Below are 68188 nucleotides of genomic sequence, written 5' to 3'. Positions count from 1 at the left end.
CATTGAACTAGATTTCCATTGCCTAACCCATCAACGCTCAAATTATGTTTTTTTTTTTTTTTTTTTTTTTTTTTTTTTTTCTTTCTTTCTTTTTTTAGTCCAAAGGGATTTGAATCCCGAAGGACTATTAGTTTCGTTTTGGCATTTTGCGTCGGACGGATAAATGTCGGTTCACTTTTCAAACTGTTGCCATAAAATGTTAGAGTCCTGCAATATATTTGAAGAAATTAAATAATGAAAATCTGCGTAAATGTATGTATATTTCTCACATTGTCATAAAATAACGGTACATAGACTCATCGAATTTTGAATAACGTAATCCTCCAACGAATATGAGCATGTGGAAGACCAAATTTGAAATTTGAAATTTGTTTTATGATCGATTTCCTATTTTTTAAAACTTTGACGAATTTTTGATTAACAAACTCAAGGATTTCAAAGCGAGCAATGGCAACGTTGTGCAGAAAAAACATTTTTATCTCCAGCGCGTGAGTCTCTGTACCGGAAATTCTAAAGATATGCTCATTTTAAAACTATTTTGCGATATTGTTTTTGCACTGGATCTTATGGTTTAAGTGCGAGGAACATGATATTTAATAAAGAAAGGTAACACACAAAATGTTAAAAAACGCCCCTTTGGACGTAATTTAATCAAACTGTTGCCACCAAATGTTGTTAGGATGAGTCTTGCATTATGTTTGAAGAAATTAAATAATGAAAAATCTGCGCCCCTTTGGACGTAATTTAAAATCTGAAATCTTTCAGTTTTTTTTTTTGGGGGGGGGGGGCTTTTTTTAAAAAAAGTTGAAAATCATGAATTTAATTTATTTTATCATCAGCAATGCATTCAGAATTTGAGTTACAGGAAACTTGATTCCAAAATTGTAGTTACTAGCATTTTGTAAAATATCTGGAATACCGGTAAAAATTATTAGTAATTTTTAAGAAAAGGATGTCTTACACAAAGTTCAGTGATTTATGCGAGACAAATTATTTATTTTCTTCAATGTTGATTCTAAATGTATACTTCCGATTATAAAAGTTTTTAAAAATAAGATGCAAAGTCCTATGAAAAAAGTGTCGCTATTGTTGGCAAAGAAATTTTCAAGCTTTAATACCTAAAATATGCATTGTACTTTGTTAAAAGCGTAATCTTACGTATATTTATGTCAGCATTTAAAAAAATTATCAATTGCATTAAAGTAGTTATATTAAAAATTAAAATAATATATTGTGGGTAACTGGCGCGACAGGTAGCGCTTCTGAGTCCACATAATGATTAGTACCTTTGTGAGGTTGCGTAAAACTTACTACATTCTTTGAACTCAAAACATATGTATTGCAATTATGAGAAGCTATTTACACACACACACACATATATATACATTTATAATTAATGGCTAGTATAAAATAATTATTGTAGTCCTCGTGACTTGAGAAACCTGCTAACGGGGGACTAGCGTCTACATCCCAAAACGGCAGCCTGTGAGAGAAGCGATTCTATTATTTTCATCGGGGAGTAGGGAAGTTAGAATAGTTTTCTGACGAACGCAACGGCAGTGGACGATGTTTGTTTACATTTGGAAGTTCAGAAAATTGCAAAGGTGGATTGCCTTTTAGTTTCTACGGTTACTTACAAGGAAATATTAGACAGTTTTTTTCGAATTGCTGGTGTAGGGCAAATAGACAGTTTACCTTTATAAATCCGCGTTTATCTATTTAAACTTCAGAAGATTTAAAATGAAGTGAATATATTTAACACAACAGAACGCAATCTTAAGACTTGTAAATCTTTTAAAAAACAATACATCGATAATTAAAACTATTACTTATAGTTCATTATTAAAAACTTTTTTATGAATGAGTTGAATGCACTGGTTATACTAAGAACATCTAGTGAATTTCAGTTTCAGAAAGCAGCGCCTCCTTTTACTCTGTCTCACGTAAAGAACATCAGTAGAAAGACACATCAGTAGAAAACATTAGTAGAAAGACGAAAGTAAAAGTCAGGTGGCCTCCATCAGTCGACGAAAAAGGTGAGTATCTAGTTGAAGGTCCAAATCAGTGAACTGAAGAATCTAGTATAAGTAAAAAATGTTAAGGATGGAGAATGTCAGATGGATATTTGTGCTTTTCTCTGGGAAATGGAGAACATTTAAGAGAGCTGATGCAGTTGTTAGGATGAGTGAGAACTGAATAGAAGAAATTTCTGGCAAGGTTTTGAATATAATCTTAAATTGTATCTACTTTGAGATCACGGTGGATATACGAATTTGGAATGAAACATGGCGCGTTGATAATCTAAGTGCCTTGTTTTGAAGAACTTGGATGTGTTGAAGGTGAGTTTTGGCAGCGTGGTCGCGAACAAGACTAGCAGAGAGTAATGCTAGTCGAGATATAGATTTTGGCTTTGATATGTTATCACCGCATTATTCACTTCTTTTTCGTGCATTAATAATTAGATGTTTACGTTTATTAGAAGGGAATTGTCTCATTTTTCACAGAAAACAAATCATGCAAACTTTCATTTTACAAACATTCTAGACAACCGATTTTGTAAAACTAAAGCAAGTTATTCAATTTTTGTCGCTCTGTTTTATTAACAAATGCATATGAAAGTTTTTATGTTAATTAATCTATTACTTTATCATTTTATCTGTATTGTCACTTCTTTTGTAGGTTCGCTTCAGATATGCAAATTACATTACAAGTCATTAAAATTCCTCCACCAGGAATGAAAGCAAATGGAATAATTTTATTTATTGTACATACTGGGACTTTAAAAAGTACTGGGGATAAGAAATTTTCAAACATTTAGTGATAAAAATTCAGGTATTATTCCAAAACTAAATCTATTTCATTGCTTTCTATGTCTAAATACGATGCTAAAACTATTACGAATAATATTGAATAAAACTAATGAATAAATGAGATATTTTAAATATCTTGCTTTTATATACGAAATTAAAGTAAAAGAAGGTATTGAGTATTGCGGTACAAATGTTATGAAGAACCAATTTTAGCTTGCTTATCTTGCAAAACACACGGAAGAAGGATTTTTAAACCTGGAAAAGATACCGTTTAAGATTTAAGAGCTATTTTGTGAGTTAACTTGGGTCGAAGAAATTGAGACTTCTTCTGATGCGAACAAATTTACAATTTTTTATTGGAATTGTGAAAAGTCTGAGAAGAAATTAGCTGAACTATTGAATTTAAAATAATATATAATGTTGAATTTAATTTTGAAATGTTCTAAAACAAATTTGTTTGAAAACAAACCGCGAACTAAGTATTCAAGGAGATTCACTGTACGCGAAGAGAAGTGGATCTTTGCAAAAGTTACTCATAATCTTAAAACTAGTGAAGTCAGATTAACCTTTAAAGCTCAGCGAGTATTTAGAAAATCTAGTAATGCAGAAACTGTTAAAAATGTTTTAAGAAAATATAATTTTTATACCGAATAGCTGGAAGAAAACTATTTCTCGTTAATGCGAATCGAAGAGCATGATTACATTTCACTAAGAACTGTATTAAAAAGCAGCAAAATATTTGTAATTCGGCTATATTTGTAGATTAAAGTAAATTTAATATGTTGGCAGTGATTAAAAACTAATAGTGAAAACCGAATACTGAACTTAAAGTGAAGAATGTTACTCTATCGGTAAAATATGGTGGAGGTAGCCTGGTGGTCTTAGGCTATATGAATGCATTTAAATTCTATATTTTATTGACTGTAAAGGAGCGTAAAGGGAAATTATAAAATTCTAGACAAATCAGTAAAATCCATTAACAAAACTTTTGCTCTTAAAACAAGTGTAAAGTTAAGGCAGGATTCTTGTGCACTTTCGCCAGTTACCACATCTTTTACATAAGTGAGAGAAATTTCTTAAACTGAATATTGATGAGCGTTGGAACTTCATACGAAAAGCAAAACTTTGTTTTAACTGTCTGAGACCAAATTATGGTGTATCCTCATGCCGATTCACTACATCTTGCAGGGCATGTAAACAGAAACATCACACATAAAAAACATTCTGATGAATGTCAAATACAATCTACCGCAAAAAGTCTATCTCAAAATCAGTCTTTATATCAATCTTCGGCTAGTACCTCAGAAGAGCAGCAGTTTTGCTTCACAAGGAATGTAAAAAATTCTAATTTAATATTACTCGCCACAGCTGTAATAAGAGTAAAAAATAATCAAGGATAGTTTCTCGAATGTCGTGCTCTAATTGATAATGGTTTTCAAACATCTTTAATCACTGAATCGTGTTGTAATCGACTAAAACTTTCACTTCAAAAGTCTGAACACACTATCCTAGGACTTGATGATACAGTTGCCGCACGTGTTACGAAAGTAGCTAATTTAAATTTTACTCCTCATTTTAATAACGAGAACTTTTCTGCTAAGGCTTTAGTAGACAAAAAGATGACGTCAAATTTACTAAACTTTGATCTGTTAGAATTCAGTTGGCCTCATTTGAAAGGATTACAATTAGCAGACCCTTCTTTTCACATAAGCAGACGAGTTGATATTATTTTGGGTGCGGATATATTCTTAGATTTAATTGAAACCGGAAAGATAGTGGGAAATCAAAACCAACCATCCGCTCTAAATTCAAAATTGGGTTGGCTCATTTCAGGAAGGGTATCCGTTTCAAGTATAATTCAGAATTCTTTAATCAATTGTCATGCTTTAGTAGACATTGAAAATTTAATGAAAAAATTCTGGGAAGTCGAATCGGTTCCAGAAGTGAATACACTGAATGATGAAGAGCAAGATGTCGATGCATTTTATTTAAATCACACTAGTCGAAATTCTGATGGTAGATTTGTTGTCAGTCACCCATTTAAGAATAAAGTTCCATTGAGTGATTCAAGAAATCAAGCCAAGAAGCGGTTCTTTTCCTTGGAAAGAAAAATTTAACAGAATCCAGAGCTTAAAACTCAATATATACATTTCGTACGGGAATATCAAACGATGAATCATAAGCAGATTGTTCCAAGTGTCGATTTTTCAAAATCATTGTCAGAGGTTTTCTATTTACCTCATTTTGGAGTTACTAGAGATCAAACTGAAACTACCAAATTACGGGTTGTATTCAACGGTTCTGCAAAGTCTGATTCAGGAGTTTGTTTAAATGATGTTCTCCATACGGGTCCAAAACTTCAAAATGAATTGCTTGACATCCTATTGAAATTTAGAACTCATTGTATTGCACTCACTGGAGATATTGAGAAAATGTTCCGATAAATTTTTGTCAATAAAAATGACGTTGATTTCCAGAGAATCTTTTGGAAAGAAAATCCTGAATTGTATTGAAGAACTGCTTAAAGAATTCCAAATTCTGACAGTTACGTATGGCACTTCTTGTGTTCCATATTTGGCTATGCGGACATTAAAACAACTTGCCATAAAAGAACAAACGAGTTTTCGAGAAGCTTCGAGAGTCATACTGGAAGATACCTATGTAGATGATGAGAATAGGAGTGAAGAATAATGAGGAAGCAAAACAGTTATTCTCACAAATTATCGAATTAATGAAGAAAGGCGGTTTTCCAATAAGAAAATGGGTATCTAGTGAAGCGTCAGTCATTGAATTTTTACCCCAAGAACTAAGAAGCCGGACGGACCTTTGGCAGAGTGAAGAAAGTCAAATCCATACAATTCTAGGAATCATTTGGGATGCTAAAGAAGATGTATTCAAAATTAGAATAAACCCACCTATGGATGGGGTTTTAACAAAACGTCAACTTCTGTTCCCTATCGCGAAAATTTATGATCCTCTTGGGATTTTATCATCTACAACGATTCAATTAAAAATCTTAATGCAGCATTTATGGAAGAAAAGTATTGAATGGGATGATTTATTATCTAATGATATTTTCCAAGCATGGAATCTTTTTAAATCTGAAATACAACATTTAGCTGAAATCAAGATTTCACGATTCATGATGAAAAACAATTATATAATAAAATTCATGATGAAAAACAATTATATAATAAAATAAAATAATCAATTAATTGGCTTTTGCCATGCGTCTGAACATGCCTATGCTGCAGTGTTTTATCTAAGAACAATATTCGAAAATGGAACATTCCACGTTTCATTCCCACGTTCTTCAAAAACAAAAGTTGCTCCTGTAAAGACAATAACATTGCAAAGACTCGAACTATGTGCAGCGCTTCTTCTTTCTAGATTGTATAAAGTTGTTTGAAAATCCTTAAGGAAGAATATTTGCATTGATCAGACCATTTTATATTCAGACTCAAAAATAGTTTTAGATTGGCTTAGTTCATCTCCTCAAAGGTGGGAAAGTTTTGTTGCTAGTAGAATATCAAAAATTCAAGACTCAACTTCAGAAGCTTCATAGAATTAAGTGAAAAGTCAAGAAAATCCATCATATTGTGCCTCCAGAGGTATTTCTGCATTAAAACTGAAAAGTCACTCTTTGTTGTGGCATGGTCTTCTATGGTTGTATCAGCATAATATGCTCCCTCTGCCTAGAGATCCACAGGAAGCATGTGTAGATGATATCAGATACGAAGAAAAGAAATCGTTTCTGTCAGTCAATATTACCATTTCAGATACACCTGAAGTTACTGCTATATTAGAAAATATTTCAAAATATTCATCGTTTTAAAAATGCATTAGAATAATTTCGTGGTGTTTATTGCAAAATACAAGCTCAGAGTCAAAAAATCAAAGGTGTATTATCACCTGGAGAGCTTGAAGAAGCAACTAAACCTATAATTAAGCTCATTCAAAAATCAGAATTGAAGCTTGAGTACAACTACTTACAAAAGAAACTTTTTTTCCCTCAAAACAGTAAACTGATTCCAATGAATTTTTTCCTTGATGGAGAGGGAATTATTAGAGTGGGAGGACGGTTAACAAACTCGAACTTAGATCACAATCAAAAACATTAGATTCTTACGCCAAAGAATCATAATTTCACTACTCTATTGATACAATATTATCACAAAATGCATTTACATAGTAATCCTCTTCTTACTTTGCGTTGTATCCGTCAAAAGTATTGAAGAGATGCAGTCCGACGAATTCTATCTAAATGTTTGACTTGCTTAAACCTGAAGTTGCAACCATGCCATACCATCATGGGAGACTTGCCTTCTAGTAGATTTGGTGTTGGAAGAGCATTTCTTAACGTTGGACTTGATTTTAGTGGACCATTCATTACAAAACCTAACCTGACACGCAGGCGAGTAAGAATTAAATCATACATTGCTCTTTTTATTTACTTTGCCATTAAAGCAATTCATCTCGAGGTTGTTTCAGACTTATCAACAGATGCCTTTCTAGCGGCTTTAAGACGGTTTATCTGTAGACGTGGAAGGCCGGTAAATCTGTATTCTGATAAAGCACGAATTTTTGAGGAGCAGCAACCTACATAAAAGACCAATCAGCGCTTCTCAATTCTGCTAAAATTCAAAGCTTTGAAGCTCAAGAATCTATTGTATGGAATTTTATCTTACCCTCTGCTTCACATTTTGGAGGACTGTAGGAGGCTGGAATCAAATCTGCGAAGCAACATTTATTGAAAGTTTGCAAGTCAGCTATCTTAACTTTTGAGGAACTTACCACTCTAGTAATACAGATTGAAGCATGTCTAAATTCAAAGCCACTGACTCCTCTTTCTTCAGATCCTCGGGATTTAGAACCGCTTACTCCAGGAAACTTCTTAAGAGGTGCTCCTGTAACTTCCTTTCCTGAGAAAGCTCCAACAAAGTCTCTTTGCTTAAAGTCACGATGGCATCTGATTCATCAGCTTCGTAATCACTTTTCGTCAAGATGGCAGAAGGAATATCTGAATCAACTACAACTACGAGAAAAGTGGACTTTAAGTGCAAACAATATTCAACTTGGTTTATCTCAAAGAGCATTCTGTTCCTCCTTTCAAGTGGAATCTTGGAAGAATCACAGAAGTTTTTCCTGGAAAAAACGGAGTCGTTCGAGTTGAAGCAAAAACGTCAACTGGACTTTATCCACATACAATTTCCAAATGCTATCCTAAGTAGTCATTTCTGAACTTTGAGTGTTCAGCCGGGGGGGGGGAGAAATGTTTATGCTTTACTTTATTTTTTTCTATAGATGGCGCTCCCCTCGCGCCTTATGTTTAATTCGTAATGTATTTTTTAATTTTGCGGTGTGTTTGTGGCAACAGATTAAATAAAACAAAACGACTAGTATTCGATGCTAAGAAAGAATGAACTCCTGTAAACAATTCTAACAGCTGATAAAGTCAAAAATCTTATTCATTTCTTTGAGTTTTTTTACTGTGCCAAATTCAAGTATTTCCAATTAAATATAAGTCGATGAAAATTCAAGGTAAGCTATTTAATAATTATTAATTATTGAACTTACGAACAAACACCTGCTTCTAAAAAATCCTAATGTCTCTACAGTGGCGCCCGAACTAAAAGGTGGTGAATGATGATTCTTCACCACTATGATTTGGCGATTGGGTCCCCTAATCCCCAGTCGCCTTTTAAAAAGGGGAGTACATAAGTTATTTCTCCCGCCTTCTTAGCATACTTTCGTGGTGTAGTGGTCAGCACGCTTGACGCGTATTCGAGAGGTCCATGGTTCGAGTCCCGGCGAGGGCATGGCTCATTTCTCATCTTTGCTGCTTTCCAAAAATACTTAATGTAACCTATACAAACCTGGACATTTTTCGTGGTTTTCGCATATGTAACGAGACCATGAACAAAATTTTATGTGGCACAAGTTCCAAAAACGTTATATTTAAAAGAGAAACGTTTATTATAAACAGAGAAAACGTTGATAATAAAAAGGCAAAAAAGTTTTGTAAGGCCATCTTGCTAAGAAAACTGATCATTGATATATATGATAAACTGAGAAAAGATTGAAAAAAGGTTAAAAAATGTCTTTCAACACATTGTATTGGTAATTCTAAACGTATGTTTCTGTGCTGCTTTTAAAATGTTTGTGATTATGCTGTTGAATTTTACCTAGTGTAAGCGGAAAGAAAATGATGATTAATAAAGCTAAAAAGGAAAAAAAAAAAAAAGTGTTTAGCAGGAGCAAGTGCAATAGCAGACTGACTTCAGTTCAGACTAGCTCAGCGCAAGCGTACAAAAACCTTAACAACCCTCCTGGGCAACCGTTAAAATCTGAAAGTTTCCTTAAAAAAAAAAAAAAATCTTTGTTGTTGTTTGACGCACACATAATTGCATTTCTACAATTTAAAACTAAGTTTTCCAATTTTTTTTCTTTCCCACAATAGTTGCAACCTGTGACTAAAATTCAGCTTAAAAAGAATATGTATTTTACCTTTTTTTTATTTTTATTTTTATTTTTATTTATTTATTTATTTATTTATTTATTTTATTTTATTTTATTTTTTTTTTTTTTTTTTTTTTTGCATCCCGAACTGCAAGATTTGTTTAGAAATACCCATCCATAAAAAAAGGTTGAATTACATAAAAGTGAGAATAAACTCCCCTTTTCTTCTCCGAAATAAAATAATCGAGCTAGTCTAAAATAAGATTGCATGAGTTGAGTACAAGAGTCACTGCGCTTTTTAAACTACGAGCAAGAATTTGGTAATAATTTGACCAGCTGTGAATCTAGGAATGCATGAAAACACACTTTTCTCTCCTTTCAATCTTCCGAATCGGCACTTTTCAACTGCTGAACGATGCATTTGATGACGTACTTCCGGCGCTGCTTATCATTGGTTGTCTAGTTGATAAAAACGATTATGCCGTGAAGTTATTGTTATTCTACCTTGGGCATTAAATGTGTAAAGATGGCAATGAATGGCGGATTCCTTTTTGCATGCTTCGTTCTTCTTGTGGTTTCGGCGAATGCTACGTTTGGTGGCTACAGAGGCGAACCCAAAGAAGCAAAATGCGTGATATCTAATGGAAATATTGAAGGCATCATTAATTTCTCACAAATGGTAGGTAAATTACTCTTGATTCTCAGCAGATTTAATTCAGGCTTATTAAACTGTATAAATAAACGGGAATTTTAAATATATTATGATATTCTGTATTTTTTTAGCACAAATGGACTTTAGTAAAGAAGAATCTTTAAACGGTATTTTGCGTCGAATCAGTTTAAATGTCCGAATCACGTTTCAAACTGTTGCCACCAAATATTATCACCCCATATTATATTTAAAGAACTAAATAATAAAGAATCTACATGGATTCATGTATGTTTCTCGCATTGTGAAAAAACAACGGTACCTATAGAGCCATCAAATTTTGAATAACATAGTCTTTCACCCGAATATGGCATCTGGAAGCCCGAATTTGGATTTTGGAATTTGCTTTATTGCCTATTTCATATTTTGTAGAACTTTATAACGAATTTTTGATTAAAAAACTCAATAATTTCAAAGCGAGCAATGGCACTGTAAGGAATAAAACATTTTTATCGCCAGCGCGCGATACTATCAGAAATTCTAAAGATAGTTTTAAATATATTTAGCCTTAATGTGGCTGTTTTTAAATATTTTTAGCCCTAGTGTGGCGCTAGCCTAAATCCTTTTGAAACATAAACGTGTCTGTAAATAAAAGGAAAAAACGAAATAAATATGCTGAAGTAACCATTAAACAACTTACTTGGGCGAAATATACGAAAAAGTACCAAGAGAGACAAAAACTTGAGAATAAATAATAACAACTTATTCGCTTTCTTTTATGTATTACATTTTTTTATTATGCATACAAAAAATTGCTTATTTGCAAATAAAATTGTAAACTTCGTATATTTGCACGTAAATAATTATGAAATTCTTTATTTCTTACTACACGTTTCAACTACTGTACCTCATGGCGTTTCGATTTTCATAAAGTTTTTAACTTGAAGGAAAATTACTAGATAATATCTTCATCATGAATTGTGGACACTCATTCGGCAGTCTGATTCTTTCCCCTATACATACTACCCACCCCTTTACCCGGCTTAAAAGTTCCGTACCCGAATATTGTTTTCGTAGTCGTCCTAGTCACTCTGCCAATTGCAGAAGTGTTTTGAATGACGAAAATATTCATGTTTTGGCAATATCAGATTGAAAAAAGAATTAAGTTTTGACAAATAGCGATATCTAACTTTTGTAGACTTCCGATTCTTATGCTTATATTTGGGAAAGTTTTATACTTTTTTGAAAAAATAAAGATGTTTGACTCCCGTTCGACAAAAATTGACTAAAGTATTTAATTTCAAAATTTGCAGTTTTTGATGTTATTATCAAGTTGCCTTGAAGGACAGATTAATTTAGAATGATTGGATGAAATAAGTTTAAATGAAGTGCAGCAAAAAAATGTGTATAATTGAATAGGCAAGGAAGTTTTAAAGGAACATCACTTTTTTTAAAAAGAAAAAGCAAACAAAGCATTTTATTAATTTAAAAATGAATTATATCAATATTTATAATAATACATGAATAAATAAATAAATTTAATGAAAAATAATAAAAAATATTAGAAAAATAATGAAATAAATATAATAGTGAAAAAGTATTTATTTTTATCTCGCTGTAAATAAATAAATAGAAAAAAATATATTAAAGTGAATTTATGGTAAATAAAAACGTAATAACGTAAAACGCTATTTTCTCAAACCTTTTAATTTTAAAGTGTCAGCAATTTTGAAAAGCGGCAACACTGTCTCCATCAAAATTGGGACAGAGCTGAGGTAATTTAACTCTTATCCTATATGGTGTTCAAGGTCAGAGTTAGACTCAGTCTTTCACTCCTTACCATGGTAAAATTCATAGATTTGTTCTGATTTGATCAAACAAGTGAGATAAATCATAACTATAATTTATATATTAATGTAAAATCAGATTTTTAAGGATTTATCACTTGAAAAAAATGAATTAAAAATATCCAAAATATTAAATGCTTTAGACTTAATATGGTTTATCAGTAGAGAATCGTATTTCGAGAATAATTGCCATTTTGGCTAAAATGTAATGAAGAATACTAATGAAGGAGTATTTCCTAACAACGCGGTAATAGATATTATGTAATAAAATGTATAAAGTTTAATATTGCTGAGATATTTGTATAAGGCTTAACAATTTTTTGACATATATAAATGATCTTTTATCCCATCAGTTTGATTGTAAAGTGAATGAAGTCTACAAACGCCGCGAGCAGGGCCTTTCCTAGGGGAGAGCAAGATGGTACACAGCACGTGGGCAGCGAAATGATTATTAATTTAAAGTTTTAAATCATAAGGTCACGTAGGCGGCTGACGGTCTGTTATCGGCACTGGCCGCGAGTCTACAAATGAATGCCATGAAATCTTCATCGGTTTATCGTCATTTATGAGATGAAGTTAGAATTCATTATTAAGTGACGAGAATATCTCTATGTGATCATACATATTTTATGTATAGGAAACGGCGAAAACGTCGTTCTTCAAAATACGAAATGTCGCAGCGATTAAACTGCTCCAGCTAACTGGCATAAGTCTTCTGAAGTCAATTTTCGCTTAAAAAGTGGTACGTTTTCTTTTAAAATTTTGATTAAGCACTTAACGCTGATTTATTTCGAGACAAAGAGACCTAAAGCTAATTTATTTCGAGACAAAGAGCGCATAATAACATATTTTTTTTAATTGGCAATGATTAAAATTTTTGTATTTTATGATTTGAAAACGAAAGTTTGAATATTTTATGTCGCTTAAAGCAGTCTTGATTTGTTTATGGAATATATTATTAGTAGTATTATTAGTAGGTTGTTTGAACATTACATTTTTGTGTATACTATTATATAGTATAAATTTTAGTCACCCGAGCAGCTCTTGTGCATGAGCATAAAGGAGTTAATAGCCAGATGCGATTTCAAACGAATCTAAACATTCTGCTGGATATTTTGCAACTAACGTTAGTCCTCAGAGACTGTTGAAAATTATTTTTAAATCAGTGAACAAGATTAATATATTCACGGTATAAAAACAGCAATAACAAAAATATGGGGAAGAAAATACAGTAAGATTGTTCTTTTTACCGCAGAATACATCTCTATTACAGAAGACGCAAACTAAAAGAAATTAATGGATTTCTAAATGCTAATTAGGTTTCTTCCATTGCACGCTATTTAGTAGCTGGATTATGTGCAGAAATTATGTACACGCAAGTTTAATTTTATCTGTCTTAAGTTTAAGCGATCCGAATATTTGGAAACAGGCTACTGTTTGAGTTTTACTGCAAATTTATGCTTATGCTAAAAGAATATAGAGATAAATATCTTTATATTTATATATATAAAAACTATGCTTTATTTATTTATTTTTTGTTTGAGAAATAATTCAGATGTTTCGGTTGTAAAACAATCTTGATTCCAATCGCGACAAAATATGTCATCAGGCTGAATAAATGTTTGCCTTGATTCATGTTGTCGTGTCCGGTCATTTTCCTTATTTGGCCTTCACGCCTGTGTCGTTGCTTCCGCAACCTTTAGTATGTCTTTTAAAGACTTCCCTCGCGCTATTCAATTGTTTACGGAGCCCTTGACAAAACATTCTTATTCGATTTTCGAGTCAAATATATCCTTAAATGAGAGTTTGAGTATCTTTTAGTAATTTGACTTTTTGGATTTGCTCTGTTCTATCAAATACCTCTTTTTGACAAATATCTCTCCGTTTCTAAGCAGTTCTTGTTTGAAATGCAAAATTTGTTGCAACTTAATGCATTTATCGAGAATGGCCAATACACGTAAGATATTTAGTGTTCTCACTAAAGTTTAGTTGAGTGCTTGTATAGTCACCCGTGTTATATGCGCATATATACTGTAATAACAGATGCTCACTCATTCTGCTGATTTCGGTAGTTTTTGTACAAAATCGGGTCGGAAAGAAATGAAAATGTCTTTGCACAGCATTTCATGACGGGACGCATCAATTGAAAGCGTAATTAAAAACAACAAACAATTTTATAACACTAAATTAGGCTTGCGCGCCGGTTTCTTCCTGCTCCTGATTTAGCAGTTTTACAGCAGTTTCCAGCGGAGATGTTTGAAAGATACTGTTACAAAACGCCCAGCCGCGATAGGATAGCTTCCCCGCAAAGCGAATTAGGGTTGTCATAAAATAGAAAAGAGAGGCAGGGTTGCCAGATTCGGCGCGAAATCGCCAATTTAGAGAACGCGTGTTTGCCGTTGTTTATCGTGACGATGTAACGCCGTCTTTGCAACTGTCTTGTGAAATACTGACGAATGTGTTTTGATTCTTCGTCAAGTGTTGCCTTCAGTCACTCCACAATTCACGAATCCGTAGAACGCAACAATGCACATCTGTTTCCAAATGCGTAAGAAGCTGATAGTCCGCCCCCAATAAAGCAAATATGATTTTGTACATTACAAAGTTATTTCTCGACGTAGTGTTTTTTTTTTTTTTTTTTTTTAACTGAAACTTATTCTTACTGTAAAAATCCAAATCGCTTATCGTGCCTTATAAAAAAAATCTCTGATAAAACGCTTATTGTATTGAATAAATACGTATTGTCAACAAACGAAAGTTTCATTTTCTTTGATAAGCTTATGATTTTGTAACAACTGTCTCCAGAGTCAACAGCGTGTAAATAGGACAGCTTGACAGGGAAGAGGCGAAATGTAAAGACCTATGTAGCAGCAAAATTTTCTTGTCATATAAAGCTGCATTATTGCAAACTATTGTATAACACTAAATTTTTGTTTTCATGTAAATAAATGCTTTAATTAAGTAACTGAATGAAATATGTTAGCTTGTTCGAGAATTTTGATCTTGGAATTAAACACGGTTTTCAGAACTACGTCAGTTGCCAAATAAATATATATATATATATTGCTTCCAGAATTAAAAAAAAAGGAATTGGTAAAATAGTAAATTTGTAAAAAAACTGTAAAATTTTTGAAAAAAGAGTAAGTCAGCAATAATTGTTATGTTATTGCAGAGATTTATTCTTTTCATTGAATGGGAAGGGGAAGGGGATGAATGGGAGGTCTAAGTCATAACGAATACTCTCATTTAGAGCAAAGTAATAATCTTAATAGTGTGTTCTCGCGTGCATAAGCAGCATCCTTAATTTTTAAACTCTAACTGAAAAGAAATAAAGCTCTCGAGGATAAACCGTGAATAGCTTGTCTACCATCTATAACATTCTGTCTACCACTTGTTACATGTTTTTCGTTTTGCAGGTGTGGAAGTATGCAGCTGAAATCAAAATAAGTACTTACACAACATTGAGACGAAATTTTTATTATCGGTCGAAAGGATGTTTCTGCTTCTCTTATTCACTGTCACTGTTGGTACTCCTGAAGTATTACTGTATACCACTACCAGTATCACTATCACTAATTCATATATCCGATAGCATGGGGGTCACTACGACATACCAACACAACTGAACTTATTCAATTCAGTGTAACATTCACCCAGTAATAATGGATTTTACACTCAGTCGTTAAGTATGCGCTGCTGTGTCGCCACATGTTTGTATGTACACTGTGAAAAAAAGGGGGGGACAGTTCTGTATCTCCCGTTCTACTGGGCCGATTGACGAAATTCAAATTGCGCTTTTCATGTCTCGAAAGAGCGACTTAGGATATCTATTAGATTTATGTATATCATTGTTCTAATATATGTATTTTTACACAAAATCAGACTTTTTTTTTAAACTACATGCCAATTTTCTTTTTGCATGTTTCGATTCTACGACTCAAATTATGCCAAAATGTTTTGTAAAAATTGCATGTGTAGTTGTTAAAACATTAGCTCTCAAAATTTTAGCTCCTCGATGTTAATTCAGTTTAGTAGGTATTTATTATTCTCTCTTTTTTTTATTAAACTTATTTGATTCTTCCTTTCACATTTCGAAATTTAGGTTCATTCCAAATAAAATTCGCCCATTTTTTATGATTTATTTTTTAAATTTGTATTTTTAAATAATTTTTACACATTTTTCAAAACAAAAAATTTGAATGATAAGCTATAAAAGTTTTCTCATCATCTTAAAGTAGACGTATTTCTAAGCATACCTGCAAAAAATTAGAGTCTTTTATTCAAAATTTCCTAAGATATACGTGCATTTACATTTTGGCGCATTTTGAAATTTGGCCTACTTATTATAAGCGATAATAATGGAAACGTGGTTTGCGCACTTTGCTAAAATTATTTGAAAGTATGAACTATGACTTTTTTCCCGCTCGTGGACAATGAAGAAAAATTAAAGGAAAATAGGTTACTATAAATTAAGAAATTCACCAAGTGAATTACTTTTGGCGGAAACTGAGGAAATATTCGCCAAGATAAATTTTAAAATGTCTCCATAAATTTCTCACCCTAAGTTACAAAATTTAATATATAAGCATAATTTGAATAGTAGAATCGAAAAAAAAAAAAAAAAAAAAAAAAAAAAAAAAAAAAACTGTGTTATTTCAGAAAAAGTCCGAATTTGTGTCAAAATACCTATGTTAGAGAAAAGCTATATATAAAGCTAATATACATGCAAAGTCGCGCTTTCGAGACATGGAAAACGCAATTTGAATTTCGTCAATCCGCCCAGTAGAACGAGAGGTACAGAACTGTCCCCCACCCTTTTTTTTCGCAGTGTACCTATTTCTAATCATTCCACGTGTATAGCTACATCCCTGATTTTCATCTACTTTTTATGAGCTTTTATTATTATTTTGTTCCTTCGTGGTGTTTTACTGCAGTTGGAATTTTGTCATCGTTTTTTAACCTACTTCCTGATAAGCTACCGAGTTCAGATTTCGTACATACACCGTTGGTTGATGAGAATGCAATATGGTGAAGAGAATTTTTTAATAATTCGATTTAAGTTTTTTTTTAATTTTATGTTTAAATATTTTTCTCATTTCAACATTTGAAAATGTATCGGATTTAAAGTTCTAAAATTTACACAGATTATGAAACAAGCTTTCCACTCTGTTTGAAAACAAGAATTGTATCAAAAATATCAATTAGGCGATTTTCTACATTAAAAACAAACGCATTTCTGTCGAAAAAGTAGCTTTTGAGTTTGCCATCTTGACGTACTTAATAAAAAGTTTGCCTTCTTGGCTTATTCATTGGAGAAATTGGCTATCTTGGGGGCGATAAATGATGAATTGGCGATATTCGATTTTTTAAATTTTTTTATTTAAGGTTCAAGTAAAATAAATGCTCGATGTGACATTTTTATTACATCCAATTTCCGGAACTAAGTATTTAGTGCGAATTCTTCATTTTCTAGCTTTCTTCATCCTCTGTCAAGAACTATAAAATCGTAATGCGCCAATGGCAGGTATAAAAATATAACGTCCTATTTATTTGACAATGTAATTAAATTGATAGCAAAGTAAAAATGATAATGGCTTATATATTTAACAATATAATTCAATTAATAGATTTCGTTATTTAGGCGTTTTACGCTTTTTTTATTCGTGATATAAAATTGTAGATGAATTCTGTGAATAAAATTATTAAATCTAGTATTCCTATTAAACTATGTTTTAAATTATTTTTCTTCTTTTAGTACATTAATTATCATATCCATTTTAAATAAAAACTTACTGTATGAAGACATTTTAAAAAAAATTACATTCTATTTGTGAAAATAATGCGGCTTATAGAGGACAGAATACGGTATAAATGATTTCTATCACTTATGGACCAAACAACAGATCAATATATCTCTACTGCGAAAATTGTTTTCAGGTGATCCCGACTCAAATAGTTCTTAATGTATACTGTTCTAATTATCAAATCTCCACATAGACGCACTGATGAATAACTTTCGGAAATTGTGTATGAATTTACTGTCTGCGTTGAGGATCATCACTATCATGTGCTACAGTTTCTTCAATTCTGTACTTCATTTCCATAAAGCTGATTGGTTTCATATTTTCATGTAATAGTTCCTTAGTACGAAGTATTCCAGCCAGCTGGTAAGTGATACTTGGTTGCATGAATTCTAATTGACGGAAACTACAATTCTAACATATCATTATAACTTTCTAATCGAATTCTTTGTCGTTGAAGAAAAATAGCCCAGTCATATGGTCATGTATGAGAGTCCTAGGTTTACATGCCATTTTAGATGAGGCCACTTACAATATCTTCGCAGCGTTTTGCTCATTGAAGAGGTTTATTAATCAGAAGAACAATGTTATTGGTGCTTATCTCACTTATTTGACAGTGAGATAGCCCATAAAGCATCACGTCCACGAATTTGGTTGTGGCCAAGAATCCAAGTGTTGCGCCTGACATTGGGTTAGGTGTTAGTCGTCTTACAGATCACAGTGGGAATTTACCCAGTTACACGCCGAAGGAGAATCTCAAGAAAGATGGATCCGAAGATCTCTCACGTCTCTTCCTCTTCCACCAAATTCTCGAGAGAACTTCCGGCTGGATAGTATTTCAAATGTTTCTTTGCTGCAAAGACACTATGGAGTTTGAAACATCCGTGCATTCTTCTGGATTCGAACACAGTTATGGCAGGTTATGGCAGTTATGGCCCAGTTATGGCTATGGTTTCAAGGTTATGGCAGCCGACCTCCCATGCCAACAGGATGGTGGAACACAGGTGAGAGCATGGCCGGACACCCGGACGGCTTTCAAAGACTAATCGGGTATAGTCCGGGACCCGCTCCATCTAGAGCATAGCATGTTTACAATATAAAATACCTAGCGTTGCATTACCTACACGACAGGTGGACATTGCATGGCGACATAACATAGCTCAGCATAGACATGACATGGCATCATTTCGACGTGACATAGTATAGAATATAGTCATTGCACAGCGACATAACATATTTACAACATTAAGTACGCAACGTAATGTGACTTACACGACAGGTGGACATAGTATAGCAACATAACATAGTTAAGCATAGAGAAGACATAGCGACATAACATAATGAGGTTACACATTTAGAAATACAATTCGCACGCATGACCTATGCGACAGGTGGACATCGCATGGTGACATATCATAGCGTAGCGTAGACATAACATGACACAGCATTGCAACATGATATGACATAGCATAAGGATTACATATTTACAGCATTAAATACACAACGTAACTTAACTACATGATGGTGGAACACAATGTGAATTAAACATTGTCTGATTCAATGACTACAGAGGCAGAACGTTTTTTAAATTTATTTTTATACTAGAGATATTGTAATGGGCTTTCCCGTAAATAATTTATGGACATAGTGTATGATATAGTGTATGAATAATTTTTATGGATATAGCGTATGTGGTGTAAAATGGAGTCTTCTTTCCCTTTTACTTCTCTTCCTAACCTATTTGAACCCGCGCGTGTAGGGTGTGAAGCTGTGGTGAATGGGAAATGACTTTCAAAAGGATATCTAAAGGACGTTAAGGTTTATGAACTGAAGAATACGAGGAAAATGAATACTGCAATTAGGAGAGTGTTTCATTCAAGAGTTAAAGTTAACCGTTTATTCATTAAAGGCGTATCTCAGATATTTTGAATAGATCCGCTTCACCGCCCAGTGTGTCTTCCAAGGTTAGTATAACAAGACGGTGAAGCTTCTTTTGAAAGGCATATAACTCTGTGGGCAGGAAAAATCACGTTTATCCAATTTCTTTGTAGGAATAGAGAATATCTCTTTCGACATTTACATTGTTGCATTTTAGATTTAAGCATGTCGCGAGTGATTTAAGTATCTCGCGAGTCTCAACAATTAAAAGAAACTTCATTTAATTGAGCTTATTCTCCTTTCCCAAAGTGCCATGTATTTCAGAGCCACTTGCAGTTAGTTCTGAGTAGCTTGATTAACTTAAAAATTTTAAAACGTAATATTCGAAATAAATACTATATCCTTTAGTCAAATTATCGTAAAGTTGGGTACAAAAATGTAAATTGAAATATGCGCGAGATTTTCTGTAATGTACCGCTGTTAAGCTTCAGCAGATAATAAAAAGGCTTAATGTTGCTTCTGTTTTATACACTTAAGCGTGTTTTTACTTTGTACAGCTGAATTAGGCTAAACTGTTCTGGGGCTTATCTTTTATTGTGAGATTTAATTTGGTCTGATGCAAACGAGCCTTTGATAGGACTAAGCTAATTAATTAGCTTTCCAAACCCAAGTAGCACAGCAACGTCGTAACGACGTTGCAAACTCGCCGCGGATGTAGTTGCAAAAACGTTGCAATATGTCGTCTTTAAGACGTCCAGATGTCTGCGAATCTCCACTGTTTTGCAACCGTTGCAAAAACGTCTTTATTACGTCTTTGCAGATGAGGTTTTTGTCGCATCGTTATTGCGTCTTTCGCAGGTGGTATTTTGGTTGTGAAAGCATCGTATCGCGACGTCTTAAAGACGCCTAAATGCTCGCAAAATTCCACCTTTTTGAACAGTTGTGAAAATGTCGTAATTATGTCCTTGTGTTACATATTGATTTATGCGGAAAAATAAGCTTAATAATTAATATATTTTTCTTGTTTTTAAAATTTGTATTCCTTGTATTTATCTAAAGTTTAAATAGTTTATCATTTCCTGAAAACCAGAAGATAATACAATTTTTTTCTCTTTAGACCTTTAGAATAATAGCCTTAATTATTTTCAGAACTTTAAACTATATTTTTTAAATAACTTAAATTCTAAGTTACGATTATTTAAGATTTCGTCATTTTTTCCCCTTAAATGAGAGTAATTATGAAAGTGGTTATTATAAATATATAGCATTAATAGTAGGTTTTAAGTAAATAAAACTCAATTAGACATAAATAAAAGTAAAGATATATATATGGGTAAAAAAAGAGCGTTTCTGATAACAGCATTATCACATTTATTTCTGTTAAATCTCAAAGACATTGAAAATTGCCCCTGTCATGATAAATTAGGAAGCGGTTCTTAAGGTAGCATAATCAGTATTTTACCTGAACTCAAGTATAAATTTATTCGCGTTTCACAGTAAAAAAATATAACCATTAACTTCTATATCTCCAAGATATGCAAATGAAAGACAGTATAAAGTAGTTAATAAATGTGATGAAAAATATACCTAAATCTAATAACTTCCCATATTCATATCTAAAATGAAATAATAACCTAACAAACAACATACATGACAGCAGTATTTAAGAAAAAACATGAACTAGTAGTGTTTGAAGGTATAAATATCAGAAGGAAGGTAACGGAACTAAAATTTCCAATTAATAAAAAAAATATTGTGTTTTTTAAATAGTAAGCAATTAAAAGTGCAATAATTATGAATTGCAGTATTTACTAGTAATGCTGATGTTTCTTAACACCATTTCTTTCGATCATATGTATTTACTTATTTTTAGTTTCTACATTTTAGAATAGTGGTAGATTACAATGATTATTTCATGCACTTTTTATAATCAATAACTTTCCTTTTGTTACTGGACAGAAATAATTTAAATAATATAGTATACCATAGTAAGAAGTGGAGAAGAGTAAAGCGCTTCCTGCGGCGAGTAGTAAGTCACGTGACTAAATGCTCTCTCCTTTTTCTTTTTTTTTTTTTTTTTCTTTCTTTTTTGTTTGTTTGTTTGTTTTGTTTAAGCTGCGTGTGTTTAGAATTGAAAGCGACGTTTGCATCTTCGGGAGGTATTTAGTATGTAGCTGTATTTCAAAGTGAAAGAATCTTGAGTGAAATTTGTGCATATATATCGCTATACATTTTGCCGGAAGTCAATAAACTAAGTTTACAATTTTTTCATGCTTTTTTTTCATTCATAATACCTTATATATTTTTCGGTAGCTCTTATAAGATGTCACATAATTCACCTGTATTCAAAACGAAAAGGAAAGGGATTTCTTTGGAACTTAAAAATTCAAATTTAAAGTCGTTTTGCAAATGTACGCGACCTCTGGAGGAAAACATTTTGGTGTACATTAAGCAAGCAGTAAAAATTATTAAGAAAAATGAAGCTGCAGTTAGAAAATAAATATCTTCTGAAACGGAATGAAGTGTCAGTTTATCATCATATAGAAGATACATTATCAAGGAAAAAATGGAAAAGGCTTTTGTTATATGGATAGAAGATTAGTCAAGAAAAAGAAGTGTCAATAGTTGGAAATGCTATCATGCTAACAGCAATAGTAATTTACATACAAATTAAAGAAAAGGATCCAAGCACTTCATTTGAGTTAAACAGAAAGTATGCATTTTCTGCAAGTACATGTTGGATGGTAGGGTAAAAAAGACGTGCTATTCGTAATAGTATAAAAATTAAAGATGAATCTGCGTCTGAGGATGAATCGGCTGCTGAAGTATTCCAGCAGGAACTTAGCTAAGATTATTGAAGAAGGAGGATACATTCTTGATCAAAGGTGAAATTCATATGAAAGTTGTCTCGTCTGGAAACGAAATCCGACCAGAACGTACGTAGCCAAACCACAAAAAAGTACTAAAAATGGAGATGTTACTATATTTTAAAAATATTTTGGTACTGATGTCATTCATAACAGCATTTTCCATGTTCTATTCAGCTTTCTAAATTATACAGTGAGAAAAATGAGCAACAAGAACACATAATTATAGAAAATATCATACTTGTCGATGCAAAAATTTAGAGAACCCGGTGAAATTGCCAAAGTTCTCAATAATCTGGGGCTTGATGTGATGCAATCATTTTGTTCAGTTTGATTCATTTTTTCATATTACATATGTCATTTATCCATATCAGCCCAAAACCAAGAATTTGGCACCGTTTGTACACCTTCATCAAATTCAGCAATGTAAAAGAAACTCTTGAAAAGCTAAAATAATTATTTTAGGTATTTTAGGTAAATTTAAAATAGATCAAGTCTTAAAATAAATAAAAAAGCACTATTTCATTCAAAATATTTCAGGTTCAAAGCATAAGTTTAGAGAAGAACAATTTACAAAAACTGCTGCTGATTTTAAGGTAGCTAAGAATCGTGTGACCTTTGCTCCAACGAAAGAATGTATATTACAGCCAACTAATTATGTATGCATGTATACTGATGCATTTAAAGTCCATAATTTATTGAATTTCAGTTTTATAAAGATTATTAAACTTTTAGTAATCTAGAATGTGTATCTTCTACTCATACTGAGTTGAAACATTATTTAATTTTGCATACTGTAGGCAACAGTTTAATAATACATAACAATTTTGCCTATGAGCTGACATCACTGTTGGTAAATCGAACCCTAAACCTGCTTTCAATGGAAGGAGTAGATATCATTAAACTGCCTGTTCAGTGGTTGACAAACAAGAAGGCCTTGTTGACTACTTTACATACCTTTTTGACATCTTTACAGGATAGTTCAACAAAAGTTTCGTCCCTAAAAATCAAATGTTATATAAACGTCAAAGATCTCAAATTTAAAACCCTGATTTTTGAAAATGTCTCTGTTCATCGGCTCTTGGAATACCCAATGCTACAAATTTTATTTCAGCCACCTAACGGTATGTGTTTGTTGCAACGCTAGAGCCGTTTAATTATTTTACGGAAAACGAACATTCTAGCACATTTTGGACAAACTGAAGCATGAAACACTAAGAGTCACTGATGTGGGAAAGAAATTCTCGATTGAAAATTGTATGAATCCATGTGTATAGCCTTAACTGAATTAAATACTACAACTTTGAATGCTTGCTGGAAAGCAGTTTGGTCACAATGTAAGCAAAGATCCCATCAATCCTAATGCGACCGGATTTCCCAGCATCATTACAACGGAACAGACAATTGGTGGAGAAGGATTCCACGACCTGTAATTTGAACAATTTGATCAATTATTAGTCGACAAAGCCCTAAGCAAAAATGAAATATTAGAGCTTGTCACTGGGTCCGCTTTGAAATAAAGGGACCTTTATTCTGGCGTTAACGCCAAAAAAGTAGACATCACGCAAAGAAGTAGTGAAAACGAATATTTCCGGTGAAATATGGGATTTTCCCAATTACAATACTTTCTTTTCTTCATACAAGGAAGTAAAAATATATCATACTAATATCGATTGGTAGAAAAAGAAATATCAGTGAGAAAAGGGTTTTCATAGACAAAATTATTCAAAGGAAAAAAAAAAAAGTCCATCCCTTTCGATTGCAATTAGCCATCAAATCATTAAATAAAAATTTTAAAGACTGTATTAAAATATTTGTAAGCTATACAAGTACGTTTTTTAATAAAAATTTCTGTGATGTTAAACATATGTAGATATTAATAATGAAGTATGAATCTGAAAGTTACATTTGTAGAAATAATAAAGTTTTTATTTAGAAATTCAAATCTGATACAGAGTTTTTAAGATGAATTTTATTTCGCTTTTTCATTTTCTTCAGGAAAAATGATGTAAGTCTTATAATTTTGACAATTTTCTTGACGAGTTCTGAATGATACAGAAGCGGGTATTTAAAAAAAGTTTAGTGCAATAAGAACAGATTTAATTATTGGAACTTAATGCAGAAAACGTGTGGAAGGGGAGTATATAAGTTATTTCTCTCGCCTTCTTAGCATGCCTTCCTGGTGTAGCGGTCAGCACGCTCGAAGTGTATTCGAGAGATCCGTGGTTCGAGTCTCGGCGAGGACATGGCTCATTTTTCATCTTTGCTGCTTTCCAAAAATACCTAATGTAACCTATACAAACCTAGCTACATGGACATTTTTCCTGGTTTTCGCATATGTAACGAGATCATGAACAAAATTTTATGTTGCGTAAGCGCCAAGAACGTTATATTTAAAAGACAAACCGTTTATTATAAACACAGAAAACGTTGATAATAAAAAGGCAAAAAAGTTTTGTAAGGCCATCTTGCTAAGAAAACTGATCATTGATATATATGATAAACTGAGAAAAGATTGAAAAAAGGTTAAAAAATGTCTTTCAACACATTGTATTGGTAATTCTAAACGTATGTTTCTGTGCTGCTTTTAAAATGTTTGTGATTATGCTGTTGAATTTTACCTAGTGTAAGCGGAAAGAAAATGATGATTAATAAAGCTAAAAAGGAAAAAAAAAAAAAAGTGTTTAGCAGGAGCAAGTGCAATAGCAGACTGACTTCAGTTCAGACTAGCTCAGCGCAAGCGTACAAAAACCTTAACAACCCTCCTGGGCAACCGTTAAAATCTGAAAGTTTCCTTAAAAAAAAAAAAAAAATCTTTGTTGTTGTTTGACGCACACATAATTGCATTTCTACAATTTAAAACTAAGTTTTCCAATTTTTTTTCTTTCCCACAATAGTTGCAACCTGTGACTAAAATTCAGCTTACAAAGAATATGTATTTTACCTTTATTTTTATTTTTATTTTTTTTTTTTATTTTTTTTTTATTTTTATTTTTATTTTTATTTTATTTTATTTTATTTTATTTTTTTTTTTTTTTTGCATCCCGAACTGCAAGATTTGTTTAGAAATACCCATCCATTAAAAAAGGTTGAATTACATAAAAGTGAGAATAAACTCCCCTTTTCTTCTCCGAAATAAAATAATCGAGCTAGTCTAAAATAAGATTGCATGAGTTGAGTACAAGAGTCACTGCGCTTTTTAAACTACGAGCAAGAATTAGGTAAAAATTTGACCAGCTGTGAATCGAGGAACGCATGAAAACACACTTTTCTCTCCTTTCAATCTTCCGAATCGGCACTTTTCAACTGCTGAACGATGCATTTGATGACGTACTTCCGGCGCTGCTTATCATTGGTTGTCTAGTTGATAAAAACAATTATGCCGTGAAGTTATTGTTATTCTATCTCGGGCATTAAACGTGTAAAGATGGCAATGAATGGCGGATTCCTTTTTGCATGCTTCGTTCTTCTTGTGGTTTCGGCGAATGCTACGTTTGGTGGCTACAGAGGCGAACCCAAAGAAGCAAAATGCGTGATATCTAATGGAAATATTGAAGGCATCATTAATTTCTCACAAATGGTAGGTAAATTACTCTTGATTCTCCGCACATTTAATTCAGGCTTATTAAACTGTATAAATAAACGGGAATTTTAAATATATTATGATATTCCGTATTTTTTTAGCACAAATGGACTTTAGTAAAGAAGAATCTTTAAACGGTATTTTGCGTCGAATCAGTTTAAATGTCCGAAATACGTTTCAAACTGTTGCCACCAAATATTATCATCCCATATTATATTTAAAGAAACTAAATAATGAAGAATCTACATGGATTCATGTATGTTTCTCGCACTGTGAAAAAACAACGGTACCTATAGAGCCATCAAATTTTAAATAACATAGTCTTTCACCCGAATATGGGCATCTGGAAGCCCGAATTTGGATTTTGGAATTTGTTTTATTGCCTATTTCAGATTTTGTAGAACTTTAACGAATTTTTGATTAAAAAACTCAATAATTTCAAAGCGAGCAATGGCACTGTAAGGAATAAAACATTTTTATCGCCAGCGCGCGATACTATCAGAAATTCTAAAGATAGTTTTAAATATATTTAGCCTTAATGTGGCTGTTTTTAAATATTTTTAGCCCTAGTGTGGCGCTAGCCTAAATCCTTTTGAAACATAAACGTGTCTGTAAATAAAAAATAATAAAAAATAAAATAAAATAAAATAAAATAAAATAAAAAAAAAAAAAAAAAAAAAAAAAAAAAAAACGAAATAAATATGCTGAAGTAACCATTAAACAGCTTACTTGAACGAAATATACGAAAAAGTACCAAGAGAGACAAAAACTTGAAAATAAATAATAACAACTTATTCGCTTTCTTTTATGTGTTGCAATTTTCTATTATGCACACAAAAAATTTCTTGTTTGCAAATAAAATTGTAAACTTCGTTTATATTTGCACGTAAATAATTATGAAATTCTTTATTTCTTACTACCCGTTTCAGCTACTGTACCTCATGGCAGGAGATAATTTTCATAAAGGATTTAACCTTGAAAGAAAATTACTAGATAATATCTTCATCATCAATTGTGGACACTCATTCGGCAGTCTGATTCTTTCCCCTATACATACTACCCATCCCTTTACCAGGCTTAAAAATTCCGTACCCGAATATTGTTTTCGCAGTCATTGGTCCTAGTCACTCTGCCAATTGCAGAAGTGTTTTGAATGACGAAAATATTCATGTTTTGGCAATGTCAGATTAAAAAAAGAATTAAGTTTTGACAAATAGCGATATCTAACTTTTGTAGACTTCCGATTCTTATGCTTATATTTGGGAAAGTTTTATACTTTTTTGAAAAAATAAAGGTGTTTGACTCCCGTTCGACAAAAATTGACTAAAGTATTTAATTTCAAAATTTTCAGTTTTTGATGCTATTATCAAGTTGCCTTGAAAGACAGGTTAATTAGTTAGAATGACTGGATGAAATAAGTTTAAATGAAGTGCAGCAAAAAAAATGTGTATAATTGAATAGGCAAGGAAGTTTTAAAGGTTTATCAGTTTTTTTTTGAAAGGAAAAGCAGACAAAGCATTTTATTAATTTAAAAATGAATTAATTCAATATTTATAATAATACATGAATAAATAAATAAATTTAATGAAAAATAATAAAAAATATTAGAAAAGTAAGGAAATAAATATAATAGTGAAAAAGTATTTATATTTGTCTCGCTCTAAATAAATAAATAGAAAAAAGTGAATTTATGGTAAATAAAAACGTAATAACGAAAAACGTAATAACGAAAAACGTAATAACGTAAAACGCTATTTTGAATTTTAATTTTAAAGTGTCAGCAATTTTGAAAAGTGGCAACACTGTCTCCATCAAAATTGAGACGGAGCTGGGATAATTTAACTCTTATTCTATATGGTGCTCACGGTCAGAGTTAGACTCAGTCTTTCACTCCTTACCATGGTAAAATTCATAGATTTGTTCTGATTTGATAAAACAAGTGAGATAAATCACAACTATAATTTAATGTAAAGTCAGATTTTTAAGGATTTATCACTTGAAAAAAAAAATGAATTAAAAATATCCAACATATTAAATGGTTTAGATTGTAATTGTCGCTTATAAGGGCTTTTTTTGAAAAAAGCTTTTAATGTGGTTTATGAGTAGAGAATCGTATTTCGAGGGTAATTGCCATTTTGACTAAAATGTAATGAAGAATTTTCTAACAGGATTATAGGAGTATTTCCTAACAACGCGGTAATAGATATTATGTAATAAAATGTATAAGGTTTAACATTGCTGAGATATTTGTATAAGGCTTAACAATTTTTTGACATATATAAATGATCTTTTATCCCATCATTTAAACTCATTAAACTAAAAAAGTTTACTGTAATAAGAACAGATTTAATTATTGGAACTTAATGCAGAAAACGTGTGGAAATTTAGAGTTTTGCGGAAAAAAAAAGTCATGTGATAAAAAATAGTAATTAAAAGTATACTAATATTTTGGCTAATAAAGTGACTAATATTTTAAGATGAAACCAAGAGCATACTGCCAAGCGTTCAGCAGATATTTGTAAGGAATTTTCTCCTTACTTACCGTATGTCTTCGCGGTGTAACTGGAAGCACGTTCGGCCAGAAATCGGGAGGTCGGCTAGCCGTCAGGTTTTCTGCTTTGAAAAAAATTAACGATTTTATAAGTAATACGCGAACTAAAATGTTGGTGTACGACAATTCATCACTACCAGGTTTTGGTGACTGGGTTCCCTTTTTCTCAGTCATCCTGTCAGTGGGAGAGAATGTAAAGAATTTTCTCCCTCCATATTGAATGCTTTCATGGCGTAATTGGAGGCACATCCGTTTGGAAATCGGAAACTTTGGAGTTTCAAACCTGGAAAGGTTGATTTTTCCTCTTTCTCGCTCTGCTAAATTCTAAACGGCTCTACAAATTTATTCATGCAGTCTTTTTGAAAACCTTGTATATTTGTATACAATCAGTTTCGGGTCGGAAAACAAAATTATGCTCTTGTAGAGTCATTAGGTATTTTTGATACGAGAAACGTGAAAAATGAGCAATGCCCTAGCCGGGACTCGAACTTGGACCCCTCTAATATGCGCCGAGTGTGCTCACGAAGGCGTGCACAAAGGAGGAAGAAAATATCTTATATACTTCCTTTTTTAAAGGGCGACTTGGGATTAGGGGACCCAAATGACAAATCATGGTGGTGACGAATTATTGCCCATCAGCTTTTAGTTCGGGCTCCACTCTAGAGTCAGGTTTCTTTCTGAAGCTGGTGATCATGAAAAATAAGCAATGCCCTCGCCGGGACTCGAAAGGGGACCTCTCGAATACGCGCCGAGTGTGCTACCGTTACAACACGAAGGCATGCAGAAAGGAGGAAGAAAATACCTTATCTGTAATCTTAGCTGTATTAACATTGATTTTATACGGGTTTTCCGTAATTCTGATGGAAAAGTCTGAAGACTAACGTGTTTCTTTTTAACTAAAAACAAAAAATTAAAGCTGCAGCTTCCATTTAACTGAAATATACGAAGACAAAAATATTAGCTAAAATTTTGCATTTCATAATATGTAAACTCGTTTCTTATAGAAATATCTTACAGCGTTTATAGAAGAACATTTTAGACAAAAAGATGATGTATTGGAAAAAGATTATTTTGTGGAGAAGGATAATTTAAACGGTACTTGTTAGCGCAAAGGAGCGTACCCCAAAAGGGCTATTAACCTCAAAACAGCATTTTGCGTCGGTTCATTATAAACGGCCTATTCCTTTTTAAACTTTTTTAACTGTTTTTCACTTACTACAAAGACTTGAACGCCAAACAGTAATCGATTATCGCTCAAATCGGGATCACGTGATCCTTCAGAAGCAGAACTTTCGTCTGATTGGTTGTCTCTGCTCGGGACCCGAGACATTTTCGGTGAAGTTTGAAAAATCCCGCTTAGCCGCAACATTGCTTCCGTAGCTAGGTGGGACTTCGCTTCAGGCGGGGCTCTTTTTTCTAGGAATCCTCCAGTTTAAACCAGTGCTACCAGAATCTCATTTCTCAGAAAAGTCCGGTCTAACCAACGAGATATATACTGGTAGAGAGCTTATAGCAACCTCCGACTGGTTCCAACATTAGTGTCACGTGACTGCTGGTCGAATTCCGAAAGTCCGGAAATACTTTACATTCATTTCTATGGGATGAAAGACGCCTGCTCTGCTTGGTCACATAAAATTTAATAAAAAATGGTTATCCGCTGCAGCGCCTATGGATGTAAAGAAAGTTTTGTAAAAGGGGGACCTGTAACCTTTCATAGCTAAGTTAAAACTGCATGATTCATTAATTTATTTCCAGTATTTTTGTCATTTTACTATCTCTGTTGAATTGGTTCGAAAGTTTCAGCCATATTGCATAAGAAAATTGCCGCTGTATATGACATTTTCAGCATGTATTAATAGCATCAAAATGTAATAAATACTGTGACATTATTTACTGGAATCACCTTTTACAAATAATTGCATTTTATGTTCTTTTTCCGTGTACTCCGTTGAAATAAAAAGCTGCGCCAATTGGCGCTAACCTTTTTTCGCCAAATCGTACGCGTTTTGGTTGCATAAACAAGTACTGCCTGCGATTTAAAAAAAAAAAAAAAAAAAAAAAAATGCTATTATTATTAAATTATTGAGATAAGATTGTGCGATATGTTTACTTTGTTAAAAAAAAAAAAAAAGAAAAGCTAATTCAAAATCTATAAATGAGCTGAAAATTTGTATACTAGTATATTAGCTAATAATGCATGAATAAATCCTAATTTTTTAAAATTTAGCTAATGCATAAGAATGATTTGGTAAAGCAGGAATAAAGTGGCAGTGAATTCGAACTTACCAAACATTATAAGGAATAAAATGGTATTAACTCGTTAATGTCAACAGATTGCGTATACTTAAAAGTGCCACCTATTTATAAACTAATCACTTCAATATTTGATTGCAGAGTTTTTGCTTTCATAGTAATATTTGTTTAATTTAAGATTTTTTAAAAACCTTTACCTTTAAAACTATTTTTTAGCAACATAAATATATCATAACTATAGAATTTTCTTTAATTTATAATGAAGATTACGTGTGTGTTAAGATATTTAGTAGGAGTTAAATTTAAAAAAAAAAAAATTCTTGAAAACAGGCCTTAACTTTTTGTTGCATACAAACAGTATATATATATAGTTTGTAAAAAAAAAAAAAAACCCATCAAAACTATATCTGAGTGAACTTTTGCAGGTTTGAATGAGGCTTTCATCATTATATCTTTACTAGTTTTTACTTTCTATTCATAAAAGCTTTTTTTTTTTTTTTTTTTTCTTTTCTGTGAAACAGTCAGTTTCATTAAAGCCCTGTTGTTAAAATAAAAGCATGTATTTTTAATTTGTAGTTTGTATTTTATTTACACTGTTTTATGTATTGATTTTTTAAAAGTAAATATCACATTCTTTATATATCTATAAAGATTTCTATGGTTTTACAAGCTAACTTTTTTTTAAAAAATTTATATTATCTTTATCTTTATCTTTTTGTATCATAAACTATATTATAACTTTGAATAGTAATAGTTTATAGTTCCAGCTGAAAGTTAACAGCCTGTAAGTATATATTTCATGAATAGCATAAATACATACAATGTGATTTTCTTTTCTCTTTAGGATGGAATGCATTAAAAATAAACGAGATTTTTTTACCTTCTCAAATATTATAACAGTAGTGCAATTAAGTTTTAAACATTATTCAAAATTAAAGTTTCCTCTCAATTTTTTATTATTTATTTTAGATTTTCTTCCTAAAATTATTTAACTTAAACATTTTAAATAATGGCGCAAATAATTTAAAGCGATTATTAAAAATATAGATAAAATATTCAGGAAAAAAGGGGTTAAGTTATATCCAAAAATAATTGTAAAAAATCGAATAACCTAATTCGAGGCCGTTGTCTGCCGACTGCCAGCAAACGGAAAAAAAAAGCACTACTAGCCATATCAGAAGCACGCCAAACTGGCGATAAACAGCCTAAGCTATCACTCCCCAAGAGCGCCAAGAGCTTAAGTCACGTGGTATATGTTGGAGACATCCTAGCAGACGAATTCTCTGTGGGTGAGCCGTCTACCTATTATATGAAGTCGTTGGGTCTAACAGGGACTGTAGCCATGTGTGATAACCTCTTAACAGGCACGTAAGGCTACGGCCAGGTGCATATAAGCATTCTGTACCGCGCCACGCACATAGGGAAAAATCCCTCCTCGTGATTGCATATGGCTTCCGATGATATCATTTCCTCTAAGCTTAAGAAGATCTTGACTTTGCTTGAGCTCGAGGGTACACCTCCATACTATTCGTTTCCATTTTGATAGCAGTACCAAAAAGGTTATTACTTATTTGTTACGTTGCATTTTTGTTGCTATGAGATTACTCTTACGACTGTGCAATGGGGTGAATTTAATATAAATATGTAGTGTTTTCCCCCCTAGACAGAAAAAGCATTATTTCTTCTTGTGGTAACTCCGTAAATGTGTATTAAGTCCAGAGATTTTTAATACTGGTATTCGCAATTTAAAACTCTTCATACTAAGATTATTAATTAATTCATTATTATAATTATTAATTCATTATTTCATGTCCATTAAGTATCCATTCTCTGCACATGCCATCTCCGAGAGCATGAGAGAAGTAAATTTTCGGAAATAGCAAAACGACGTTGGGAGCTAACATAGGACACAGTGAATTCACAACATTTATAATCAGTCTGAAAAAATAAAATTTATTTTTGAAGTTACACTAATATAGACTTGGAAGAGAAATAGAGATACATATTTTAAATTGAATAATACTCATTTTTTAATAAGTAATGTCTTTTCTACCTTTGAAAAATAGTATTTGTCAGAGAAGGAAGTTTCTTTTCTTATATATACACGCGTATTAAATTCAGCGACAATTCTGAATGAGCATTTTTACCTCTTTCATTTAAGGCGACAGAATATTAGAAATGACATGAACATTAACACGGGTATAATTTGCAAATGAAATATTTTCTGCAATATGAAAGGAATAGGTCTATTAACAGCATCTTTGAAATTAACAACATCTTTGAAAGATTCTATAATTCTATGATTCCAGGAAACAGGAACCCATCTGCAGAACGCTGCAGCTAAATTGTTTCGTTTCAAAGAAAACAAAATAATTTTCACACTTCCGTGCCGCTCATGCGCGTCATTCATCGAAAATAAAACCTTAAAAATCCTGTCTAAACGTCATTTACGCCACAAGAGAAAATGATTTCATCGGTTAGTATATCCAGTTACAAGTATGGAATTTTCCCTATGCACGTGCGCAGTACAGAATGCTTATACGGCCGGGACGTAGCAAAATAGGCTTAAAGCAACGACATATGCAGAATACAAAACACGCTTTACTGAGATGTTCCGAGCTCTTCTACGGAAGCGACTGAACTTCCCATTAAATAATGGTTCTGCCTCATTTACATAAGACACGAAGCTAAAAACTCACTCTGGCAGGAGGTAGGAGGTAGGAAACAAGAGAATAAAGGAAAAGGTTTCAAAATTAAAAATAACTCTAATGAAATTAAAACAATCCCTACATCATGTTTACAGTTTTTGGTCCTATGAATTGCGATTTATAATGCGATGATAGTGTTTAGACCTGATTTTTAGCCAACGAATGAATTAATTTTTACTTTATCGTCCAGTTTGTTTGATGAAAACTAAACCATCTTTTAATGAAAATCGTGTAATTTATTGAAATGCAGGAATGAAAATTTAATATTCTATTCAAAAGGGGAGCAAAACAACATAGGTGTTTCTTATAGAGATGTAAATGTGTAATAGTTTTTCCTCAGAAAGAAAAATATATATATATGTAACAGACCTATTTAAGTGTAATTGAACTATTTTATTCATGCCATGAACTCATGAATTGTAACCGAACTATTTTATTTAAACGCCATCTCGTGGCGATATGAAAAAACGTCAGTCGACCTCCAGCCGCCATGATGATAGCATACTATGTTATGTTATTCTCAATGTTTGATGTTCCATTTCGTTTATGTTTCATTTTTATATATATTTCTTTTGTTTGTAACCGTTCCTGTGTGCTCTGTTAATAAATCCTTTTAAAGCTAGCCGGCATTAGTGTCTATTGAGGAACGGCTACATCACATATATAAATTTTTATCAATAACATTTAATAATTTAACGCTTTTTTAATAGTACCCTGTATCAGACTGTATGATTGCCTATATTGGAATATTTTAAAACTCCTTCTGAACTGGTAGCGAAATTATAATTGCCAAAGGAGTTACCTAAGCTGATCTTGGTAATTATAACTTATTCAAGTTTATCTACATATCTTGGTGAAAAAGTACTGGAACGAACATGTGTATTTTGAGTATTTGAACAAAATATTTTAAAAATTAGCTCCAACTCCAGACACAATAAAGAAGAGAGTACTTGAACACTTTTTCGTGAGAGTTCTGAATTTACGGATATAAAATACAGTAGACTCCCGATTATCCGCGGGCGGATTATGCGCGGAACGGATTATCCGCGCCTGCTGCACAAAGTGTTTTTTTTTTTCCTTTCTTTTTACAAGCGTAAAGCAAAGAAAATAAAAATGTTCACAAAACTGAGCGAAACGTTAAATTTGCTAAACATCGTGCTTATTTATGGCAAAAATATCAGAGGCCTTCTCGGAACCTTCCCCTCTGATGAGTAAGTGATTTCTTGTTCATCCTTGCAGTGCCCGCTCCACCTCCCTCTCTCGTCTTAATCTTACTGACACGTTCACTTTCTTCCTACTCACCGTTGTTAGTTTAAGCCTGATAGTGTTTGCAAACCGGTCGGAGTTAATTTCTTATCTTTTATTGTGTTCAGTGCTTGTACTTTTTGGTTTTGTGTTTTTCGTTACCGATTTAAAATGTCAGGAAAACGAAAGAAGGTTGTGTTAACGATTGCGCAAAGGCATTGACAGAGTGGTTAGCTCAAGTTCGTTCTTTGCGGCGAAGGCAAAAACCTTTTTTGAGTTGTTAGGCCTGAAAGGAAATTTTGATGCGTCTTTTGGCTGGTTGACTTTAAGCAGCGAGAAATAAGTTCGAGAAATTGGACTTCATGGGGAGAAACTTAGTGGAGACCAACAAGCAGCCGACGATTTCCACCATGAATTTGAAGAATTTGTTTTAAAAGAAGAGCTACCTTTTGAACAAATTTACAATGCCGACGAATCGGGACTTTTGTGAGAATGTCTTCCCACTCCCACTTTAGCATCTGAAAGTGAAGGTAAAGCGGCGGGTCCTAAAAGCAGCAAGGAAAGGATCACTATCATGTCTTGCAGTAACGCCACCGGTGGACATAAACTTAGACTTGTTGTCATTGGAAAGTAAAAAAAAAAAAAAACCGAGATCTTTCAAAAGCACAAGGATAGAAAATTTGGTTCGAAAAAATCTTTGTTCTTCAAGTGCGTAAACATCTTAAATCGAAAAACCTGCCTGATAAAGCTGTGCTATTGATCGTCAACGCACCTTCTCACCCAGCAACAAGCGTGCCAAAGTCTTCTGATGGACAAATTTTTGCAAAGTTTCTCCCTTTCTACCCCCAAACGTTACTGCGCTAATCCAACCCATGGACCAAGGAGTCATTGCAACAATGAAGAGAACATACCGAACCAAGCTGCTAATGACCAAAATTGAAGAAGGTTATGATCTGAAAGAGTTTTGGAAATACTACACAATCTTGAACAGCATTTACGATATTGCATCTTAATGGGACTCAGTAAAACCGTCAACCCTCATAAAATCATGGAGAAAACTCATGCCTAATGTTGAAGCCAACAACAACCTAACCCCTTTGAATTGTGAAGAAGAGAATGAAGATGTAGACACGCCCACGGCAACTCGATATGGTGAACCACGATATGGTGAAAACAGTTCCGGGTGATGAGAGCGTCGATGCTGAAAACATTAAGTGTGACGTCAACGAACCTGGCTTCGAACGCTTGACAGATGATGAAATTGTGAAGAAAGCAAGGGAAGAGATCGAGAATGAAGGAGAGCGAAGTGAAGACGAAGAAGAGCCCACTGTGCAGATGCGGAAGACTCACGAAGCGGCTTTGCAATAAGTCGACGGACTGCTGAGCTATTTAGAAGAACAAGACAACGCGGAGTTGGCCGAGAAACTTATGCTACGAAAAATGCAATCTCGGATCAAGAGAAAATGCATCCAAAGCAAGAAGCAAACACAAATGACTGATTTTTTCTAAAAGGTGTAGTTTTACAGTTATGCTTTCGTAATTACATAATACATTACAGTATTAAAACAGTACATATGTTTTAATTTTTCTGTATCCTCGACGCCTCTCGTAAGTACAAAGCACTTTTCTGTTTTCATTAACAAAATGCATTTTAGGTTAGTTTTGAGTGATATACTAAAATATTAAGCGTTAGTTAAACATTTCCTGCTGTTTATTTTACGTTTTATTGTACATAAAACGATTTTTCAAAGTTGGAATGACTGTTTTCTCTTTTGCTATACCCGTTTTTAGCTTTTTTCGGATTATCCGCGATTTTTGTTATCCGCGGCGGCCGCGCCAACCAATTCTGCGGATAATCGGGAGTGTATTGTATAAAAAAATTTTTTTTAAGTTAAAGATAAAATGTATGATTGTTGAGAAAAGAAAGCGGCCGCAAGTATTACAAGACTTTGCAAACTGTATTTTGAATTTTGTGCCCCCTCCAAAAAAATTCTGAAAGGTTTTAGATTATAAAGTGCATCCAAAGGGGCGATTTTGTGTGTTACCTTTATTTATTAAATATCATGTTCTTTGCAGTTGAACCATGAAATTCAGTTTAAGAGCAATATCGCGAAATAATTTTAAAATGAGCTTATCTTTAGAATTCCCAATACACAGTCTCGCGCTCTGGAGATAAAAATATTTTTTCTGTACAGCGTTGCCATCGTTCGCTTTGAAATCCTTGAGTTTGTTAATCAAAAATTCGTCAAGGTTTTCAAAAAATGAAATCGATAACAAAACAAATTCCAAATTTGGGCTTCCAGATGCCCATACTAGCAGGAGGTTTACGTTATTCAAAATTCGATGGCTTTAAGTACCGTTGTTTTATCACAATCCGAGAAAAATGCATACATTTATGCAGATTCTTCATCATTTAATTTCTTTAAATATAATACAGGGCGATAATATTTGGTGGCAACATTTTGAAAGTGAAACAACGCTTGTAGTAAATCAAAGCAAAATGCCAAAACGAAGTTAATAATTCTGGGCAAATTGCCCCTTTGGACTATAAATACGACGAATTTGGATCTTTTTCATTTCTCTCTGCAATTGTATATAATTCCTCTGATAAATGCTTTTGATGCCAATAATTAAGTTCTCTTTCCACCCTTCTGTGACAATGTCAAAAGAAACATCAACTATTACCTCTCATTGCGCCAATAGTGGACACCTTGAAAAACCTGTCTGAATAAAAAAAAAAAAAAACACTGTAACAAAAAGGAACAAACAAAAGAAAAGCATAAAATAGAAATCGCCGCTTTTTTGTTTTTTAATATCCTGTCGAATAAATTTCCGTTCTTACTTGACTGACCGTCACGTGCTTTCTTCAAATAATCAGTGAGCTCCGAACGACGCATGAACCACTAATCTCGAAGCGGGTTATTTTCTGAAACCTTTTCGCAGGATGGCTCCGTGTAATTTTCCCTCCGTCATATTCTTTTGCTTCACAGTTTTGTGGGCAACTTCGAAAGCAGCCTTGCCTATAGAACAAGCGACTCGATCTAAAGGACAAGATGATTGTAATATCAAAAGCGCCATTTGCAGGATGCATAACAGAACAGTATCAGGAGCGATTACTTTGAAATATCAAGTGAGTTATTTATTTTTATAAATTAGTTTCAAAACTGGGGAAAAAGAAAAAAGAAAGAAAGCATTGGACATGTTTGTAACCATGAAGTGGCAGATCCGCTAAACAGAAAAGATAAATAAAAAACAAAAATAAAAAAAATCTGAATGCCTTCAGATTTTACATTATGCGCAGAGGGGCGTTTTTTTAACGTTTTGTGTGTTACGTTTATTTATTAAATAACATGTTCTTCGCACTTAAACTATAAAATTCAATGCAACAACAATATCGCAAAAATTTTGAAATGAGCATTTGCTATACACAATCTCGCGCACTAGAGATAAAAGTGTTCTTTTTTAGTCCAAAGGGATTTGAATCCCGAAGGACTATTAGTTTCGTTTTGGCATTTTGCGTCGGACGGATAAATGTCGGTTCACTTTTCAAACTGTTGCCATAAAATGTTAGAGTCCTGCATTATATTTGAAGAAATTAAATAATGAAAATCTGCGTAAATGTATGTATATTTCTCACATTGTCATAAAATAACGGTACATAGTGTCATCGAATTTTGAATAACGTAATCCTCCAACGAATATGAGCATGTGGAAGACCAAATTTGAAATTTGAAATTTGTTTTATGATCGATTTCCTATTTTTTAAAACTTTGACGAATTTTTGATTAACAAACTCAAGGATTTCAAAGCGAGCAATGGCAACGTTGTGCAGAAAAAACATTTTTATCTCCAGCGCGTGAGTCTCTGTATCGGAAATTCTAAAGATATGCTCGTTTTAAAACTATTTTGCGATATTGCTGTTGCACTGGATCTTATGGTTTAAGTGCGAGGAACATGATATTTAATAAAGAAAGGTAACATACAAAATGTTAAAAAACGCCCCATCTGGACGTAATTTAAAATCTGAAAACATTTCAGATTTTTTTTTTTTCGTACAGTGTTACTGCTCGCTTTGAAATCGTTAAGTGTGTTAATCAAAAATTCGTTAAAGTGTTACAAAATATGAAGTCAATAATAAAACAAATTTTAAATTCTAAATTAGGGCAGATGTCCATATTCGGTGGAAAATTACGTTATTCAAAATTTGATGGCTCTAGATATCGTTCTTTTATAACAACGCTCGCTTTGAAATCGTTGAATTTCTTAATAAAAATTTTTTTAATGTCTGACAAAATATGAAATAGATAATAAAACAAATTCCAAATTACGGCTTCCAGATGCCTATATTCGCTGGAGCATTACGTTTTCAAAATTGGATGGCTCTAGGTACCGTTGTTTTATCACAATGCGAGAAACATACATACATTTATGTAGATTCTTCATTATTTAATTTCTTTAAATATAATACAGGGCTATAATAGTTGGTGGCAACAGTTTGAACAGTGAATCAACGCAGGAAGTGAATCGACACAAAATGCCGAAACGAAATTAATAGACCTTCTGTGAAAAAAAAAAAAAAAAAAAAAAAAAAAAAAAAAAAAAAAAGTACTTTATGTCTTAAAATTCTTAAAATTATGGATTACAATGTCTGAGATTTTACATATTAAAGAAGCGCAAAAAACTGACATTTATATCTGTTTTGTAACTGTACATTAGTCTGGTCTCTAAAGGATTATATTCATCACATGAAACTTATTTTTATCTATCCATTTATGTATTCCTGTTGTTTCAATCAGAAAAACAGATAATGATACTTGCTAGTGGCTTTGTAGGAAAAGCTTCTAAACACTGTTTTTCAATTTGTTCAAGGTTCGGCAGCAGAACGAGCTGATTCCATGAAAATTTCATTAGTTTGACACAAATGCATATAAGGTATTTCTCCCACCTTCTTGGCGTGCCTTTGTGGTGTGGTGGTCTGCACGCTGAGCCGGTATTTCAGAGGTCCGTTGTTCGATTCCAGGCGAAGGAGATTGCAAATTTTTCACCTTGCCTGCTTCCAAAAATCACATAATGTTTCTACAAGCGTTTTAGTTTTTGAATGAAAATTCTCATCAAAGGCTTCCATTTCTGTAGTTAATTTATGCCCTTAAAAATGGTCTGTTCATTCGGAACGAAGTAAATATACCATACATAACATTTTCATATATTATTCTTATGTTTTTATTATTTATTGAGATATGCAGCTTATCGTAATTTGTGAACCATTATATATGCTAATATATATAGTTAGAGGCTATGCTGGTGTGATAAAGATATGAGCCTCACCTTAAATTGTAGATTTAAATAAAAATATTTTGCACGTACTTACAATTAAATGTATTTTTTTTATCATAAATTAATAATTATAAACATTTAATGCATTATATATTAGCAAAGCTAATTATTCGATGTTGTTTCCCTATGTTATTATATTATTATATTGCTCCGTTTGTAAGAAAATATGGCTAATATTCACTTCTAGGCTGTATACTTATTGTTCATTTTTCGTGAAATATTAGTGTCTTCAGAACAACTGATTCATTGCAGTGGCTTTGATATGTTATCACCGCATTGTTCACTTCTTTTTCGTGCATTAATAATTAGATGTTTATGTTTATTAGAAGGGAATTGTCTCATATTTCACAGAAAACAAATCATGCAAACTTTCATTTTACAAACATTCTAGACAACCGATTTTGTAAAATTGAAGCAAGTTATTCAATTTTTGACGATATATGCATCTAACAGAATTGTAAGATCCTTGCCGCTCTGTTTTATTAACAAATGCACATATATGATGTACATCACGTTATCATTTTATCTGTACTTTCTCTGTCTGTACTTTCTGTCTATCTGTACTTTCGTCGGTTCCCTCCAGTATTAAAATTACACTGCAAGTCATTAAAATTCCTACACCAGAAATGACAACAAATGGAAGAATCTTATTTTATTGTACATACTGGGACTCATAAAAAATACTGGGGATAAGAAACTTCCAAACATTTAGTGATTAAAATTTAACTATTACTCCAAAACTTAATCTATTGCATTGCTTTCTGTGTCTAAATACCATGCTAAATCTATTACGAATAATGTTGAATATAACTAATGAATAAATGAGATGTTTTAAGTACCCTGCTCTTATATATGAAATTAAAGTATTGAGCATTGTTGTACAAATGTTATGAAGAGCCAGTTCTAGCTGGCGTTTCTGGTAAAACACATGAAAGAAAGATTTTAAAACCTGGCAAAGATACAGTGTAAGATTTAGGAGCTATTCTATGGGTTAACTTGGCGCGAAGAAATTGAGACTTCTGATGCGAGAAAATTTACAATTTTTTATTGGAATTGTGAAAAGTCTGAGAAGAAATTAGCTGAACTATTGAATTTGAAATAATATCTATTGTTGAATTTAATTCTGAAATGTTGTAAAACAAATTTGCTTGAAAAAAAAAAAAAAAAAAAAAAAAAAAAAAAACCCACGAACGAAGTATTCAAGGAGATTCACTGAACTCGAAGAGAAGTGGATCTTTGGAAACGTTACTTAGAATCTTAGAACTAGTGAAGTCAGATTAAACTTAAGAGCTCCGCGAATATTTAGCAAATCTAGGAATGCAGAAACTGTTAAAAATATTTTAAGAAAATTTAACGTTTTTGGCCGAATAGCTGGAAGAAAACTATTTCTCATTAATACGAATCGAAGAGCATGATTACATTTCACTAAGAACTGTATTAAAAAGCATCAAAATATTTGTAATTCGGCTATATTTGTAGATGAAAGTAAATTTAATATGTTGGCAGTGATTAAAACTATAATGAAAACCGAATACTGAACTTAGAGTGAAGAATCTTACTCCATCAGTAAAATATGGTGGATGTAGCCTAGTGGTCTTAGGCTGTATGAATGTCTGTAGCATTTAAATTCTATATTTTATTGATTGTAAAATTAATAATTTTCTGCATTTGAATACGTTTTGAAACACAGCTCACCAGAACTGGGCTTATTATCGTATTGAAACTTTATCAAAAACGGTGAAAGGAAGCAAATTGCTCATGTTTATCTATCCCATGTAATCAAAACGCTTTAATCCAGACTTCACTCCTCTTGAGCATATTTGGGATCATTTGCAAGATAAAATTAATTCAAATTTGTCTAGCTTGAAAAAAAATAAGGCAGAATTGAAAAAAGAAATGTACTTAGAGGAAAACTCACGATGTGAGAGGGAAAAACAGTAAATCTCAGTCAAAATTTTACGAAATCTCTGCCTAGAAGCCAGTGAATTCTTAAAAAAATGGAGGTCCAATGCATTATTAGAGCAGTTCTTATGGAGTTTCCTTTTTAATACGTTTGTGTGTCCCAATACATTTTTTTACCACTGCTTTCTCGTTTATACACGAAAGGCATAAAATTTTATTTATTAGCTAAATTTAAGATTTTCGACTTCGTTTATGTCTAAGGTATGGCACGTAATTAAGCATTTCTTTTATATTAAATATTGAATTATTCTTCCAAAAATGTCCGAAAACTTGTTCTCCACCAATTTTTTTTATTCATTTTGTGAGCTATGATAGACAAATGGAACCCTTCAGGGGTCCATATAACTCGTTTATACACGAAAGATGTAAAATTTTATTTATTAGCTAATTTTAAGATTTTCGACTTCGTTTATGTCTAAGGTATGGCACGTAATTAAGCATTTCTTTTATATTAAATATTGAATTATTTTTCCAAAAATAATGAAAACCCAAAAATAGTGAACCTAAAGCTTGTTCTTCTCCAATTTGTTTTACTCATTTTGTGAACTATAATGGAAGAAGACATGATTAAATTTGAAGGTCGTTCGAAATATATAGCAAGCAGAATTTAGTATCCAGAGTTGTCATTTCTGGAGGCAACAGTGGCCCTAATTCGGCTGGGCTTTCAGTCGAACTGAGCTTGGATGACAGATACGGGTACTTCATTCAATGCGGCTTCAAGTCTATGCCAGAGTTCATCAATTATAGTAGTTAGCAAATTCTGGCGTGGGAGTCTCTCGCAACCAATTATTAAAATGTTCTCATTGTGTGAGAGATCTGGAAAATGGTCTAGTCAGACAACATTTGAACACCCTCTTTATCGAGGAGGTCAAGATAGCACGGGCAAAACGGGTCGTGCATTATGTTATTGAAAGATGATGTCATGCAGCTCTCGAAGATAGGGCACAGCCACGGACGCTAATACGTCAGAAATGTAACGGCGGCTGTCTCCATTACCGACTATGCAAACAAGATGTGATGGAAATATGTAGCCGGTTACACCCCATATCACCACGGCAGGTACTTTGCACGTATGACGTCCATCGTGATGCTGTACGCAGAACAGAGATTTGTGTAAAAAGAAGAGATGGTTCCTCTCCTGTGACCACGTTGTGTCACGTGGTCACAGTGTCACGTTGGTCGCAAAAGTATAGGTGCGTTTGTCTCTGATACAACATCATGTAAGTGGCAACAATGACCACCGTTCTGACAGTCCGTTATGTTGCAGACGTCGTCGCACTATTCGTGGAGACATTTGTCATCCTATGCACGGACCAAGCTTGTGAGTGAGGGTACATAACGAATGATGCTGCAATGCCCAGAAGTCAATATACCTGTGCTGTCGGGAGTTAGTAGCCAAGGCCGCTAAGATTCTGCATGGCGTGCAGTATGGTCCTTTTGGATATATCGATTCCATATTAGCCTGTTTGTCATGGGATCCTGATCAAATCTGATGCGGATATTTTCTGGCCAGTCATGGATCTGCTATTGAAAACATATAGGGGCGTACGTCCTTCTATCATTGTTCCTCCCCGTACCATCATACCTGCATTACCTAAACGTATGTGTTTTATAATATTTGAAGGAAAATCTCGCGTTCCTGACTGCTCCAGAGGTAAACAAGTTCAGAATCAGATGCTAAACTAAGCGTCGACATTTATTAATTTTTTTAATATGTGTTGGGTGTGCTGCGTTAACCATGAGACCGATTATTATCGACCAGGAGGGTTACAACACACTCGTATCATTATTATATGACATTACTAAGCCGTACATATTACAGTACATTAAGTTTCAACAGATCAGTAAAGAGAACATGGAGATTGGAGAAACATTGAGGTTCACTCCAGTTCTGATATTCTTTGCATGAATTAAAACGGTCATTCTTTTGCTGCGAAGACGGTGAAATGTATACCTTTGGTTTTCCCTGACGTATATAAATTTTCCGGCGATACAACAGTTCCGGCTACAAGCTCTGAACTTAACTGACTTCCTGTTACGACGGGCAGTTACTGTCAAATATCGACTTGGAGAAACAGTTATTATTCCATTGTGACCTATTCCAAGCATCCTTGCAACAGTTCCAAATTTCCGAAATTGTTTCCATACCGTAGAGACTATCTGTCTTGAAATCTCATTGCTTTCATGATTGTCTGCCCTGCTTCTAAACGGACGATGATTCGCTAGTTCAAAGATTTTTACAAATGATATTTTGGAGCCGTAGCAAACCGTATTGAGTCTGAAATCAAACGCTCTACTGCAGAAATTCACTCAGATAATTAACATTGTGCAGAGCGCTTGTTTCACCGTTAGATGAGTTAACATCTTGATTCGCATATCAGAAACCGTTTGATCACTTTTAATTGTATAATTCTAATTAGGCTTGTTTTTCACACATTCCGTGCAAAAATGGATTATATCGATTGGATATTTCATAGAATATCAAAGTGGGGTATTGCAAAGATAAATTTGGATAAGTGTACTTCTGAGAGGTCTTCACGTAGGGTTTTTCGAATGCGAAAATTTCGAAAATTTCCGTAATTTTTCGAACATTTCCGTAAATGTTTCTTTCTATTTGCAGTTGAGGGTAGCTAGTAGGTCTGATAGCGTTAAAAGTTAGGCGTAGCTGGAAGGTCTGATCAGTAAGAAAACAATCTAATTGATGCCATTCGCTGAATAAGATATTTTTGCGAACGATCGAGCAAAGTACATTCAAAGACAGTGGTTTTAATTACAGAACTCAAAATGCCAGGGTTTAATTCCTTTTTACATATATTGCTGTCTAATATACTACATATATATATAATGTAATATATAATTTACATTAATACCTAATATACTTTATATATATTAATACTATATTAATCGCATTATATTTTAAAATTTAGTTGCCAATTAATTTGCATTTAAATCCTCCTCTCGGAGGAAAACCTTTACTATGGCTGGAAGCTTGCATCATCTGGTCTACAACTTATCAAAACGGAATTTAATATTGATAAGAAATGAAGGTGACCTTGCATCCTTAACCTGTCGTGAAGTGAAAGCGGAAGTTTCTTCTAGCATCATTAAGCGTTATTCCATTCTATCAAATTAACAAAATAGGGTTGTTTTTCACTAACTTTTCCCCTTTTTAAAATGCCTAAGGTAATGAGTGGCACACATTACTGGAAGGATTTCTTTCCCAAGCAACTGGTTTATCACGTGCAAGCGGCGAAAACATTAGTAACCTACTCAAAGAATATTCAGGCCATGCAGTATATCACCCGATTGAAACAAACGGTAAAGTACAGGAAATATGTAATTTCTGAGTGCTGTGAGGACTGCGTTTTCGATGCAGGAAGGTTGCAAAGACCGCACTTTTCCTTTGTTTCTTTGAATATTGCGTTATAATTCTGCCTGCGGCGCTTCTTTCAAGACATGGTAACTAGTAAGGAGGTCACATTTGCTGCACTCAGGAGCTGCTCCGAGGTTGACAGTGCAAGACAGCTGTTTGGGTTTCAAATTTCGCCGGCTTTTTTCAGTTTTTCAGGTTAATACAGTGAAACTGCAAATATTTTTAAGCTTTCCGATATTTTGGAACTCCCATCTTGATTCGCATCGCTTTTTCTTTTTTCTACATAAAGTAGAATTAAAGTTTGTTAATTTATTTATGTGTTTTCGCTTCTCCTTTTATTTGAATAATATACAAGTAGTTTAACATGATAATTAATTTAAAATTATTAATAATAATTAATTTAAAATTAATTTAAAATTGTTACTAAATTGCGTGCTTCAGCTTTGTGAGTTGAAACATCTTCCTACACTTGTTTAATCCATTTTAAAATCTACTGTAGGTATAGAAAGACTACTTGTATATACTGTAGGTATAGACTAAAGTCGTGGGAATTTCCATCAACGGGTTATCCTTGCTATTATTTGCATTTGTAGCTGCTATAATTCTTGATGCCCATTGCTTCCTCATGAATGCTAATTAAATTCGTATGCTTCTGGACAGGGTGGTGAAACTGAAATCAAAGTTGGTGTTCCTATAATGTTATTAGGCATTAAAATGATTTTCTATAATTTAAAACGCATTGATCTGCATATGAATGTAGAGCCAACCCAACTAGCACGAGAACGTTCAATGCAAGTGCTTCACAAACGGGTCGGGAACGTTCAAGCAGAACGTTTAAAATGCCCTCTATATGTTACAGTTCTAAGACGGCAATAACACGTCAAATACTTGTGTTTGTAACTCTTTCATACAGCGTGTCATTAACGTTCTAGTACAACGTTTTTGCCACATTTACCTGAACGTTCTGAGCAACGTCTATGCATTCCAGTTCTATGACGGACAGTAGTACGTCAAAAGTGGTACTACTATCAGTTTTTTATAACGTTCTATGAATGTTCTAACGTTCTAACAGAACGTTCCTTTAACGTTCTGGCAGAACGTGGTGAGTCATGCCAATATGTTACAGTTCAATAACGGGCAGTAGAACGTCAAAAAATGATGTTACTATCAATTTTATAAAACGTCCCTTGAACGTTATATGGAAGCTTCGTTAATCTTCTAGTAGAACGTTCTTTCAATGTTCTAGCAGAACATTTCTTTAACGTTCAGGCAAAACGTTCTGAATTACGTCTGTAAGAGGTAGGTCATTAATGGACGTCAAAATGTGGTACTAGTAGCAATTTTATATAACGTTCCTAGAACGTTCTATGAAAGTTTCTATAACGTGCTAGCAGAACGTTCTCTTAACGTTTGGGCAGACGTTCTGAATATCGTCTATAGATTACAGGTTTATAGCGAGCAATAGCACGTCAAATACTTGTACTGTTAACACTTCTGTATAACATGCAAAGAACGTTCCAAATCACGTTAAACTAGAATGTTTTGAGTTACGTCTAACTAGAACGTTCTGAATCACGTCTATGTGTTGAGACTCTGAGGGACAACAGTACGTGAAATATTTGTTTTTGTAATACTTGCGTCTAATGTGCCAGAAACTTAGTTTCCAAATTGTGAATTCAGAATTCATATAATAATTTACATTTCTTTAAAGGAAGAGAACACTGCAATTTTCTGGAAAAGACATATAGTACTTATAAGGAAATTAGCCACCTATATAGCAATTACTAACATCTGAAAGAATTTTTGGTGTTTTAAATATATTTAAAAATGATAGGTGTTTTTCAATTTACATAAATAAATAAAAAGAATAGTTTCGTCTTTTGCTTTGTTTTTGTATTAGCAATCGTTGGAACAATTTTCGGCTTTTTTTTTTTTTTTTTTTTTTTCTTCCCCTGACAAGAAGCAGGTAACGCTAAAAAACAATTTTCTTAACAACGGTATAAAACAAATCATTTGAATTAAATTATTTCAATGAGAAATTCAGTTTCGATATTATTCAGTAGAACAGTCTGTAAAATGAACTTTGAAAACTGAGAATGTTTGTTTTCATCCAGTTTCAAACTGTGTGATGTCTGGGATTTTCAATAGCTTGTTTTTCAGCTTTTTAAATATTCTGATGTAATTTTGTAACGCTATAGTAGTAATTTTATATTGTTAGCTTTCTACTAAACTTTAAATAATTTACGGAATTAGAAACATTAAAAATTAGCATTTCACAATAGCTTCTAATAAACCAGCCAATAAATTTTATTCAACTGTGTTCAAACTACTTAGTTTCATACGTAAATAGTGTTTATGGAAAAGAAAAAAATCTCCGTTTTCGATGAATAACTTAACATTTATCTACGACTTCACAGGCTTTGGTCTTATATTAGTAATCCTAAAATTATTATCTGAACCACATAATTTTTATGTATCAACAGATCAAGAATGGCCAACAATTCAATCAAGAAGTAATTTTTTGTCTGTCATAGCTGACAGGTAACACTTTCAGCACGTAAATGCAACTTCGTCATGATTCATAAAAATGAATTTAATGAATGAACATTTTAATGGTATTCTCACGAACTCGCCTTAATTTTATCACGTTTATAAATGTTTTAATAAATATTCAGTAGGTAAATTTTATTATTTACCTACTGAATTTATCTAATATTTAGTGAATGCATTTTGTTATTTTATTTCCCTTTTGTTAAATATAAACGTTTTTTTTTTTCAAATTTTATATTAAGCTGAAAAGGGGAGTTTTTTTTTGTAACGTTTTGTGTGTTACCTTTATTTATTAAATATCATGTTCTTCGCACTTAAACCATAAAATTCAATTCAACAGCAATATCGCAAAATAATTTTAAAATGAGCATATCTTTAGAATTTCGGATACACTGTCGTGCGCTGGATATAAATGTTCTTTTTTTCCCGTCCAGTTTTGCCATTGCTCGCTTTGACATTATTGAGTTTGTTAATAAAAATTCGTTAAAGTTTTACAAAATAGGAAATAGATAAAACAAATTCCAAATTTGGACTTCCAATTGGCCATATTCGAGTGGTGTTATTCAAAATTTGATGTCTCTAGGTACTGTTGTTTTTTTCGCAGTGCGAGAAATGAATATACATTCATGCAGATTCTTCATTATTAAATTTCTTTAAATATAATGCAGGGCTCTAATATTTGGGGGTAACAATTTGAAAAGTGAAACGCCGTTTATGGTGAACCAACGCAAAATTCTGAAGCAAAATTAATAGACCTTCTGGGCAAATTGCTCCTTTGGGCTAAGAATAAAAGAAGGAAAACATAATACTAACAAACGATAGCAAACTATAGATGCTTAGAACATTTCATTATTAAAAGAAAGTGTTATTGTTTCTTACTACGTGAATATAATCACTGTCAAAATAGCCTTGTCAATCCATCCGCCATTGAAACTTGCAAACAGGAAATGCTTTTGCTGATTGCTTATTAACTAATTTATGATAACTAGTTGTCAACAAGCGTCTTGTAGTAATCGTATAAGCCCACGTATTAACATTCCGCACAAGAATAGACATTTGTAGCAGGTATTTAATCTTTCAATCAGTTATCCAAGATAATTTCTTTATCTTGCTTTTGAATGGTTATGTTTACAAATAAGTGAAAATAAGACATTTGAAATTTTAATTATCTAATACATACATTGATGCTTATTGTAAATGAAATCAGAATGTAAGAGAAACTTGTACCACCAAATCTAAAAATATTCCTTTTTAAAAATATTTTTTAGAGACCAGGCGGTCCTGTCTCAGTGTCAGGTCAAATCAGAGGATTGAATTCAGGTCTTCATGGTTTCCACGTTCATCAGTACGGTGATCTTTCCAATGGTTTGTATCTATCTTTCATAGAAGTTAAAAATTTGATGTGACCAATTCATTACCTTTCACGATATCGTCATTATGATCGAATATGATCCACCACGTGATTTTTTCAACGTAAGATTATAACAAACGTTTTATCTGCAATAGAGTAGCACACATTTCATTGTAACAAGTTAAATGTAATTTTTATGCTTGTAAAGTTTTCAAAATATTTTCAAGTGGATAAAAGTTTATAATGAAACTCGTCAATGATATGTCGTTCAAAATCAGTACATGTATTATATAGATGTATTTTTTGAAATTTCTTTTAGAATAGTCTCCTTCCATTTACTAATTTGAATTTAATGATAATTTCGAACCGAATTATGGCATAAGCGTCACATGTAAAATTTATTGCCCTTTCAGTAGATCAGTCGGAAGACAATAAAATGTTCATCATCGGTTCATTCATGGTATTTTATACTCTATTTAGATTAAATCTATTTATAAACAAGACGCCATAATTCTAAGCGTTGTTAGCTTCTTAAATACTTTATTCTTCTCCTTTAAAACTAGCATTACACTGATGTGCGTTGGTATTATAATAGAAAACTTTATATGTAAAATGCATTCAATTTTATTATTCACATCATGGAACAGCTTCAGTATAGCCCACCTTCAAAGTCTGGCGAATTTTTTTTTGGCGCCAAAGCGCGTGAAATATGTTCTTTTAAAAAATGGTTACCATCGAGATTTTCGAGGAAATTCCGTGTTTCAAAAATAGCGGCCATCTTGATTTCACCAGAAATCGTGGATAATAGAAATAAATTTACGACTATTATACACGATTTTAAAAGAAAAAAAATATTAAGGAACAATTAATGAAAATGGTTAAAGGTAAAAGGATGTAAGTTTAAAAACAATGTCGGAAAATCTCACATTTGCTTGGCTTTCCCAAATGTAAGATACCTCTCCATGGTATCTTACATTTTTCACAACAAACTTTATCCTTCAATAATCCACAATCTATCAAAAATCCTCTAAAAAGTTCATACTCTCTTGTTAATTCATACATAAAATATTCGTTTGGAATGCCTGGCTTTCCCAAACTTTTACGCTTGTTTGAAAACTCCCATTTTAAATGTTCCTTTAAAATCTCCTGATACTTTAATTACGATATCTATAACAGTAGGGGTAGAGCAATTTATAACTAAATGCAAAAATCTTCTCTACAAAACAATATTCTCCGCACTATCTGAGCATTAAACAATCGCCGAAAATAGTGTTACGAATTTTGTGTTTAGATAGTTAATTTTAGTAGAATTCTAATTAAAAAATATTGTATTTCCTCGTGCAGTGCAGCGTGAGAGAAAGCTATGCCGGAAAAGTAAGAATACAGGGGCACGTGCATTTAACTTTGAGTAAATGAGTATCTCGGTAATTTGTATTGAAATTAAATAAATGTAACTGACCACTATGTTAGCTGTAACCGTAATTCCATCCTCTTTAGAAATCAGAAATTTACAATGTTTGTTTACAATGCGTTTGCCGAATAGTATGGGTTGCCACATCATATCATTTATCGCCATTCTTAGCGATATTTTTTTCGTTAAAATTCTGGGTGGGCTACACTAAAGCTGTTCCCACATCATAAAAAGAAAGAATTACCAAAATTACGTAAGCCTAAGGACAGAAGGTAAAATATCCACACAAAGTCTGTCCCACCGTTGACACTCATTCACTGTCTGCCAACTTCAACATCGTTAAACGTTGTTTTGTCTTTTGTCTTTTTAAGTTTTTCTTTCCTTTTTTAACTTTTTCTTACTGTTGCCATTTACCATTTTCTGAACTTTGCCTTGCCATCGCTACTTTTCATTTATATTATTATTACGTTCATCTATTATTTACAGAACGCTGTATTACACGCGGTGGCCACTAGATGGCGCCGTGGTGTTAAGTACTAAAGTTTTTAATATGTTTCATTTTTTAAATCTGTAATTTTTATATATCTAATAATATCTTTTATTTATTTTATAATACTATTACGATAAATAATTTGGCAAAAACACAGCTTTAACTATGTAGCTGTTGCACTGAAGTTGCTAATTTTTCAGGTCAGTTACTTCCAGATTAGATTTTATTAACCCGCGAGCACACGCACCGATCCCACGAACACGAGAACACGCGCCGGGTATGTCATACCCGAATAAAAAATTGTAATTAAAAATTTGTCAAAAAATTAATCGCTTTTTTAAAAGAAATTAAATGTAAAACAAAGTTAATACTTCATTTTAGACAAAATAGGAAACAATAAGGAGAGGAAAAATTATTTACTTACAATTTTTTTAACACTGTTTACAAAATGAGGTCATATGTTCCATACATCCTTTTGCTACAATTTTCACAAATGAATCTAGTCTTTCTCTTTTATCTTGGGGCACTCTGTACACCTCTTGCAAGTGATTTTAGGTTTTCTTGGGGACAGTTCATTGTTAACATGTTCATCGGTGGTCAGCGTTTGTCCAGAATCAGGAACCACAGATGCTCGCCGTCGTTCATTTTGAACATTTTCTATTAGCTGCATCCCTAAGGCTTTGCGAAAAGTACTCATCGCGTTCACGAGTGAAATTTTCTCGTATTGAATAAATATATTTGTATTGTAAACTACATGTTTTAACATATCTTCATCGCTAAGCAATGACAAGGAATTTAAAGGTGTTGAGAAGTTTTTAGAATACTTTGTATTTCCAGGGAGTTTAGGTATAATATTTTTGGCGCCAATTCTAATATTAGTCCGGAATTTATTTTTGTTCCATTTTTTCCAACATAAAAACTCATTGCTACATTCTAGAGTTTCATTTTCTGTTTCTGTACCTGAATCACTACTCTCTATGGGTGAATCATGATTACTATTATATATTCTTCGTCATCAACATCTTCCTCTTCTTCACTAAATGAATCCTCATCAGAAGAAACTGTTTCAAGGAGATTTCTCAATCTTTTCATCTCTTCATCGTAAGGAAGATACGGCGTCATGCTTACAACTCAAGAAAAACCTATTCTAAAAGCTTGAAAACGAAAAGTACGAAGTACGAGAAGTACCGAGAAACGTGAGTACACGCACGGGTATGACATGCCCGAACAATGCTGTTCCTAAAAAACCGTTGCACTTACCACCTCAGGAATTTCCCCCATTTAAATGTGTGACCTTGAACTCAGCTACACCAAGTTTCGTCCTTTTATGAAATAATGAGCGAGAAATATACAAAAAGAAAAATGCACATGGGTATGACATACCCGCCGCGTGTGCTCGCGGGTTAAATGTGTCCGGAAGATCCCGAGCTTTCTTACAAAATTTAGATTTTTTTTTTTTTTTTTTTTTTTTTGGCATACCGTTGTTATTATCGTTTCAAAACATTTTTAGCAACTGTTTCCCTAGGGAATTTCGATAATCATATTTTGAATTTAAAAGAAAGAGCTTGAATAAACTTATTTTTCTTAAAGGTTATTTTTTATCGACGGACCAGCTTCACTGCTTCGTTTTTAATTATTTTATTTAGAAAAACATCATATACAAATATTTACAGTGAAGCAAAATACAATTTAATTGTGAGCTTCGGTTACAAGTAATTGCTCACGTCAGACCGGTTAGATTTCTTCTTCAAGTCTGCTGCCTCAATCGCAGGAGGCGATAATTTGGCGAGATTCGTTGGCGTAAAATGCCCCAACATCCCGCCCGGCCTTGCTATGTTCACATGCAAGAACTTAACATAAATTTAATTATGAAATACCAGTATTAGAGTTTCAGTTATTCATGTAAACAATAAAATATGTATAGAAAAATATAAAATAAGTAAACAAAACATGAATACAAAATTATTGAGAGAAATAATTTTCAATATAATTACTAACAACTGAGTAACATAATTCACAACTTGCTAAACTTCAATAGGCAATACAGCTATTTTATTAATTGTCCTTTTAAAGTCCCCTGTTTTGGTACGAACTTTTACAACACGGACTTTTCCATCAGAACCGTGGTACAATGATGTTATTCGCCCTAAAAGCCAATTGTTAATTGGCAGAAAATCTTCTTTAATCAAAACCATTTGGCCGATCATCAGATCATTTTTTTTTTCAACCATCCATTTTGATCTAGACTGTAAAGTATTCAAGTAATCAGACTTCCATCTTTTCCAAATAAGTTGTATAGTTTTTGTAGTTTTTTGCCAACGACTTAAGCGGTTTTCCTTTAAATCCGTTAAAAACGGCTCAGAAATTGCTGTTATAGGTCGCCCTATCAAGAAATGACCTGGCGTCAGAACTTCGAAACTTTCTGAATCACTAGAAAGAGGAGTCAGCGGTCGCGAATTTAATATTCTTTCTATCTGAATGACAATCGTTTCGAATTCTTCGTAAGTGAATTCGAAACGATTCGTAAGTCCACCGAAGTGAGGCGATTTGGGTGGAATAAAATTCCAATCTATATTTTCTTGCGAAAAATGATTAGCTAATTCTTTGTCTGGGAAATTAATGAGTTTATAAAATTTTTTCAATTTTGAATTCGCTCCAACAAAGTTAGTAGCATTGTCGGTATAAATTTTGAAACATTTGCCACGTCTACTTGTAAAACGTTTAAGTGTTGCAATTAAAGCATCGGAAGTCAAATCTGTTAATGTCTCAAGATGGATGGCTTTTGTTGCGAAACATATAAAAATACAAATATACAATTTATTCAGAATACCTTTACGTTGATTTTTAAATTTCACTAAATAAGGGCCACATAAATCAATACCTGTAATAGAAAATGGTGCTGAAACATTAACTCTTTCACTAGGCAAATTACCCATAATTTGTGAAGAAAGAGTGGGCTTACATTTAAAGCACGTTACACATTGATGTACTGTTTTGCGTGCGAGACTACGGCCACCTAAAGGCCAAAATTTCAAGCGCACTGCATTTAGCAGACCTTGTGGTCCAACATGAAATAATTTCCTGTGTAAACTTTCAAAATAAATTTTACTTAATCTTGAACCCTTAGGTAAAATAGGAGGATGTCTTTGAGAATATGGCACTGAAGCATTCTTCAGCCTTCCTCCTACACGTACTATTCCTTTGTCATCAAAAAACGGAAATAAATTCGAAATATCACTTGGCAGTTTCTTTCCTTCAAGGAGAACTCGTTGTTCATGCTTAATCAACACTTCTTTGGCTTCTCTTACATCCTCCACTGACAGTGGTCCTGTGTTTTTTACCTTATTCCCGCAATTGAAAATAAACCTGAAAATATAAGACAAAACATGGTTAATTTTATAATAATTGTTTGAAAGTTCTAACGTGAGAGAAGATCGGCAGGATTTTCTTTACCTGCACAGTCATGCCAAGAGTTGGGATCTGTCAAGCTGGTGATTTCGTTCACTCGGTTTGCCACAAATTGCTTCCATCGGGTTTTTGCACCCTTTATCCAAAAAAGTGCAATCTTGGAATCTGTCCAATGGTATTCAACAGAAGATCTTTTCAGATTCACGATTCTCTTTACCTTAGAACTAAGACGAGCTGCAACTAGAGCACCCAATAGTTCTAATCTTGGTAAGGTTACACCGTTTAATGGAGCCACACGACTTTTTGAAGTCAGGAGTTTCACCGATATTCCACTGAGTGTCTTCACCTTCAAATATATGGCAGCGCCATATGCCTTTTTACTTGCGTCGCAAAAACTGTGTATTTCATCTGTATCTTCCTTTGATGCAGAATCATTAACCAACCTAGGTATTTTCAAATTTTCTAAGTGATGAAGTTCAGCACACCACTTCTTCCATTCCTTTTCAATTTCCTTTGGTAAAGGTTCATCCCACTGAATTTTCTCATTCCAGAGATCTTGGATGAGGCGTTTAACTCGAATGGTGAAAGGCGAAATTAATCCTAAAGGATCAAATATCTTCCCTATTGCTTGAAGTAAGAAGCGTTTCGTATTTTTGTCCATAGAAAGAAATTCCAAAAGATTTTTAGTATCCATAGTTAAATAATCTTCGTGCGTCTTCCAAGAAAGTCCCAAGATTTTAGTTTGGTGTGCGCCCAAGCTGAGAGTAGCGTCTGCAGGATAGGTTCGAATTCTTCATTCTTCCATTGCTCCATTAATTCAGCATTATTGCTAATCCACTTCCTGAGGACCATTCCAGCCTCTTCCATAATTTTCTTGGCATTTTTAGATACTTCAAGTGCTTCTTCAAAATCCTCGCTTCCAGAAATGAGATCATCTACATAAAAACACTGGTTTAAAATTTCAACTGTTTCGGGAAAATCTTCCTTGTATTTTTTAATATGATGTCTAATAGTAGCTGCTAACAGGAATGGGCTCGAACTGACCCCGAAATTTACTCGATTGAAACGGTAAATCTGTAAATTGAGCCTTTTATCAACACTTGGATCATCACTACTCCAAAGAAAACGAACTGCATCCTTATGTTCATCAGAGAGGCATATCTGCAGAAAAGCTTGTTTAACATCTGAACAAAATGCAATTTTGTTCAATCTGAAATTAATTAGTAAATCCAAAAGATTTGGATTTAAGTTAACCCCTGGCCACAAGCAGTCATTTAAAGAAAGTTCATTATTTTGATGACTACCCGCATCAAAGACGATCCTAGTTTTCGACGTTAAACTACTTTCTTTCCGCACAGCCTGGTGAGGCAAATAATATATAGGCCTATTTAAAGGATTTTCTTTTGTATCAGGATTTACGATGCTGATTATGCCTTCTTTTAAATAATCACAAATAATTTCACGGTATTGTTGATGTAACTCAGGATCATGACTAAATCTTCTCCACAAATTCTGAAAACGCTGCCGCGCCAAGGAATAATTATCAGATAATTCTTCATAATGTTTCCTAAAAGGTAGTTGTACTACATAACGTCCATTTTTAAATTCAACGGTGTCATTAAAAATTTCCATTGCCTGATCCTTTTCATGCAAAACTGGATCATCACGAATACCAAGTCCCTCTAAATCAAAGAAAAGTTTTAAAGTATTTTGAAGAGAGTCATTTTGCACAAGAAAACAATGTCCCTGATAAGAAGGTTGTATTTCGTTAAGCTTCCCGCATGCGATCCATCCGAATTCAGACTCTTTAAACAATAAATCATCATTTATTTTATACGTATTATTTTTCAAAACCTTAAAAAATAAATCAGCACTTATAAGGGCATGTACCTCTGAAGCTTCATAAAATGATTTATCAGCTAAATTTAAAAATTGTGGAATTTCTACTTTCGAAATATCTAACGTAGTACACGGAGTTAGTCCTGTTATCTTATTTACAATCAAGAATTCAACTGGTTCATTAAAGGTACATTCTTCATTTGAAATAAATGTATTCACTTTCCATTTAATATTTTGAATTGATCCATTAAGACCTGTAACAGGCATTTTAATTTTCTCCCTTTTTATTCCTAAGCATTCACTTATTTTATCTGTAAGAACACATATATTAGATGCGCTGTCTAAAATCGCACGGATTTTTATTCTTCGATTATTGGCGTCACGGACATAAATCTCTGCAGTAGAAAAAAGTACAGTTTTTCTTTTTTGTTTATTCTTGTTACTTAAAACACTCAACGCTTTCAATTCTGAGTCACCTTTTCCAGCGGCGGCATCGAGCTCAATTTTGTTTTGTCTAAGTGGCGTCACCGAGCGACAAGGAGTCTTCGAATGACCCTCATTATCCATGCATATTAATTTATTGTGTTTTTTTCCGCAAGCGCATTTAAATTTCGAGAGACACTGACTTTTCTTATGATTTTGCTTTAGACATAATTCGCAGAGTTTATGTGAACGAATTAATTTTAATCTTTCATGAACACTTAACTTTAAGAATGTATCGCAAAGGAAAATAGGATGAAAGCTCCTACACACTACACAGTTTTTATTTTTATTTTCATTTGTCAAAAGAACCTTCGATTTATGGGAAGGAGTGGAATTCTTGTTTATATTAACCTTACTTCCGGGTGTAATATTTCTATTTATAGATAACAAAACTGATTCACGCTGTTCCAAAAATCTAATAAACTCGTCAAATGTTGGAACTATTTTCGATTTGTGAGATAATTCAAAATTTTTTCTAGATTCTTTATCTAGTTTTTGAAGAAGAATATTTATTAGAAAAACATCACATAACTTGTTCTGTTCATATTTTAATACTTTCAAAGCGCGTAAATTCTTTTGTATACAATCAATCATACTTCTGATATCTTTCGCATTTTCGGATTGAACCTTTTCAAAATTTAAAATATTCTGCACATGAATGTCAACAATCAGACGTTCATTATCATAGCGAGATTCTAAAGCATTGTACAAAGATTCAAAATTATCAAAGTTACTACCTAAATGCTTAGCATCATTAGTAAGACAAGATCTTAGATAATATAATTTCTGTGAATGACTCAGCTGAACATTATTTGTAATTAAATCATCAAATTGAGTTTTAAATGAACTAAATTCTTCATATTTTCCTGAAAATTCAGGCAAAACTAACGCTGGGATTTTAGTTTTGATTTGAAAATTTTCATCTACATTACTTTTAGTAACATTTACTGCTTTTGCAGAATTTAACTTATTGTAAGAATTAATGAGAATTTCAATTCTTACCTCCAATTTTTCCAGACGATCATCACATTGGTTTAAGTCGTCATGAATTTTGGTCAGATCATCATCTTTCATTTCACTTTGTGCGTAGCACGCACTTCGTAGTTCATCAACTTTCTTTTGAAGAGCTTGAATGTTCTTTAGTTTAACTTTAAGTTCAACTAAGTCCACATCATTATTTGCAGTTTGCACAAAAGTTTCGAATCTAGTTATTTTCCCCTTTAGGGATGCTTTGCTTTTCATTAATATATCCATACCGCTGAAGTAGGCTCCAGGGTCGACGGAGCCAGATGAATAAACTTATTTTTCTTAAAGGTTATTTTTTATCGACGGACCAGCTTCACTGCTTCGTTTTTAATTATTTTATTTAGAAAAACATCATATACAAATATTTACAGTGAAGCAAAATACAATTTAATTGTGAGCTTCGGTTACAAGTAATTGCTCACGTCAGACCGGTTAGATTTCTTCTTCAAGTCTGCTGCCTCAATCGCAGGAGGCGATAATTTGGCGAGATTCGTTGGCGTAAAATGCGCCAACAGAGCTCTTAAACATTTTTAAGCCCCCAGATTGTGTACATTCAATTCAGTTGTATCATATATTCCATACTTTTATGTGATTATATTTATATGATGGGTGAGGTATAACTGGACTGATGGAATACAGCAACAAAAATTTAATATTTCAGGTCCTCTAATATACTTTTTCCAAAATTTTAGCCTCACGTTCCATTTGCAAGTGCTTTCTAGATAAAAATAATGTAATTATGCAGTCATAGTATTAACAATAACAGGGGAACTATTAACAATTAATTGATACTTACAAATGAATTCGTGATTACTGATTACAATATATAATTATGTAATGAAAAGAATGCTTTAGAACTTTAGAACTTTTCCCAGCCCACCAATAATTGTGTCCTGATCCACTGAGATGTCATGACCCATACTTAGATAACATTAAATTCACCCCCACCTCCATTCACCCTCACCCCAATAAAATAGTTAAACTGCGTAGAAAAGAATAGCTTTAATGGTTGGCGAATTCATTTTCCAAGTTCAGCAAAAGCTGTGTTATGAATTGCATCTATTTTCATAAGTGTCATAAATCTTAAACAAATATTGGATGAAACTTGCAAAGTCTCCAACACATTTAAGTATTAAAAACTTGCACAAATCGGCATTTGGATTTTTATCAAAAGTCCACTCTGGACACCACCATATGTTGATGGGAATTTCACATTTGATTTATTGTTTTGACATAAGGAAAATCATTAGTGTAGCAATTCCAGTTTTTTTGACCGTTATATGTGAATTCCCCCACCTTGACTTTTTATTCTGTTACCCATATCAGCCTGTGGCCCTATTTTATCGCAACTTTAGGCTGTGGTTTTATCCACTCTCACTGAGTGGTGTCCTGTGATTTTACTACTTTGTTTGGCTAATTGGAAATTTAAAGAAATCCTGTATCATTATAAGTAATCTTATAATTTTCAGGTCTTTTTAAATAATATTCTAAGAAATATTTTCGTTAGTTTAAAAATTAATAAAAATATCTCTAGCACCATATATCTTAAGATAAGAATTTAAAAATTGCATGATTCAGAGTACATTTTATACGGTTGTATACTATTTTAAATGCCAACTCCTAGAATCGTACAGACAGATAGACATCCTTCCGTCGAACCTTTTAGGAAATGTAACCATAAACTTCAATGAAGGTTTAAAATAACATATTTATTAACACACCAGGCTGATGCTTACATAAATCAATACAATAACACAACTTAATATCGGATGCTTGCGGGAAACGTAGAACAAATGTTTCAGTAAATTAAGATATAAAATGCGAAGTAACACGATCTTAAATAAGCTTAGACGCATATTACTTTGTTTATTACTCCTGGATAAACTTCGAAACCGACACTAAATATTTCACGAAGCATATGAAGCTTGCCGAAGATAATGATGATTAATGAGTCCCAGTAACAAGAAAGCATAATAAAATAGCATGTCAGCAAGACTGCCTAGATCTCTTTTTCAAACTCAAGAGCTCTACGCTTATATATATTAACTAAATTGCATTGTGGTGGAAGTTGATAAAAGTAGAAGTACTATTAAAGTCAAAATAATCAAATAATTGAGTGAATTAATATTAAACCTTATAATTCGAACCGAATGTTTTCTCTGCCATTTTAGGATGTACTAGCGCCGGTGGACACTACAATCCTTACGGACTGGATCATGGAGCACCAACAGATGCTGTTAGGTAATTTTGGATTACTTTCTAGAATGTTTCCAATACAATTAATAGGTACAATTATTTGACAAAATGAAGCAATACAATATCTGAAAAATACTCAATGCAAATTGGAAGTATTCCAAATGTGCAACATTCGAAATAATTTCTGACACTCAAAACTATAAAACCAAATTTTCGTATAAAAATAATTGAAAAGCATATTTTACTCAGTATCTCTTTTTTGAGGGGGAGGGGAAGAGTAGGGAATGAAAACTGGTTTTAAAACTGTTTTCTGTTAAAAGCTATAGGAATTCGGTTCAAGTTTTTGGCATTTAATTTTCTTTATCTATTAAATTTTCCGTGTCTTCAGATATAAACCTAAATTTTCAGTATCAAGATATATAGAAGGTATTGAAATGGAGATGAAATATGTAAATATTTGAATAAAAGTTTCTTGTATAGCGCTTCCGAGCACCAGTCAGACTCTTGCACCAGGCAAGAGATCCGAATGTCGGCGAGACAGGGGAAAGTCACTTTTGCCTGGCGGCACAATGCTTAGTTTTTAAACAGCAAGACCCAAGCTTAGTTCCAAGTCTGCCAATTTCAAGAATACAGAGACAATGCAGTACCGCAGTTCCCATATGTGCTGATACACAGCGATACGGAGGGGGGGAGAAGACCACATTAGGCTACCGCCACATTACCGCCACATTAGGCTAAGAACGTGATAAAAACACACAACCTGTTCCCCAGTTCAAGGGGCAAATGACGAACAAGAGCGCATGCGTCACAACGCCACGCGCTAAAATGCAACAAAAGGGCTCAAAATGCAACAAAAAAGCTCAAATAGGCAGGCCTGCGCTCTAGCATTACATATAATTGAATAATTCAAGAAGGAGACGCCGTGGGTCTAGCACCGAGCTAAGAAGTGACCTTCGAGAGGGAGAAGGCCATGACACTTTATAAGTTTTCGTCGGAAATATAACTTTATCTTGTTGCTTAGTTAATTAAAATAGCTGAAAGAAAGGAGTTTTTATATGCATTATTTTCTTTAGCTTTTTAGGCTTTTTACAGATATTTTAATTAACTTTGTGCATAAATATAATTGAGAGAACCGAAGAACAAACGAACATTTTGCAAAAATTTAAACGCTGATTGAAAATTGACACTGTCATGATAAATTGGGAAGGGGTTCTTAAGATAATAATTAATATTTTACCTAGGCTCAAGTATTAATTTATTTGCTTTTCAAAGCAAAATATATAACGATCAACTTCTATACCTTCAACGTATGTAAATGAAATACTATGTAAATTATCTAATAAATGTGATAAAAAATATTTCATACAAGAAACACAAATCTTATAACAGAAAAGCCTTCCAACATTCATATTTGAAATGAGATAATCTAACAAACAACATACACAATTGGCAAAAATATATATAAATGATAATTTTAATTCCCATTTTCTAAAAATTTAGAAGCTAAAATATGTAGATACACCTGCATATGGTTGAAAGAAATAGTGTTAAGAAACATCAGCATTACTACTAAATATTATAATCCATAATTATTGCATTTTTAATCATATAATATTTAAAAAACACTCTAAATTTTACATTAAGTGCAAATTGCAGTTATGTTATTTTTCTCTTGGAATTTGTAATATATCTCTTGGTATGAATACGAATGTTGCAAGTTGTTTTTTATTTGAATACATTCCATTTTCATTGCTAATTTTTTTACATGCTTGTGATAGCAATAAAATTCATGATAAATGGGAAAAAACCTTTTGTTGTGTGCTATTTAATGAAGAGCAGATTTAAATATGCAGTTCTTACTATTGTTTATATTATTCAAATCATTTCTGCGCAGTATCCAAGGGAAAGTATCCAAAGAAATATTATTGATTTGAAAAAATGAATAAAATGGCCGTGAGAATTTGCCATTGTCTAAAACATGTATATATATATATATTTACATACGATCGAAAGAAATGATGTTAAAAATCATCAGCATTGCTGCTAATTATTGTACTTTTAACAGCTTGCTATTTAAAATACGCTAAATGATTTTTTATTAATTGGAAACAGTAGTTCTATTACTTTTTTATGGTCGCTTTCAAACACTGCATAGTTTATGTGTTTTTTTAAATATTGCCAGTTGTGTATGTTAGGTTATCTCATTTCAAATATGAAAATTGGAAGGCTTTTTTTTTTTTTGTTATATAAGATTTAGGTATGTTTCTTGTATGAAGTAGTTTTTATCACATTTATTAGCTAATTTATATAGTATTTCATTTACATACGTTGGAGATATAGAAGTTGATGTTTATATATTTTGCTCTGAAACGCGAATAAATTATTACTTGAGTCTAGGTAAAATATTACTTATTATCTTAAGAACCTCTTCCCAATTTATCATGACAGTGGCAATTTTCAATCAGGGTTTAAATGTTTGTAAAATGTTCGTTTGTTCTTCGGTTCTCTCAATTATATTTATGCACAAAGTTAATTAAAATATCTGTAAAAAGCCTAAAAAGCTAAAGAAAATAATGCATATAAAGCCTCCTTTCTTTCAGCTATTTTAATTAACTAAGCAACAAGATAAAGTTATATTTCCGACGAAAATTTAAAAATCCAGATGACTTTCCGACGATAACATCGGATGGAAAGCTCCGTCATTTTTATAAAGTGTCATGGCCTTCTCCCTCTCGCAGGTCACGGTTAAGACCACTCCCTGCAGGTTAGATTCTCTTGCAGATTCCAAAACTGTTTGCCTTAGTCCTCACAATATGTATTTTAATTGTGGCCTCTGATGATCTTTAACAAGCTTAGCTCCTAAAATGACCGTATGATTTCATAATTTTACACTACGATATTTTTCTTTTAGAAATGTGGATTTTGATTTTGACTGATATATGGATATTTCGGCCGCCATTGCACATAATCGATATTGATGATATGAACATAGAGCCGGCCTGAATTGTTTCTAGCAATACGTCATGCTGTAAAGAACTTCGTAAAAAGAACTCCTGGGTAAAAAATGAAACATTAACTTCTTCAATAAAACGTAACAAAAAGGCCCGTCAGGGTAAAGTTACGAAAGTTTAGAAAACTGATGATGAGCTTAAAAAAGCTTAGCTCAAGGAACTCTAGGCTAAACTCAGGAAAACTCCTTTCGAGATGTGCGACAAAAATATTCAAGTAAGCATTAATTTTGTATGAGCGAGCAAACCAAATGAAGATGATCGTCTGTACTGGAAATGATGAAAGCTCGTTATAGTAACTACGATGATGAGACACTCAATTGACTCTGAAGTTGAGAAAACGCATAACCACAATGAACAATGGATCCAGCCAGCTAGAACCGCGAAACTACGAAAGTTATTGTTAATAGTTCATAGTACATGAAGACGATCTCTGGATCCATACTTGTATCTGTAACGAAATTTGTGCTTTTTCGTACAGAATAATTAATTTTTTATATATTATTTGCTATTTTAATCACATTAAACTCTTATATACTGTTTTAGACATGTGGGTGACTTGGGTAATATAGAAGCTGATAACAATGGAGTAGCTACTGTGGATATCGTAGACAATGAACTTCGCCTGTGTGGGCCTTTGAGCATATTAGGAAGAGCCATTGTGGTAAGTTTGAATTTTTTGTTTTAACTTCATAAATTGTTAGAAAAAGAAATTAATACGAAGCGAGTAGGCGTATTTTGTGTATTATATAAATGTATATATAAAGAATACTTCTTCATGTAACAAACCAAAAAAAAAAAAAAAAAAATCAGTAATCTGCATAATAATTTTGGCCACAAATCGAACTTCACTTAGCCAAAATTCCACTTAACTGAAGCAATCAATGATTGAGAAATAACTGAATCAACGATTCCGAAGACAAGTTCTGTCCAAATTTTAAAGGCCAAATTGTTTCATTGGTTTCTTCTTTAGACAGAGCCGTAGCTAGGGTTTTCAGCGCCCGGGGACAACTGAAGATTTTGCGCCCCTTTCTGTGTACCAAGAATGGAAAAAATTTCATTCTAAAATTTTGTAGCATCAGTTTAGCGCCCTGGGACAGATGTTTTCTCTTGCTCCACCCTAGTTACGCCACCGTCTTTAGAAGTAAAGGTTTTGCAATAATAATAATAATAATAATAAAAACATATGCGTATATCCTTGCATAAATAGGGAATTAGGCCATAAATCTCTGTTCAGAAGACAACTTCAAGTATCTACGGACGTTGATGGATTATGCCAATGTTTGAATGTTTTGTAAAACTTCAATTAAAATTTATGTTTCACGAAAAGAGTTATATGCTATCATAAACGAAAATATCAAAGATTAGAATTAGCAAAAAAAAATATTGTAGATCATTACAAGTGAATAAATTAATATGTTGTTTAATAGAGCACCAGAAAAGGATTCCTGAAAATGAATACTTGTGTTCAGATTTCTTATAATAAGTGATATGTACAATAGGCGCCACTTAGTGTGATTACATTTGTTCATGACTATTTTGATAACATTAACCGAATAATAATATTAAACGAGGAAAAATGACTCCTTAAAATAGGTATGGATTTAAACGAATTAATATAACTAGAAACATACTGTTGCGTGCGTAAGAATTCGTAATAGATTGAATACTCCAGAGGCCTGAAACGTTTCACAAATATAGTCGTACAGTTCTTCGCACTATCACAGAATACAATCAGTAGGTACACTTCAAACTACTAAGAACATTAAACACAATGTAATCATCTAAAAGGCGAAACTATCAATGCTCTGGAGTCGCTGTGAACTAGCAACTCACAACAACATCTTGAGAGCAGATGTTCTTTCCTGTCTTATATAGTTTTCTCCCTGCCGCCGAGTTTTCTAGTACTTTCTGCTTCTCGAAATTACTGCATGGCATATGAGGACCCAATTACGATTATACAACTACACAGAACATCAATCATAGTTATCTAGTTACTATATCTATTACGGTGATACAGGGACTGGACCAAGATATCACCAAATAGTCGCCAATTTTGGCGACTTGGCTAGGAAATACAATTCGCCTCTTTGGCTTCTAATCGCATGCATAGCTTTGTGATACGCTATGTAACCAATTTCGAAAATTTCGTCCGAACAAATGTAACCACTTCGTCAACACCAAAGTGTGTTTCTCGTTGCAAATCATGATCGCAAAGATCGTTTCGGGATCGATTCGGTGTAGCTATTCCTAACTGTTTCAGTACTTTGTTAGCGATTGCCAAACATATGTCCTCAATCGAAACCAGTGCCTCGTTAAACACGTTTGGTATGAATTGAATGTCCGGAATTTGATTTGTTACACACAAACGATGTAGGATGTCTTCTCTCTTATATTCTTTGTATTTTCCCATAAGATCATTTAATTGGAAAGGAAGCACGTAGGTAATATGATTTCAAATAACGTGCGTATTTGCTGCGGTTGAGTGGTATTCGATGCATCAATGAGTGAAGTGTTCCAGTGTGTATCGTGTGTATAAGTGGCGCATTGAGCGTTAACTATTCTCAGTTTTTGGAAGGATGTTGGTCCATATACATTGATTAACAATAATCGCAAGTAAAAGCATTCTCAATTGTTTGGGTGAACAGTGTACAGACGGCCTAACTCGTCAGTCGACTATAAATTGGGTTGTCCCGTAATTGTTTTACCTTGTTTGCGACGTTTAAAATTTTTCGTTGATGCATTATAGTATTTAGCACTTCAGAGTAAAGTAGTGTCTTTGCAAACATATCATCCGGACACAATGATAAAAATGGAGTTAACGTTGCTGGCGGTGGTGTCAGTGCTCTTGTACGTTAATTTTCTGGTGTGAAGTGCATGTGCTGTTCATACATTGCCAAATGAACGATTGTTGAATGACGTTCATGTACTGGAAATGATAAAATGCTTCATACAACTTCATTGCTTTTAATCTAGCGTCCCGGTTGATACTGGTTGGTTTCATAAATAGGTTTAGCTGCATTTCCTACCTTAAAAACTGCCATATGTCTTCCTTTGTGAACAAATATTGGAATTTGAGCCACAGAATCGAAATATAGAAAACAATCGGCATGTCATTTTATAAAAGTCCGATTTTATATCAAAATACGTATGCTAGAACGACCTGCTATATATAAATCCGATGTGTATCCTACGTAGCGCTCACTGAAAACACTATGAGAACTGAGATGACTGCATTCAGGACAGCCTAAGAACATCTAGACAACCGAAAAAAGAGGCGTTTCGCAATTTTTTCGACAATGATTGTATTGCTAATTATGTATGTATTGTAAATTAAGCATACTAGTGTTTCTACTTCATACTTTCAGAAGTATACAATTTTAAAAGGAGTTTTGCAGCATACGTTTCGTGTGTGATAAATAATAGTATTTAAACCAAATATGCGTTTCTTTCATTGCTATGATTTTATTTCAGATTCACGAGAGAGCAGACGACCTTGGAAGAGGGAGTAATCCAGAAAGCAAGAAAACGGGTAATGCGGGATCTCGACTTGCCTGTTGTGTTATTGGAACCGCCCCATCATCTTGATTGAATGTTTCAAAATGTACAAAGGCATTACAAAAAAAATATTTCTAATGTAATTTTAACTATCGTGAAAATTTTCCTTTTTTTATATCATAAGTTTTTATGACATTGTAGGAGATAATCTTTCTTAAATAAAAGGTAGTATTTTCTACTATTCTTGTGTTTATTTATTTTTTCCGTTCTGCAACTTCCTGTTGTTTCACTGCTTGAAGCAGAATAACAGATTTTTAATTACTGAAATTAATTTTAGTTAATTAACAATAAATTTTTAATTTACGAAAAAACTGATTAAAAATTTTATTTTTAATTAGCCGTTACGCGGCCAGCCTTCGTCTGGCTTTTAAATTTACCGGAAAATTGCCTAAAGAGAACACCAAACATTAAATTTAAAAACTGCGCAGAATTTTACTCTGCAGAACAACAAATTTCAGTAAAAACCTATTACATATAAAAAAATTACAATGAAATGAGCAATATCCCTTAACACAAATATTAATTATCCTAATAAATAAATTAACCAACTTCCCGTTGCTTTCTCTCCATAAACATCCAGTATCCAAGAGAAATATTAACTTTAGAAACTGCACAGAATTATCGACCTCATTTTGCCGAGTGGCAATAGTGGTAAACTGTTGCCATTATCGGCAATGGAAACAGTGATATAAGAGCAACAATGGCATGTAGCACTTGTCTAGATGCACCTGTACCAAATTTCGTAGCCCTGGGTCTATTAGCTTACGCGCAGCACGAACGAAAGGCACACACAGGCAGACTCTTTCTTATATTATATGTAGAGAAACTGAAAAAACATATAATAATAAAAGAGCCATTAATCTCAAATGAATCCTATTTTTAAAAACCTAATCAGGATGATCACCAACCAATATTCCTTACTAAATCATGCAAGAAAAAAGGTACTAAATCTGAAAAAAAAGGTACTAAATTTATTTTATTCTGCTTAGGACATTTTAGAACATAACTCTATCTTATTACAGCTGAAAAGTTCGTGTCTGGAAAAAAATAATAAAGGGAAAAACTTCTCTTACTCTTGTTACCTGTAAAGTTGACACTTTTAGTCATTTGATTTTTCTCAGGCATTTCATTAACTTAATATGCAATTTATGTACTGAAATTTCAATTGTGTAACATCCTAAATATTGCAAGAAAAACAACAAAAAAAGGCAAGAAACAAACTGGAAGTATTTATATTTTATTTTTAGCTGATTTGCTAAAATTAATTAACTCTTAAGAAAGAGAATCTGCTGTTGACCAATATTTTAATTTTTCCTTTGGTAGAAGGAGTCATTTTTCAAAGGAGTTTGTTTAGTTAATATTTCATTTTATTCACTGCCGCTATTGTAAATACTTTTTTAGCTGCTGCTGACAAATGAGAGATATAAAGACGGTTGTAATTAATATTGTTACGTCAAGGAAGTATTTGTTCTCTTACAACATTTTTCATTTAAATTTTTTACTTTACGACGCTATAAGTTTTTTTGTCTTATTTCGGTCTTCCTACAG

At 32.9% G+C, this 68188-nt stretch overlaps 1 protein-coding gene across 2 annotated transcripts; it reads left to right on the top strand.

Moving 5' to 3' along the window:
• Window positions 1–25715: 25715 nt before the first annotated feature.
• On the top strand, window positions 25716–66821 carry LOC118194543 (superoxide dismutase [Cu-Zn]-like). Of its 2 annotated transcripts, none has more exons than XM_035365683.2 (5): window positions 25716–25891; window positions 49139–49235; window positions 60050–60119; window positions 63629–63746; window positions 66557–66821. In XM_035365683.2, exons 1-5 carry the CDS (start codon window positions 25739–25741, stop codon window positions 66668–66670), a joined length of 552 nt encoding a protein of 183 aa, XP_035221574.1. In that variant the 5' UTR covers window positions 25716–25738; the 3' UTR covers window positions 66671–66821. The 2 variants fall into 2 exon arrangements, with proteins under 2 accessions (XP_035221574.1, XP_035221573.1); XM_035365682.2 differs by lacking the exon at window positions 25716–25891 and adding an exon at window positions 37535–37781.
• Window positions 66822–68188: the final 1367 nt, after the last annotated feature.

The sequence above is a fragment of the Stegodyphus dumicola genome, chromosome 5, assembly GCF_044657685.1.
Source record: "Stegodyphus dumicola isolate Sdum_Otavi_A_Nest chromosome 5, ASM4465768v1".
Taxonomy (NCBI): domain Eukaryota; kingdom Metazoa; phylum Arthropoda; class Arachnida; order Araneae; family Eresidae; genus Stegodyphus; species Stegodyphus dumicola.
The sequence above is the reverse complement of the archived record's forward strand: the minus strand, read 5'-3'. Positions and strand labels throughout refer to the sequence as shown.

Excerpts from the sequence above, each read along its gene's own strand:
- LOC118194543 (XM_035365682.2), top strand. The coding sequence starts at position 37,596 with ATGGCTCCGTGTAATTTTCCCTCCGTCATATTCTTTTGCTTCACAGTT. Across the intron at positions 37,782-49,138 it reads CGATTACTTTGAAATATCAA|AGACCAGGCGGTCCTGTCTC; the intron begins GTGAGTTATTTA and ends AATATTTTTTAG. Across the intron at positions 49,236-60,049 it reads GTACGGTGATCTTTCCAATG|GATGTACTAGCGCCGGTGGA; the intron begins GTTTGTATCTAT and ends CTGCCATTTTAG.